Source organism: Pseudopipra pipra, chromosome 3 (assembly GCF_036250125.1).
Source record: "Pseudopipra pipra isolate bDixPip1 chromosome 3, bDixPip1.hap1, whole genome shotgun sequence".
NCBI lineage: Eukaryota > Metazoa > Chordata > Aves > Passeriformes > Pipridae > Pseudopipra > Pseudopipra pipra.
In genome coordinates, this window is record NC_087551.1 from 113,600,540 (window position 1) to 113,656,759 (window position 56,220).

The following is a 56,220-nucleotide window of genomic DNA, read 5'->3' on the forward strand; positions in this document are numbered from 1 at the left end:
CTCTCACCTGCAGCAACCTGGACCAGCAGGAGGAGCAAGGGGAAGAGCAGGTACAGGATCTTCATGGCTGATCCACCACTCCCACGTCTTCGCAGGGCTGCAGAGGGCACAACAAGGCAATGAGGACATGGAGGACCTCAGGGGATGCAAAGCCTGGGCACTGGGGTTCCCCAAACTACAGAGGGGCTGCCTCCAAACACAGCCCATGATCTTTCCTCTACCTTTCTCTTAAGAACAATTCTGAGGTCTGTGACACCCTGAACATCTTGGGAGTGTTTTGTGATGTCTCGATTTCTGGGAAATCCATTATCTAAGATGATCCTTTTCCAATAACTTTCTCTAAAATCTTGCACACACCTTCCCCAGAGAACAGACTGCACACCTGACCCCAGTTCTTGCCCATTCCATCCAAAGAAAGTCTCCATTTGCCCACAAAGAAGATCTCGGGTCCCTCCTGCAGCATGAAGATACATTTCCAGTCTATCCTCTCCTTAGGAAATCTTAGATTCACCTCCCACATGTTCTCAGCTCTTAGACTTATATGAAGGCTTTTATTCTCTTTCCCAGACATCTCCGATGGCCTAAGAGCACACCTGGATACTTCCAGCTCTTTGTCCGCTGGGTGAATCTGTGCAGATGGGCTTTGAGCTGAGCACCTGAATAGGGAGGTTTCCAGAAAGAGACCCAACAGTCACTTACCTGGTGAAGGTCTTGGTGTTCAAGCAGCAGCAAATCCAACAGCAATCGTTCGGCTCCAGATGCCCTTGGGAACAGGGAATGCTACTTTGCCTAAAACAGCCTGGTTTTATACCCCTCCTGGTGGGTGGAACATGCCCTTATTGCTGTTGACACAACTGCCCTTGGCCAACCAGGCAGTGCCCCATCAGTGTGGGGGTGCTGGGGCTGCCCCTCATCCCTCCCTGCTGCAGTGGCAGAGGCTGAGGGGCCTCCTGGGGATGTTACAATATCACCATTATCCTCCTGCAACACATCCTGTGACACACAAGCTGGGCAGGAGCTGCCTGGAATGGAGGAAGAGCTTTGCTCTGCAGAGGTGAAGGGTGCTCGTGGTGACCACTCAGGGTCAGTGACAGGAGAGGAGAGCACAGGGAGAGGAAAGGCCGTGGCAGAAAGGGCTGATCTGAATATCCCTCAGTAAACTCTCCATTTCTGGAAAGCAATGGCAGTGGAAGCTTTTTTCAGATTGGTCCCTTCTCCCAGGGAACAAGTGACAGGAGCAGAGGAAATGGCCTCAATTACACCTGGGAGGTTTAGTTCAGGCATTAGGAACAATTTCTTCACCAAAAGTCTGGTCAGGAACTGGCGCAGCTGTCCAGAGTATTGTGGAGTCCCCATCCCCAGAAGGATTCATAACCATGTAGATATGGAACTGGTGACATGGTTTAGTCATACTGTGCTTGTCAGGGACAAGGGACACCTGTGACTGGCAGGACCAGGACACAGGTCTCACTTCTCACAGGGAGCATCTGCAGAGCTGCTCCATCACTCCCACAACAAACATCCTGCACCAACAGGCACTGACAGGCTCTGTGTCCCCACTCACTGACAGGCAGGAGCATCCCCAGGGACACCCAGACACTGGGGACCCCCAACATCCCCAGCTGCTTCTCCTCACACCAAGCCACCTTTGCCACCCCCACAGCCAGCAGGCACAGCACAGCCTCCATGCCAAGGACACGCACACACGGCCCAGCCCTGCAATGCCAAACTGCTCATCTTTATTCAAGCTGGGAAAAGCAGCCTCTGCCCCACAGACCCCACAGCTGGGACGAGATGTCTCCAGCCCAGCAGCACCCAGCAGGAGCAGCTGCCACTGCTGCTGTGCCAGCAGCTGGGCATGGCAGAGGCAGGGAGGGGAAAGGACATCGGGAGATGGTTCCAGGAGCCAGAAGTGAGGGGAACATCCCGCTGGGACATTTCAGGGTCTCAACCCCAGGTGCTGTACAAAGAAAGCAGAGAAGCACGTCAGCTCCTGTAACTTTCCCTTCCACTCTCACCCACCTCCCCCGCAAGCACCATCCAGTCTGTGGTGCAGGAGACTCAGGCTCAGCACAAGTGAGGTCCAGTCCTTTGTGCAGACAGTTTGGACCTGGGTTATCTTAGTGCTGGCAGCCCTGACTTCAAGTCTGTGCAGATGCAGCAAAACCTGGATCATGTCCTCAGTGCCTCCCAAGGACAGTAAATACTTCACTCTTTGGTGTCTTGGGTGAGTCCTCTGCAAAGCCTGAATGAGCCTCCTGGCACTGGAGGAGAGTTGGGAGGCACTGGCTGACCTGGAGCTCCTGCAGCACCACTCCAGCCTGGCCTAAACCCACAAGGGCTTTTGTCTTCCTTCTTGGGCCTCTCCCACTAACCGCAAGTGCAGTAGATTATTTAGCAGGCATTAGCTAGAGATAACTTTGTAACAAGGCTTTCTGTGGAAAAAGGAGAACTACCTTTGTGAACCAGGGATCTCTTACTTACCTTTTGCAACATACTCTAAATGTTGAGCATCTTCCAACCGGTTTTGTACCGTAGGGGCATTTCCCAAATCTGCAGTCTCCCCCATGTATTTTGCATTTGAATGTGCTTCCTGTTTCCATGAGGCAAGACACACACAGAACAATTAAAGCAACAGTCTGGGAGAGCTGTACATGTTTGCAGAAAGGCTGACACTCCCTCTGCATCTCAGGCCAATAGTTGTGCTCAGCTCCAACCTCCCCACAGATACAGCTTCAAGAGCAACATGTCTCACCTAGAAGGTTTCTTTCCCCATAAATTGGTGCACACAAGAGCAGAGAGTGGGAAGGACCAGTATGAGGTCAAGGAAGAGTCTTGCTGGCTGCCCAGCTGCATTGCCAACACTGCCTGCCCCAGCACAGCTGGAAAGCAGGGGACTCCTCCCATCCCACATGCCTGTCCTGGCTGTGCCATGATTGGTGTGACCTCTGAGGGAAAGTCCTTGCCCAGCCCTTGCAGGGATCATGCCTTGGGCTAATGATGTTTTGGGACACTCAGTTGATGCAGCACTAGATGAGAAGGGCCCAAATGCTTTGTGTCCCATGGAGACCCACCAATCCAAACAGTCCTGGGGCTCTCCCCATCCCTCTACAGGGCAAGAGAGAATCCAGGGACACTGAAAAAGGAACATCTGTGTGTAGAGTTGGAGCTTGAAACCAAACCCATTCCTGACCTACAGAATAAGCCAAGCTTCTGTGCTCAAGAATACTCTCAATACCAAGTCTGTGTCCTGTTGGAAGACCACTGGAGAAACACTTTCTCATCAATGCCCCCTGACATTTGTATCACTCCCACTAACATTGTAACTTTCAGGGAAATGAAAACTCCAATGATGGAGGATCACATGTTACCCTGATTCCTCTTTTTCCCTCTCACCTGCAGCACCCTGGAGCAGCAGGAGGAGCAAGGGGAAGAGCAGGTACAGGATCTTCATGGCTGATCCACCACTCCCACGTCTTCACAGGGCTGCAAAGGGAACACCAAGGCAATGAGGACATGGAGAACCCCAGGGGGTGCAGAAGCCTGGGCACTGGGGTTCCCCAAACTGCAGTTTGATCTTTCCTCTACCTTTCTCTTAAGAACCATTCTGAGGTCTGTGACAGCCTGAACATCTTGGGAGTGTTTTGTGATGTCTCGATTTCTGGGAAATCCATTATCTAAGATGATCCTTTTCCAATAACTTTCTCTAAAATCTTCCACAAACATTCTCAGGAGAACAGACTGCACACCTGACTCCAGTTGTTACCAATTCCATCCAAAGAAAGTCTCCATTTGCCCACAAAGAGGATCTCGGGTCCCTCCTGCAGTATCCAGGCACATTACCAGTCTATCCTCTCCTTAGGAAAGCTTAGATTCACCTCCCACATGTTCTCATCTCTTAGACGCATATGAAGGGTTTTATTCTCTTTCCCAGACGTCTCCGATGGCCTAAGAGCACACCTGGATACTTCCAGCTCTTTGTCCTTTAGGTGAGTCTGTGCAGATGGGTTTTGAGCTGAGAACCTGAATGGGCAGCTTTCCAGAAAGAGACCCCACAGTCACCTACCTGATGAAGATCTTGGTGTTCAGGCAGCAGCAAATCCAACAGGAATCACTTGGCTCCAGATGCCCTTGGGGTCAGGGAATGCTGCTTTGCCCAAAACAGCCTGGTTCCCTCCCTGCTGCAGTGGCAGAGGCTGAGGTGCCTCCTGGGGCTGTTGCAATGTCACCGTTATCCTCCTGCAACACGTCTTGTGACACCCCCTGCACAGCAGCACATGGGCTGAGGGGCCTGGCATGACCTGCTTGGAATTTGCAGCAGCAACCAGCCTCAAATAGTCAATAAGACTTCTCTCCTTGACTCCTCCAACTTGACAAAATAACGAGGAAGCATAGGATGTGAAAGAGGGCTTTTATCTTTGCTTTTATTTAAAGTTTCCTCTGACGTTTTGGAAATAGTATATTGGTTACTGTGTGCATTTATCAGTTGATGTTCAGATCCATGCATAGGGCAAGGAGGGTCCATTTAGATTAGATATAAGGAAGAAATTTTTTTGCACCGAGGGTGGGGAAAGATTGACACAGATTGCCCAGAGAGGTGGTGGATGACCCATCCCTGGCAACATGCAAGGTCAGGTTGGATGGGACTCTGAGCAACCTGGTCTAGTTGAAAATGTCCCTTCTCATTGCTTGTACTAGACGACCTTTAAAGGTCTCTCCCAAGCTAAACTATGATTTTTTGATTCTGTGATCAGCATCTCCAGTTCACTCCTTCCATGGAAGTCATGTCATATCATGGGTAACAAAAATATCATTTATCCATTATCTGTCTCCTTTTCTTGCTGTTTCTCCTCCATCACTACTATATTAAGCTCATGGATGACTCGCCACAACCCCATCAGTCTTGTTGAAGAACAGCAGAACAGCTTTGAGCTGCTGAGATAAATGATATTCATGGTGACTCCTAAATGTTCAATTAAAGGATACACGAATGAAACTGAAGGGAATTATCCTAAAAAGTCAGTGGGAACCTGCTGTGCTGGACCTGGACAGCAGGGTGGGATCTTGATGGTGGGTGTGAGGAAAGAGCCCAACTGATGTGGACACAGAGTTTGATGTCACGGGAGACCGGACTACTCCAAATCCAGCAGGGACCCTCATCTTAAGGACTTGTGATGTTGAGATGTCCTAGGAGCAGATGAAAGCATCAGCCCCATGGCTCTGGGAAGGGCTGCCCAGCCAGCAGGGAGGCAGAAGGTGTGGAAGTGAGGGATGGAGTGCTGCGGGTGATCTGTCTCCTTGGGATGGAAGGGATTGAGTGAAATGGTTGGGATCCCCAGTTGCTGCCATACCCTTGTGTGCAGGGGCACACCCGTGGGTGTGACTGCACAGGGCAGGGGTCTGCACTCACAGGAAGGCCGAGGTCACTGGTTGTTGGGAGAGAATGGTGATGTAATCCCTGTTTGCCTGAGGCAGGCCGAGAGGACAACCCAGATTACGCTTCTGGACTTTTCCAGGCTGGGGTCCAAGGGATCCTTTGGAGAGGTCACCTAGTGGAAGACCTGCTTCCATGCAAGGCATGAAAAGGTTTTCTGTGGGCTGGCTGCAGGATCAGGCTCCTCCAGGGGGGCTGTGGAAGGGAGAGGAGCTGTGGAGCTGGTAGGGGGGTTGGTGCCTTGGGGCTGGAATCAGGAGGGAGCTGAGTGGGGACTGTGCTGCAGCACTGAGCCCCACTGCAGATGGAGGAGGAGGTCCCAGCCCACGATATGCTGGGAACTCTGAGACATCTGGGGTGGATTCAGTGGGCAGTCCTGGCTATACCCACCAAAGGAACACAACACCCAGCACAGCCCTGTGCATAAAGCCCTGGCTGTCAGGGACAAGAGACCCCCATAGCCAGCAGGACCAAGAGAGGGCTCCTGCTCCCCCAGATGGGGCAACCCCAGAGCAACTTTATCACAACACCACCAAACACCCTGCACCAACAGGCACTGACAGGCTCTGTGTCCCCACTCCACTGCCAGGCTGGAGCATCCCCAGGGACACACACACTGGTCAGCCCCAGCATCCCCAGCTGCTTCTCCTCACACCAAGCCACCTTTGCCACCCCCACAGCCAGCAGGCACAGCACAGCCTCCATGCCAAGGACACGCACACACGGCCCAGCCCTGCAATGCCAAACTGCTCATCTTTATTCAAGCCGGGAAAAGCAGCCTCTGCCCCACAGACCCCACAGCTGGGACGAGATGTCTCCAGCCCAGCAGCACCCAGCAGGAGCAGCTGCTGCTGCTGCTGTGCCAGCAGCTGGGCATGGCAGAGGCAGGGAGGGAAAGGACCTCAGGAGATGGTTCCAGGAGCCAGAAGCGAGGGGGACGTCCTGCTTGGACACTTCAGGGTCTCAACCCCAGATTCTGTACATAGAAAACAGAGAAGCATGTCAGCTGTGATAACTTTTCCTCCCACTCTCTCCCACCTTCCCCACAAGGACCATCCAGTCTGTGGTGCAGGAGACTCAGGCTCAGCACAGGTGAGGCCCAGTCCTTTGTGCAGACAGTTGGGACCTGGGTTATCTTAGTGGTGGCAGCCCTGACTCCCAATCTGTGCAGATGCAGCAAAACCTAAATCATGTCCTCAGTGCTGCCCAAGAACAGTAAATGCTTCACTCTTTGGTGGCTTGGATGAGTGCTCTGCAAACCTGAATGAGCTTCCTGGGACTGGAGGAGAGTGGGGAGGCACAGGCTGACCTGAGGCTCCTGCAACCCCAGTCAGGACAGGTCCCTTTCCTCCCCTGGGCTCTGCCTTGGAGCATGTAGAGCACTGAGCCATTAGCTAACCATGGGCACTCAAACAATTTGTGCCATGACAGTACCTTTTGTGATTATAAAACTTACTTTTTGCAGCAATAGAAAAACCTTGAACATTTTCCCTGGATGCCATAGGGGAAAGAGCACTTCAGAAACCCACAGTAGCCGTTTTCTCGTTTGCATTCTTCCTTATTTCCTGGGGCCAGGGAGGATCCTGCACAGTGAAAGAGGTTGAATAAAATGAGTATGGGATAACTGTAAAAAATATGTCTTGTTCCAGAGCAGCTGGCAATGGCTCTGCATCTCAGTCTCCTATGGGCATTTAGCACCAATCCAAACATCTTTACCTCTCCAGGCAGGCTTTATTTTTTCTGCAGCAACATGTGTGCATGTGGGGAAACACAGGGAAAGACCAGTATGAACTACAGGAAGAGCTGTGCTGGGTCCTCATTTGCCCAACTCTTCGTAAGAGACAATCCCTCCCAAATATTATGTATATCTGAGAAATCTGGTTGCTTCTCAGGAACTGGAAAACCCCACAGATGGGGGTTCACACCTCACCCATCTCCCCTCTGTCCCTCTCACCTGCAGCACTGTGGACCAACAGGAGAATGAAGGGGAGAAGCAGGTACAGCATCCGCATGGCTGGTGCCTGCCCTGGGTATCACGGGGCTGCAGAAAGGACACACCAAGAACCAAACCAGGGTCAAGAATTTAGGGCAATCCTTGTACCAGGAGATGCCAAGCTAAAGTCTCACCCAGTGCTGTCCAGTACCTCAGCCAGCCCAAAGCTGGCTGCCCCAAACTTTCTGCATGATCACCCCTGCTTTGCTGAGCTCAGGAAAGTACCTCCCAGCTCAGCTTGGGAGTGTCCATCCCCAACTCCAGACCATTCCCAGAATTCCCAGCAATGACAGTCTCCTACCCAGTGCAGCAGTGAGCCAGGGAAGAGCATGAGGGCAGGGAAGGGTTTTGGTCTCCTGGAAGTCCCCTACCTGATGAAGGAGGTGGTTGAGAGCACACCAAGGCAGCAAAGGGCTGTAACAATTTGACCTGGAGTCACCTGTACACAGAAGAGTCACAACTGAGGAGTATCACTTTGCCCAAAACAACCTGGTTTTACACCATTGCCAGAGGGTGGGACATGCACTTCTTCCTGCTGACACAACTGCCCTTGGCCAACCAGGCAGTGCCCCATCAGTGTGGGGGTGCTGGGGCTGCCCCTCGTCCCTCCCTGCTGCAGTGGCAGAGGCTGAGGGGCCTCCTGGGGCTGTTGCAATGTCATCCTTATCCTTCTGCAACACGTCTTGTGACACCCCCTGCACAGTAGCACATGGGCTGGAAAATCTTTAGGATGGAGACAGTAATTAGTTGGTGCAGACACAGCACCAGTCCAGTCTGAGATGAACTGTCCTTCTTTCATAGAATCATTCTGGAATGGTTTGGTTTGGAAGGGACCTTAAAGATTATCTTGTTCAACCCCCCTTGCCATGCCCCTTCCACTAGACCAGGTTGCTCCAAGCCCTGTCCAACCTGGCCTGGGGATTGGGGCAGCCACAGTTTCGCTGGGCAACCTGTGCCAGGGCCTCACTGCCCTCACAGGGAGCAGAAACATTTCCTTAATGATGTGGTGTGCTGTGGTAAGTAGTCAGCTTAGGGGTGTCTTCCTAGAAACTGAGAGCTGGATTAAGTTACCCAGTGACACAGGATGGAAGCAAATGCCAAGAAACAGAAGCCTGGCATCTCTGCCAAGTGCTGCATACCCAGTTGGAATTTTGGAAGTGGACAGGGTGGCCTCCTTGGACAGAGAAATCTCTACCAGTACAAGCAGAACTACACCTTGTGAACGCACATGTTCTTGGACACCCACACATATTTATCCACAGGGGGATCACAATCACGGAGGCATTTTGCAGAGAGGGTGAGGTCAGCCTTGGCAGGGAGCAGCCACTCTAACCTCAGGTTGTGTCCAGGGGGTTGGAGAGGAGAAGACCCCCTGCTCACACCCTGCAGGGCAGCCCTTCTGATCCATGGGACCTCTTTGTGATATTCCCTTGATGGGGAGCTGGACAGCCACCCTGGGAAACCTGTTTCTCTGTGAGGTCCACAAAGATCTCATTGAGGTTGCCCATGGGATCATCTCAAGTTCTCTTGAGGACAAGGGAGTCCCTCCCTGCCATGTGGTGGGATGGGACATGGAGCAGCACAGCCCCCAGGAAGGAGTGTTACAGTGTGCTGGAGCACAAGGAGGAGGAGCCCCAGGGCCTCCAGAGTGGGGAGTGAGGGGTTTCAACTATTTATGTTTCCCAAGAAAAGGTTTCTGCACAGTAAGAAAAAAAGGATTTTGGCATCAGAACCCACAAAGGGTTCAGATGTTCTTCCCAAAAAGGGAAGCTGTGTTCTTCCAGCCAGCCTAACTCTTGGCACTGTGGGTTAAGGGCTTCAGTCCATGTCTGTCTAGCCCCGGATACCTACATGACTCAGAAAAGGTCCAATTAAGGAGCTGTAGGCACTGTAAATTGTTGCCCTCTGGGGTTTCTGTGTCAAACCCAGGTGGGATCATGACCTCAGCCCATGCAGCAGACACCCTTGTTTCAGTGATATCAATGCAAAGCAACAACAATTTATTTAGAAGGAAGGGGAGCAATGCAGAATACATTTGGATTTACTCTATATCATAAAGCTTTTTTTCATTGGAAGTGAAAGGTATGTGAGGCTTTGCAGCAGGATCCAGTGGTTTTAGCAGTAAGAAGATTCCAAGTAAACTCCTGGATTTAGAAGAAATTTTCAATGCTCTTCAATGTTTGGTTCACTGAAGCGTTGTACCTCCCACGGCCTGCACAAAGAAAAAAAAATATTCTGATTTTCTTTCTGTTTATAGTTCCTCCCTATTTACTCTCAACCCATGTGCATTTTCCTCTTGAGTATAAGTGTTTTCCAAAATATATAATATCATGTGTAGTCATGCTGGGACAGCCCTGTGCACTCACACCTGTGAGTAAGAAATATTTCCCTATTGTCTCAGGAAAAGAAGGGAATTGATATTGGGGTGAATGCCTTCGTTCCTGAGTGAAAATAGAAGGCTATTTTTCACATGATAATTTCTTTTTACAACAGTGTTGTGCTCTTTTTGCACACCCTTAAAGGCACTCAGGCACCTGTGGTCACAGCACAGCAACCCAGTTCTGGAAATACCAAACCCTGATATTTCGCTCTGGCACAGGAGATGGAAAGGGATCAAACAGAGCTGAGACAACACAAGGTTGACCTCTCTGATGGTATTTTTTCCTTCTTGCTGGAGCAGAGCATGGTGCATATCTCAGGAGAAAGAGCACTGTGGAGCTCGACCTACTTGAGTCATAGAACATCTTGAGTTGGAAGAGACCCACAAGGATCCTCCAGTCCAACTCCAGGCCCTCCACAGGACACCCCAATAATCCCAACATGTGCCTGAGAGCTTTGTCCAAAAGCTTCTTGGACAACATGCAACACTTGAGTCAATGTGTAACACTTGACTGTCCTCATGGCATAAGAGCTTTTTTTTCTCCTTTATATTTAATTTAAATTCTCAGTAATTTGGGATTTGGGACACAGAAATAGTATTTGCCAGCTCATACTTCAGATGAGCCTTGGTGAACATGAAACTCACCATTTACAGCAGGAGAGGATCCCAAAGCAACTTCCATGTTCAACCATATGGATGGGGCATTCTCCCCGGTGACAGGTCCCTTTTCTACAGAGAAACATTTCCCTCCGGGGTGAAGACAAACCTGCAACCATAACAAAACATTTCCTGTCCTCTGGCTCTGCAGGGCAGGGCAATGCAGTTGAAGGATTTTCCATCCCTTGAGCTGCCTTTGCCACCAAGTTGCCTTAAGAAGCCCAGATTTGGTCATTTTGAAAGGCCATGTGAGAGGTGAGGTTACAAAGCAGGTCTACACCTTCCAGAGGTGGGATCCTCAGCTCACACTGCATCTAAGTGGATGGCCCTAAAGTCCAGGTGGAGAATGAGACAGACTTCCTGACTCACTGTCAGGACCTTATGGGAAAGGATGACTCAGAGGTTTTATTAATGGCTCCTTCCAGAAACAGTTGGCCAGGCCTCATTTTCATCTGCTTTCTAAAGATCATGGCCACCACAGGCACTATCTCAGGTGTCCTAACACCAGAGCAGTTCACACAATCATTTTAGGAAGACACTTAGAAGTGAAAAATCACTTTTCTTCAGAAGTTATAATTTCTCCGCCTTTGAAAAAGTTTTCAGCACTGAGTTGTTTGATTAATTCCTATTTGGATTCTAGTAATTTTAAACAGGAATTGTTAAAATGTGCTTGGGAATTTTACTTCAGGTGCACAAATACTCCTTTCTTGCATCTCTTTCCCATCTTACCTGGAGAAACCTGGAGTGTCAAGAAGAGGAGAGAAAAGAGCAGATAAAGGATCTTCATGACTGTGGATTCTCCCTGTGTAGGGAAAAGGACCAAGAAAGATGTTTGACAGACAGTCCCTGGGATCTGCAATCTCCTGAACTGTACAAATAATGTGTCAATAAAAATAGCAACTATGTGATCTTTTTCTTCAAGCATTCAAAAATAACCAGTAAGACCCATATGATATCATGATTACTGTGTGGGGCAACACAATTGCTCACAATTCTTTCCCATTTTGAAAACAGACCTTAGCCAGAAAAGAATCATAAAACCCCAGAATGGTTTGGGTTGGAAGGGACCTTAAAGATCACCTCATTCCAACACCCTGCCATGGGCAGGGACACCTTCCACTAGACCAGGTTTCTCCAAACCCAACCAACCTGACCTTGAACACTTCCAGGGTTGTAATCATAAATTTACTTTTAGTTAAATGTTTTATCTAGTAGATAAGCAACAGTAGGCAAAATGAGGTGATTATACAGGCAAAGTTGTAAAGTTCAGAGAAAAAATAGTTCATATTGTAATGTCAAAATTTGTCAAGAAATAACAGCTGAAATAAATAATTTTTGTCACAATCTTCAGTCTTGGTCTACAGGCAGCAGTTCTGGAATGGAAATGTACAACCAAATCAGTTCCCATTTGATAAATAAAATTTGAAATCATGTGATGCCTTCATTGAAAGGGTTAATAGTTTAAAGCATTATCAGGAAACTAGGATAAGATGGCCAAGAAGGGACTCATGGATAAAGAAGTGGCTGTTAATGTTGTATATCTTGGCATTAGGGAATGTTCTCATCTGTCACAAATAATGTTCTCTTCAGGATGGAAGGGAATTGAGACTGTGCTGAAATGTCATATTTCTGCAAACAGAATTCATAGAAGGTGGGCCCAAACTGTTTCAAAATTCATTAGAAAGTTTACACAAATTAGAAGTTTACACAAATGTCTGTATATTTGAAAATATCAGGAAAAACAAGGAGATAAAGTTAATAATTCCAAAAATAAAATAAAGTTCCCAACACAGGCCTAGATTAAACATATAATATATATTATATATTATAGAACATAAATATCTATAATATGAAACTTATTATATATTATGTTAGTGTTAAATAATTATTTTAATATATTTAATATTAAAATATTATGTATATTTAATGGAGAAATATATAGAGATAGATAGATTTCTATTGAAGAGGCCACCAATTTCTCTGGACCACAGACCTCGCTAAAGGAACCTGACCCAGCCAGATGTTTTCCCTATGAATTAGTAAGCAGAATATTTTTATCAAAGTAATCTAGGTATTAGTACATATTTGAACTACTTATTCAACCTGTCCAATTTTCAGAAAACTTATATTTACCTTTTTCATTAACATAGAAATTAAAGTTAGGAATGCAGAGGTTGGGGGTTTTATTTTGGGGTTGGATTGTTGCAGGAAAGACAAAAGTTTACATTGACAAAAAAAGCTAAAAAGAACTGAGATGTTACCAGGTATCAGGTGAGCTCAGAAGACAAAAAAGACCTGCTCTTGGTCCCTTCCCTCCAGAGGATTTGAGCTGTGGGGCTGTGATCCTCTTTTAAAGGATGTTTCTAAAAGGCACTGAAAACTGCTTTCTCTTCTCAGCTATACATTGAACCAATCAAAAACTTACAGGTTTTTTTGGTGGCATCTAATCCAACCAGAAACAAGCTGCTTTTCACTTCCCAACGATAAAACAGGGTTTCTCTCTCAACCTGTTGAAATTTGTTTCTGGAAAATCCCAGGTTATTCATGCAACACTTCTTGTGACACTCTGGTTTGTGTAAGACACGTTAACCCACCACGGTATGTGTCAAACATCTTGGGACACACGTTGAACTGTCCCTGCTTAGGAGCAACATAATCCATTGCAATGCGAAGCATTTGCGTGTTCCTCTTCCCTCCCAGTTAATTTATTCTCTGTTCCATTAGTACAGAATCAGAGAATCACAGAATGGGTTGGCTTGGAAGACCATCTTGTTCCAACCCCCTGACATGGCCAGGGACATCTTCCACTATCCCAGGTTGCTCCAAGCCACGTCCAACCTGGCCTTGAACACTTCCAGGGATGGGGCTGCAACAGCTTCTCTGGGCAGCCTGTGCCAGGGCCTCACCACCCTCACAGTGAAGAATGTTTTCCTAATATCTAATCTAAACCAACTCTCTTTCTGATTGAATCCATTCCCCCTTGTCCTGTCACTCCAGGCCCTTGTAGTCTCTCCCCATCTTTCTTGCAGGCTCCCTTCAGATACTGAAAGGCTGAAATTAGGTCATGTTGTTGTTGGGACGGACTACAACATGTAATATTCAGCAAGAAGGTTTATTGGAAAGAATAAGGAAGCAGCAGCAGCCACGAGCTGCAATTTACAGCCTCTTAAATACAGCTCTTTTGGTACATGTATATCACACAGATAGGTCAGCTCAAATACACAAACTACAATTCTCACAGCTAATAGGTAGATTTTAGCTGGACTTTCTCAGTCCTACTTTCTCACAACATTTCTCTGCACCTGTCCCTGTATTCCTTTGATGTTTATATTTTTCTCAGTCTCTCTGTTCAAAACAAGTCCTCGTTCTCATGAGACAGTGTTCCCCATTCCCATGGGACAGCTCTTCTCCTGCTGCTCCTCTGCTCTCTCAGGATGCATCAGTACGTTGTCAGGACCAGGGCCTTCATTCTCAGCCACCCTCTCACTCCACCTCAGGGGCTCGGTCCAGCCGAAATTCCCCACAAGGTCACACCGAAACCTCCTCTTCTCCTGCTGGACAATCCCAATTCCCTCAGCCTTTCCTCACAGCAGATCTGCTCCATCCCTCTGATTACCTTGGTGGCCTCCTCTGGACTCGCTCCAACAGCTCCATGTCCTTCTTGTTCTGGGGACCCCAGAGCTGGAGGCAGCTCTGCAGGTGGGGTTTCACCAAGTTAGATATTAGGAACAAATTTTTCTCTATGAGGGTGGTGAGGCCCTGGCACAGGTTTCCCAGAGAAGCTGTGGCTGCCCCAACCCTGGAAGTGTCCAAGGGCAGGTTGGACGGGGCTTGGAGCAACCCGGGATAGTGGCAGGTGACCCTGCCCATGGCAGGGGGTTGGAACAACATGAGCTTTAAGGTCCCAGGTCATTCCATGAGTCTAAGATATGAAATAGTTTTTTAGATCATATTTTACTTTACACCTCACTTCAGTCAACAAATATTGTTCACTCAGTATTTTAATATGACATATAATGAATGTACTTAATAATTGGTAACGATATATTTGCCGATTTGAACTACTGGTGTTTGTAATTGACCAAGACCTCTGGAAATTACACCATATCTTGCAGAACATTTAGTATCAAAATTAAACTGAAATATTTTAATTGCTGACTGATTCATCAGTTTAGTTACTAGTGATGTAATTTTTTCAGTTCTTTGATATTAAATTCTAAAGTAGAATCATAGAACAGTTGGAATTGGAAGGGACCTTTCAAAGGTCATCTAGCCCAACCTTTCTGCAATTAGCAGGGACATCTTCAACTAGAACAGGCTGCTCAGAGCCCTGTCCAAGTATACAGGTATCCAGGAGAGTGCAGAAGTGTGCACACAGAGATATATACATGCATGTGAAAACACGCCTACAAATTATTTCCCTTAAAAGCATACCATGACATAGTTGTTTATTCTTTACTTATTTTTAAAAGTGAGCTGCTTCTGCAGTAGGAAAAAAAATGATAATTGAATTTCTGGTGTGTCTGTGAACTTCTGGACACGGAGATGAAAATAGAGGGAATAAAATTGCAAAAGCTGCAGTTTCTTCACCTCTTGCCAAGTGTTTGTGGTTAACTTGCCTGCCAACTGTTACTGTTACTCAACCCAATTCCTCAAGGAAACAAAGGTGCAGCATTAATTTTTACTGTCTCCAAGGTCCTATGTTCAAGTAATGTCAAACAAAGGCTTGGCTCTAATACTGAGCATCCTTAACACCATTTAATATAAATTCTACCTGGTCACGAGGCCCATTGGTGCCATTAAAAATACCTCTGGCTGGACATGGGGAAGGAAGAAGCAGAGGAGGGTTGGAGCATCTTTGGTTGCCCAAATCTCACAGGGGTGAGGGAGGCCTTAACAAGATTTTGGTTTGTAGTTCTTAGAGTGGACAATCTTTCCCTTTCCACCTGAAGCTCCTGTTCATAGGAGCAGAAAAGAGACAGCTTCATACCTCAGGAGGGGCATATCAATATTTTATCCTTCACAATCTCAGTGTTTTTCTCCAGTGCCTTTTTCTGGTAGAAGTGTTTTACACCAGGATCACAGTAGTACCAAGTGCTAAGTTGGTAAGTAATTCTCTCGATCATCTACTTTCTTGGTTTTTTTTTTTTTTGTGCAGAGGGAAACTTTTTTCATGGAGAGTTTCTTTTTCCCTAAATAACATGATTCTTTTTTCTTGTGTCATCAAAGTTCATAAGACGATCCAGCTACATTTCTTTCTATCTGCAGGGCAAGTTTTCACTCCAAGCTAGAGTTCACCAGTGATGTAACATTCCCTCAATCCTTTTCAGGTCCAGGTCACCCAGTCCTCTTTGGAGAAGGAGAAAAATTCTGATGGGGTCAGCATTTTATGTACTAATACAGTGCTGAAGAGCTGCTCTGCCTGATGCAGGAGGGATCCACTATTAAGGGAAGTGTCCTCACAAAGAGGTTGCAGAGTGTCAGGTGGAGAAATGTCTTTCACTGTTTTTAAATCAAGATGTTTGGGCAATTTTGCCAAGATCACTTATGAGAGAGGAAGGAGGATTTTATCTCAATCTTAGGACTTTGTATCTAGCACAGAAGGTGAGGCAATTAGGAGCAAAAAGGAGAATCTCAAACTCTGCTCCTAGTAGTTTTCTCTTGGAAAAAAAAAAGGCAAATATTAGGGATGTGTTTCAGTAGTGTAACCCCTACTTAAAATGCTACTACACCTGTCTGCTGTTCCATCCCTTGCCTCCAGAGGAAACTTAATTCGTGGCAATGATCCTCCAGGCACCTGGAAGTCATTGTATGCAGGCATGGATGGAAGATCAGTAATAAAAAGAGGCTGAGCCCTAGCAACCTGCCAAAGGACAGATGGTTTAACGTGCTCCAAAGAAGAGCTGGGTTGGGTAACACTGGTGGTTGGGAGCTGAGTTAACCTCAAACTGCTCCTCAGTGACACAGTAACATCATCCCTCTTAGCCTCTTTCATGTGCACCAATCCAAATTCCAGCCAGAAGATAGTCGATGCAGAGGAGAACAAGATATGCTTTGATGACGCTGTAGAGTGTTTATTATAGAAATTCAGACTCCTCTAGAGTAGCTACAAAAGCTGCTAGCAGCAGTTTCACTGCCAAAGTAGGTCCACCAAAAGGAGGAAACCAGTATTTAGATGTTCTATAGTGGTGAATTTGCAAGGCATGTGCTGCATTACAGTTAATAGGTAAAGTTTTGACCCAAGTCATAGAATAACCTGAGTTGGAAGGGACCCACAAGGATTATCAGTCCAACTCCTGGTCTTGCAGAGGACAACCCAACAATCCCACTCTGTTCCTGAGAATGTTGTCCAAACACTCCTCGAGCTCTGGAAGCCTTGGTGCTGTGACCACTGCCCTGGGGAGCCTGTTTGGTGCTCAGCCACCCTCTGGGGGAAGAACCTTTTCCTTATATCCAGCCTAAACTTCCCTGACACAACTTCAGGCCATTCCCTTGGGTTCTGTCACTGGTCATCATAAGAAGAGACCATTTGAATCAATAATAAATGCATGCAAAGTCATGCACTTCAAATTGTACACAAAATGTACTTAATCAAGCTCAAGACTTTAATTGTGTTGTTATCTTGAGTAAACAGGGAGAATTTATGAGACTAACATCTGTATGAACAAATCTGCCCTCCTTATTGTTTTTGACTTGACACCTAATTAAAGCTACAGGGGCATCAGTGCAGAGTCCAGTCTCTTGGTGTAAGTACCACACTATGACTGGCAGGTGTGCATGTGAGCAAAGCTCCTTGGTACAGGCCATGTAACCCAAAGTTCCTAAAATCCAAAGAATCCCTGTAAACTGAATTATGTTTTCTAGAGACAAATGGCAGAAGTGATCTCACCAAACTTCAGATGTCCTAAAGGTAAATTCAGATGTCCTAATGGTAAATATCTTCCTTTATAGACAATGGATCGGAATTGTTCGATAGATTTTTAGCTGGAGTGCAGATATTTATAATAAGATTGCTAGTAAAAAATAATAATAAAAAAACCCCAACAAAGTAACAGTAAGGACAGAAGTAACACAGAAATGTTGCATGAGGAGATGATGTGCAACAGCACCTCCTGCAGGCACTAATTCTGCAGAACAGCAATAACGGGAGCTGTGTCGGTAGCAGAGGCAGCATTTCCCCTTCAGAGTCTTTTTACATATGTTGGCACCTCTCCAAACCCACCCAACAAGTCAATAGGAGTCAAAACCACTTCAGTTTGGTAGTGTACTCCACTGGGCACTGATCTGTGCACATTCAGCAGCTGCTCCTGAAGAGACAGCAGCCAAATCACTATGTTGCACATCCATAACTTTTGGAAATGTGTTTCTTAGTCTCTTTCTCTTTCCTTCTTTGTACCTTTCTTTTTGGTTTGTGTGGTTCTCAGGGATTTGATGTAATACAAAATGGTCCCGTTTTTCCCTTGCATAAGGTCCCCTAGAAGTGATATTTCTCAGATGCCTCCAGGACCTCTGAAAGAAGCATCTGGAGACACCTTGGCTTTATCTACACTGCTGGGCCATGAGGGTGAGGAGAAAGACACAGAGAGCACACATTCTGTCTCTGACACCTCACTTGAAAATGTCATAATACCTTCAAGAAGCAGCCTGGAAACTCTTGGAATGTGTAACACAAGCACCCATTAAATCATCACAGAGAGAAGCAAGGCTTCATCCCTGACAGATACAATGGTCACTACAGGATTGTTCCAGGAATGTGGCCATTGGTAAGCAGGGAATGGGATGACCTACCTTTTCCCTGATGGTGCAGCAGGATGAATTGTCTGGCTGTAAAAGCCACCAGCCCACCTGTGTGTTACTGCCCATGACGGGAGCAGTTCTATGAACTATCCCCTCCTTCCCTACAAAAAACACCTGAGGTTCAACCACACAAAGGCCACTAGAACTGATTTTATTAAAGGAGGGGAAAGAAGCAGTTTCCACAGTGTTGCCTGGTTCACATTTGTGCTGATGTTTGCTTCACTTCAAGGGAAGATCGTGACAGACTTTCATCGCAGCGGGAACTGCTGTCACCAGGAGCGATGGGTCAGGGTGTTTCGGAAGCCATTGGATAGAAGCAGAAAGGATTTCCAAGGGGAATCTAGGGAGTATTCACCTTCACCACCCCCTGCATGGTGAAGAAGAGTCTCAGGTTACCTACTCATAGGTTTTCTATTGTTCACCCCCATCCCATGGCACCACAGCAGAGGCTGCCATGGGATGTGAATTCCCCCTGAGGATGCTCTGTGCAGCAGGTTTGGCATTGGAGAAGTGAGGCAGGATGGTGGCAGGAGCTGTGCCTCTAAAGCGCTGCTCTGGAGAAAAGACAAGGAGGATATCAGTCATTCCCACAGTGATCCCTGCGCTTCCACATACCTTCTGCAGCAAGAAAATCCATTCCGACATGTTCCGATCCAGTAGTATGGACGACGACATATCCCTGGGGTGCAGTGTCCATTTTGGGCCTCACAAGGATCACCTGGAATGAAGGGCTGACCTGCCCAGCAGAAAGAGAAGAGTCATTTACTATGAATATGAGCAAAAGGGGATGCACTCTACCTACCTACCTCACTCCTTACCTGAAGCCCCTTGGAGCACCAGGAAGACGACAACCAGGAGCTGGTAAAGGATCCTCATGGCCACAGCTGGGATGTGAATTCCTTACCTGTAATGAGCAGAGAGCACAAGATCAAAAGATACTGAATGGAGGGTCCCCTCCTGACTGGGAGATGAGGAAATGATTAAAACATACCCTGAGAGACTAAAGCCAAAATCTCCTAAATTACACTGAGTTTGGAAAAAGAACAGAGTGAAATCTGCATCCTTGGAGATATTCAGTTTCAGTGAATGCATCTCTAAACAACCTGCCCTAATTAGCACCATTTTTAACATGGATTCAGACTAGAAACTTCTGGACTACCTTTGAAACTAAAGTATTCTACAATTTTATGATGTTTTGGTGTTGTTCTTTGGTTTTGTTGTTTATAAAATATTGGTTTTCTTGCACTGAAATACCCCAGATCTGTTCAACACCAGGCAGGTTACTTTGGTACCCACATAGACCCACAAATTATTCCCCTTCAACCTACTCTAGTTCACAATGTTCAGAGACCCAGCCAATCATAATCCTTAGGAAACTCTAAAAAAGACATCTGCATCTCTTCAACATCAACTAAGGTGGCAACTCACTCAAAACGTTACTGGCATTCTGGCAAGATTTGTGGCTCAAAAGGCATCACTTAAGTGCTGTGCTGGCTGGGTGACTGCTTCTGTAGGAAACTACATATTTCTGTCTCTGATGCCTCAAGGGAAGGTTTCCATATCTCCTTTTCTCTTGGAAATCAGCAACCCAGTGTCCTCCTGCCAGCCCTGCAAGTGACCAACCAACCCATGGTCCTGTAGAACACATAGAGATCAGATGCATTCACTGGAGCAATAAGAAGGAAGGGATTAATCAAAGCAGAGACTTAGACTTGAGATTAACAAAAAGAAAAGAAGTGTATAAAGATGAAGAGGTAAGGGTGCCTCTCCAGAACCAGGCAGAGTTACCAGTGCAGGAGCTGGAGGATCAATGTTGCTCCCTGTCTGTTCTCCACGGGGTGCACCAGCCCCAAACTTGCATATAAAGGGTTGGGGATGTGACAGCACAGTCATGGGCCAATGAAAAAAAGCCCTTTCTGGCCAAAATTTGTCCTGAATGTCGGTTTCTTCCAGCGAGAAATGAAGGTCCACTTTGAGACTGCTTTCACCACAACCCCCCCGATGTTTGTGCAACCCATCTTGGACCATCCAAGTTTGTGTAAGATACGTTAGACCACAGGGTTGCATAAAATACCTGGGAACATGCAATGACTGCTCCTTCTGGTCCTGCAGGCTCTTTTTCCATAGAATCATACAATTCTGAGGAAGGGACCTTAAAGTTCGATTCATTCCAACCCTCTGCCATGGGCAGGGACACCTTCCACTAGACCAAGTTGCTCCAAGCCCCATCCAGCCTGGCCTTGGACACTTCCAGAGATCCAGGGGTAGCCACAGCTTCTCTGGGGAAACCTGTGCCAGGGTCTCACCACCCTCACAGGGAAGACTTTCCTCTCCTTCCTTACGAAAGAATCACTCAAGGTTCAACTGCATGAATGCCAGCAGAACTGATTTTATTAAAGGAGGGGAAAGAAATAATTTCCACAGTGTTGCCTGGTTCATATTTTGCTCGTGTTTGCTTCACTGCAAAGGAAGACTGTGAGAGCTTTTCATTGCAGCAGGAACTGGTGCCACTGTGAGTGATGGGATCAGGGTGATTTAGAAGCCATTTGATAGAAGCAGAAAGGAGAATCCAGGGAGTCTTCAGATGCTTCACCTGCTGTGTGGTGAAAAGGAAAGAGTCTCAGCTTCCCCACCCATATGTTTTCTGCTGTTCTACCAGTCTCATGGCGCCACAGCAGAGGCTGCCATGGGACGTGAATTCTCCCTGAAGACCCTCTACACAGAGAAGCGGCAGGCAGGGAGGTTTCTGGGGTGTATTGAGGATAATTCATGTTGCAGTTGATAAATGAACCTACCAGGGGTGGGCCATGATGGGCTTGCTGTTTACAAACAGAAAAGGGCTGGTGGGACATGTGGTGGTCAGAGGCCGTCTGGGCCACAGTGACCATGGAATGGAGTTTTCAATACTCGGTGAAACAAAGAGGGGCACCAACAAAACCTATACCCTGGACTTCTGGAAGGCAGACTTGGGCCTATTGAGGAGGCTGGTTTGGAGAGTACCTTGGGAAACAGCCCTTCAAAACAAAGGGGTCCAGGAAGGGTGGACAGATTTCTCAAGAAAGAAATCTTGAAGGCACAGGAGCAGCCTGTCCCACTGTGCTGAAAGGTGAGCTGGCAGGGAAAATCAGCCTGGCTGGGCAGGGAGCTTTTGCAGGAACTCAGGGAAAAAAAAGAGGGTGTGTAACCTTTGGAAAAAGGGCCAGGCAACTCAGGTAGTGTTTAAGAATGTCCTTAGGTCATGCAGACAGGAAAGCAGACAGCCAAAAGCTCAGTTAGAACTAATCTGGTCACTTCTGTAAAGGATAAGAAAAGCTGTTCTTATAAATACATCAGCAGCAAAAGGAGGAGCAAGGGAAACCTCCATTCTTTATTGGACGCAGTGGGGAATGTAGTTACCAAAGCTCAACTCCCAGGACAGGATTTCCTCAGTGTTCCCACAGCCCTGGCTCTCATCAGCACTGGGATTGACTGTCCTGGACACAGCGAATCCAAAGGGACACACAGGTGTCCCAAGACTGGCTCCTGTGCCAGCAGCACCAGGAGTGCAGCACCCAGACTTTGGGTGCCCTGGCAGGGGTAGCCCAGTCCCCGACGGTCTCGGGAAGGGTGCTGGGTCCCCCCGTTTTGGGAAGGGATGAGCGGAGGGATATGTGAGGAGCTTCCAGGGAGGACTGAGCCCATCCCCGAGACATCAGGGCGCCGAGCACTGAAGAGGGGACGGATGAGGCCGTGGCTGGGTAGATCAGGGTGGGCAGGCAGCCGTGGTGCCAAAAGCAGGAACAGCTCGTTCCCTCTCCCCCCAGATTAAGCGATGGAATAGGAAATCCTCGTGTCGCCCGCCAGAGGGGGCCGAGTCCTTGTTTGATTGTTTTCTTTCCTAATCAGCGCCTTAAATAAAGCTTAACTACCAGAGCACTTTGCCCTGTAACTGCGAGGTACAAACGGAGGCTGGGAGCAGTCCCGGGACGGTGGAAGCATCCCCGGGAGAGTGGGAGCAGCCCGGGAGGGTAAAAGCAGGCCGGGAGGAAAGGGAAGGCAACTCAATAGGGTGTGAGGAGTCTCAGGAGGGTGGGAATAGCTCCGGGAGGGTGGGAGCAGTCGCGGGAGGGCGGGAGCAGCCCCGGTACGGTGGAAGCAGCCCTGGAGGGTGGGAGAGCAGCCTCGGGAAGGTGGGAGCATTCCTGGGAGGGCAGGAGCAGCCTGGGAAGGCGGGAGCAGCCCTGTAGGGGGGAGCAGGCTGGGAGGGGACAGGGGGCAACCCGGGAGGGTGGGAGCAGCCCCAGGAAGGTGGGAGTAGTCCCGGACAGGTGAGAGCAGACCGCGCGGTGCCGGCACCCGGTGCGCTCCGAAACCTGTTGTCACTGACAATGCCTTAATTCCTTTATACCTACGGCAGCAATCCGCTTCGGGGAAGCTGTGGAGCAGCTGAGAAAGGACGAGGCGCGGCTTCAATACACCTTGGCTTTATCGCAGGGGGAAAGCGCGCGGCCCTGGGCACGGGAAGAGGCCGCCGGGCTCTTGGGTTCTGCTCAAGGCTTTGCCAGCAGGCTGCGCCGCTCCCGGGACAGCTTCACCCTGTCCCTGTCCCTGCTGCCACCTCGGGTCACATGTCCTGCTCTGAAGTTCCCCGGCCCAGCTGTGGCTGCTCCCTGCCCTGCAAAGACGCTCCGAGGGTGATATGATTTGAAGCTGGCTCCCTGCCAAGTCTCCAAACCTTACCACCAGAAGTCCCCGTCTCCCCCCCCCCCCCCCCCCCCCCCCCCCCCCCCAAACCTCAGGGAGAAAAGGGAGAAAAAAACTAAGAAAACCCGGAACGAGAGAGAGACAACCAAAGTGAGATATATAAATATATTTACACTTATATATATAATTAAAATATACAATTTCAAAAGGGAAAGGGAAGGGGGAAGGAAAAAAAAGAAGAAAACTAAAATAATATATATATATATATATGTATCCCAATTAGTGACACAATATCTAACAACTAAAAGAGTTAGCAAAGAAAATAGCTCACTACTCTCCTGGGACAACCGAGAGTCGCTCTGGAACGATCGCCGGCAACCTCCGTCTCCCAGGGTCGGCAAGGCCTAACCAGGCCTCGCTCCCCAACACGGCAGACTCAACAGCAGGGAACCTGCACCTCCAGGCCGCCAGAAGGAAAGAGAACGAAGGCTTCTCCTCCTTTCTTCTTATAATCTGTCTTACGTAAAAATCGTAGGGAATACTGGGTAAATCTGGACCCTTCCTTGGTTACAAACTGGTCACCAAGGAAGGCCTAGCCCAAACTACCACAGAGGGCTGGAGCCCCTCTGCTCTGGATCTTGGCTGAGAGAGCTGGGAGGGTTCACCTGGAGAAGAGAAGGCTCCAGGGAGACCTTAGAACCCCTTCCAGTGCCTAAAGGGGCTCCAGGAGAGCTGGAGATGGACTTGGGACAAGGGCTTGGAGGGACAGGACAAGGGGGAATGGCTTCCCACTGCCAGAGGGCAGGATTAGATGGGGTACTGGGAGGGAATTCTTGGCTGGGAGGGTGGTGAGGCCCTGGCACAGGGCCAGAGAAGCTGTGGCTGCTCCTGGATCCCTGGATGTGTCCAAGGCTGGATGGGGCTTGGAGCAACCTGGGATAGTGGAAGGTGTCCCTACCCATGGCAGGGGGTGGGACTAGAGGATCTTGAAGGTCCCTTCCAAGCCAAACCATTCTATAATTCCATGATTTTGGATGTCTGATGTCCTGGAGATTCTCACCTTGACTCACTGTAAGCTTTTCTTCCCATGGCTTGACCAAAACACAGCCCAAATCTTGGCAAACAGCCCCCAGTGCCACCTGAGCTCTCAACAGCCTGGACTTGCTCGCCTACCAATATAGGTGATTCCAAGAAACCAGGATTTTTCTCATTTAACTGTATTTTGATGATGGGCCCAGGTTAGAAGAACCAGATGAACTCTCCAGAGAAACCTAAACCAAATCTGGCAGGGGCAAAGGGAGAGAAAAACACAGAGAGGAAGCTCCTGAGAGTTATCACATTCTTTCCTTGGGACTCCTCCATGAGGGAAGGGACAACTGAACCTTTGGAATCACAGGCAACTGTTGATGGGAACTGTTCGAAAGTCTAAAGCTGTGAACAGTGAAGCTGAGAGGGAGGATTTGGCGTTGTTAGTCTGCTGTGGTGGTGGTGGAGTGTTTTGTTAAGAGGGCAGTGAGCTGGGATGGGAAGAACAAGGCTCTACCTACTGATTCCAGGGAAGCAGCATTTCCCACATTACCCTGTGATTTTAAAACAAGGGCACTGGGTTGTTGTCTGCTCTGTAGGAAGAGCCAGTTCCTAATCTGATGCCAGGGGCACATTCCCCTGGCAGCCAGAGGAAAGGTGGTATATCCAGACAGGTCCTTGTCAGGAGGCCCAGCGAGTTCAACCCCCTCCTCTGTCCCAGTCACTTGGGAAGGCCCAGACCCAGAGGCCTCACCAACACGCACTGGAATTCCCAGCAGAGCAGGTGACAGATCCCCATCCAGGAACACGCAGCCTCACCAGAGGCACAGAATCCGGGTCAAAGTACGCCATGAGGAAGCAATTGAAGACAAGCAGCGGGAAGCCAGAGAACGTTACCAAGTTTGGGGCCAGCCAGGTAGGGAAGATCTGTGGGGAAGCAGCAAAAGAGCAGAGGAACTCATTAAAACATGGACAAAGGAGCACGTGCTGCTCCAGCCATGGGTACAACTGGCTGGGTGTCGGACGACACCGTCAGGAGGATCCGGAGCATCCCAAGCAGCCGGAAGCCTTGGGCTGGGATGCAGGGATCTTTTGGCTGGGATACAGGGACTCAGGGCAGGCTGCAGGCAGCCCCTGAGGGTTAGGAACACCACAAAGGAAGCAGCTGAGGGTGTCACAGAGGTGGCTGACAGGGCTCACCTTGGGGATGGCATTCCAGAAGGGATGCATCACCATCACGTACAGGGACAGGGAGTTGCTGCCCACGGTGCTGTACTGGGAACCACAAAGAGAAACAAAACCAACAGTCAGGGCTCAGAAACACTTGGGAAAAGCCAGAGATCCAGAATCATAGAATGTTAAGGGGTGGAAGGGACATTATGGATCATCTGGTCCCAACTCCTCCACCATGGGCAGGGACAACTCCCACTATCCCACTTATCCAGCCTGGCCTTGAACAGTTGCAGAGCTGGGGCTCCCACAACCTGTTCCAGGGTTTCACCACCCTCACTGTAAAGAATTTCTTCCCAATATCCAACCTAAATTTCCCCTCTTTCAATTTGTGTCCATTACTCCTTGTCCTGTCACAACAGTTCCATGAGGACAACAACCACCTGACTCTCGGTATTGCAACAATCCCAAAAAGGATCCCCAGCTCCAGTAGCCAAAGACCCGCAGAGGCAGCTCCCGGGCACATCTCACACCTGCATCCCCTGCACACGGAGCAGCCCCAGGAGAAGAGCAGGTACAGTGGCCACCACAACGGTTTTTGGAAGATGGGAAGAAACCCATGGACATGCAGCCCCCTTTGCAACCAAAGCTGCACCCCAGGGCCACACCACAGGCCTGGTGGCACTTGTCCAAGTGACAGTCCCATGTCCCCAAGCACCCACAGCAGTGGACTGTCCCACCAAGGACAGCTTGGGTTGCTCCTGCTGAGCGACCCTGGAGAGTCCAGGGACCTCCTCAGCTAAGCACAAAATTTACAAAGACTAGAACAAAAGCTAAACACACTTGTTAACACAAAGCAAAAAGAAAGAATAGAGCTGCTTCCCACTAACACACATTTTAACTCACTAAGATAAGGAAATGCACACCTGAAAGCAAACCACAAACAGTGAGTCAGCAATAAAGTACAATATGGGACAACAAAAAAAAAAGAATATAAAGTAAGATATGTACTCAGTAAGTTACAAGGTGTAGGGCAAAGTAAAATTAATATCTATAAAACAAAGTAGGAAAGTACAATTATTAACTAAGGTATCTATGGGGTAAAGGTGAAAGACAGTAATCTATAAGGTATAAGACAAGGTTGTGGTAAAGAAAGCAGAGTAAATGGTTGCTCACCCCTCCAGTGTCCGAAGGAGTGGAAGGAGACAGGGCAGCTCGTTAGTTACCCCTGCAGAGATGATGGAACTTCCTCTCCATTTTGCTCATGTCCGATCTCTTTTTATACTTTTTTTTCTTAGGCAGCTTGAGTGACTATAGTCAATAATAATTTTTGGGGTGATAGACAGATGACATAGGCCTAAGGGTCAGCTCCCTGTGTTCCCATAGGATGTTGCAAAGAAAGGCCACACTATTTCCATAACACTCCATCCTTCCTTAATCCTATCAGTCTGTTGTCGGGAAGTCTCCCCATTTTATTGAAGGCTTTCAGGAAGCCATTGGGGTCTCTTTGTCCCTTTTTGTGTAACCTGTTATCATCTGACAATGGGTTTCTGGGAATGCCCCCTCCAGGTGCTGAGGTGTTTCCCATAACCGATCAGGATGGTCATCATGGCCTTAAATTGGTCTATCACCCTATACCCTGCATGGAGCACCCAGGGGACTCCTGATGTTCACCCACCAACCTCCACCCTTTGGAAATGGCAACTTCAGCTCTCCAAACTGGACATAGGCTAGGAGAAGATGCTGATCCTTCACCAGGCAAATGCTTCCAACTGCTCTGCCCTACCTGGGTAAGAAAAAAAGAGAAGGGAGAGGTTTTACCCCTCATCCCACAGCTTCTACAACATTTCAGGTGCTCAGGGCATGTTTGTATTGGGGAAAATAAAAATACAAATGAACATCATTTCCTGTCAGAAAGTTAAACTTTGACCTGCTTTGGCTCTGGAGAGCAGCATAAGCTGTTATCTGCTCTCCAAGCACAGATTACTCAGGTTGAAGTCCTCTTCCACAGATAACACTTTGATAAGAATCCCAAGCAAATTCCATAGGCTATGGAACTCAGCTCACACCTTCAGTGCTGGGCAGGGCAGAACCTGCTGCCCACCCACCCTCTGTCCCCATGGTTGGAACACCCACCCCAGCTCCCCAGCACGGGTACCTGCTTGAGTCTAATCCCGACCACAAAATCCCAGACTGGTTTGACCTGGAAGGGACCATAAAGCTCATCTCATTCCACCCCCTGCCATGGGCAGGGACACCTTCCGCTATCCCAGGTGCCTCCAAGCCTGGAGGCACCAACCTGGCCTTGGACACTTCCAGGGATGGGGCAGCCACAGCTTCTCTGGGCAACCTGTGCCAGGGCCTCCCCACCCTCCCAGGGAAGAATCCACTGAAGTCTCGCTCTCCAGCACAGCAGCTCCAGGCAGGACACACAGAGGAATGAAGCTCTGACAGTCCCACCACCTTCCTGAAGAGTCCTGACCTTATCCCAAGTTGTGTTGGTGCAGTGGAAATCACTTCTCTATGGATACACAACATGGAGAAACACTTGATACTGATGACAGGCTTTGGAGAGCAGCCTGCCAATTCCAGCTGCATCCAGGAGCTCTCTCTGCTTGGACGCATTAAATCTCCATGAATATGGGTCACCACCACTTCCACTATGGTTGGAGGTGATCAGCTGCAGAAGGATGCACAGATGGTGGGCACAGGGGTGGGAATGATGACAATGCCCAGCTCCTGCTGCTTTTCATGGAATCATAGAATCATGACAGTTGGAAAAGACCTCCCAGACCATCAAATCAACCTCTCATTGATCAACTTTTCACCCCGAACCAAGCAGCAGCTCCCCAGTTTCACTTTCACATTTTGCTGCACTTAAACGCCCGATTATCAGGAATACAGCAGCCAACGCTCCACGGCCCTTATGAAAGGGAGAGCCGGGGCTGGATAACGAGTAGAGCTGCGCTGGGCTTCTCCCAGCCCGGGAGCTCCGGACATGGAGGGAGACGGTAGGACCTTGGGCCTGAGCTGCGGGGCTGGGAGCCGGGATCAGCGCGGAGCGGGAACTTGTTGGTCTTCTGCTTCCCATTCTGTAATTTTCCCCATGGCTGGGGAGATGCCAGGGAAACCGAAGAGGGGTCAGAGGGCAGTGGACGGGTGGTCTGTGCTCCGAGCGGGGCTGGAGGAAGCCGCCCGTGCTCACAGCCGGTTTGCGGCAGTTCGGGGGATCCGTGTGCGCTGCGGGGGCTGAGCTGGGAGGGTGGGAAAGAGGAGGGGTGAACGGGGAGGGAGCGAGAGCGGGGAGAAGGAGTAGGATCTGGGGGGATTCAGGGGCAGAGTGGTGTGTGCAGAGGTGCAAAGCCCGGCGCAGAGCCGGCAGCGGGGCTGGCTGGGGACAGATCCCTTGCGGAGTCCCTTCCCTTTGCATCCCGTGCCCAGCTGGAAACTCTCCCTGCAGTCGGGGCAGATCCTGCCCGCCCCGGGCACCACCAGCTCCAGGCGGGGTCCGGGGGGCTGCGCTGCCCTGAAGGCAGGAGCGGGGGGTGCTGGGGCCATCCTGGGGCTGGGGGTGCTGCTTGTGCCCTGCGCTGCTCCTTAGGGAGCAGGGCAGCTCTGGGGGGACGAGGGGGCCTCCTGGCACCTCCTGCTCTGGCCCCAGGCCTGGGGGGACACTTTGTCCTTTTCCTCCTTGTGGAGGGAGGGTGAGATTCACCTCTCTTACAGTCGAAACTTCACAGCCCAGAGCGCTCTGCTCCCTGCTGCAGCCCTTCAAAGGCACAAACACTTCCAGAGCCCATTTCCGTGGGGCAGAGCTGGGGAAAACACTCTCGGGGGGCTGTTCCCGGGAAACGGGGTGCAGGCAATCCCATGGCAGGTCCTCCTGCCAGCCTTGCTGCTTCCCTTTCTCGCTTTCAAAGAGGAAAGGGATCCCGAGCTGTCCCATAAACGTGCTCAGTGCTTCTCTGCACTAGCACAGTTGCATGTGGCTTTCTCCCTGTTCCTGAAGCAATAGGAAGTAGTGCTGGGACTGCAAAGGGTGCCTGGGGGCTGGTTCAGGATCTGGCTGGGCTGGAGTTCATGTTCTCCAGCGCAGCCACCGGCACCTGAGACTGAGCCAGTGCTGGCAGCGCTGCAAGGGGAGAGAAGCTGGGAGGGGACAGAGCTGGGACAAGTGGCCTGAGGGGACAATATCCAGCAGTGGCCATGACCCAGCAGGTGCCTTCGAGAGCAGCCGCCCTGCCCCCGAGGCTCTGCTGCCCAGGCAGCAGCTGCACATCTGCCCCTGAGGGGAATTGATGACTGAAGTCCCTCCTTTGCTTTGCCAGCACACCCAGTTTACCTCTGCTGCCTGAACTCCCCTGACCTGGCCCCAGCCGTTTTTCTTCCCTCTGCTTTTCCCCTTCTCTGTCCCATCCCACTGGCAGGAGTGCAGTAGCTGCTGGGGGGGCGGGGGCTCAGGGCCTGGTGGGATCCAACCCCAGTGCCATTTCTCCCTCTCCATCTCTCCTGGAGCCCCTTTAGGCACTGGAAGGGGCTCTAAGGTCTCCCTGGAGTCTTCTTTTCTCCAGGTGAACACGCCCAGCTGTCCCAGCCTGGCTCCAGAGCAGAGGGGCTCCAGCCCTGGGGGCATCTCCGTGGCCTCCTCTGGACTCGCTCCAGCAGCTCCACGTCCTTGTGCTGTTGTTTCCCAGAGCTGGAGGCAGCTCTGCAGGTGGAGTCTCAACTGGATGGCACAGAGGGGCAGAATCCCCCCTCCTGTGCTACCCATGCTGTGGGGCACACAGAGGGTTTCTGGCCTGGGTCCAGCCTCTCACCCACCAGCACTCCAAAGGGCTTCTCCCCAGGGCTGCTCTCCAACCATTCTCTGCCCAGTCTGTCTTTGTGCCTCGGATTCCCAAGACCAGGTGCAGCCTTTTGCACTTGGACTCCTTGACATTCATGGGGTTTTGCACTGGCCCAACTCTCCATCCTATTGAGGTCCTTCTTGTGGGATGTCCTGGTTCCAGCCAGAATGGGGTTAAGTTTTTGGGGTTCACAGAATCACAGAATATTCTGAGTTAGAAGGGACCCACAACAATCATCGAGTCCAACACCTGGCCCTGCACAGGACCATCCCCAAGAGTCACATCATTTGCACAAGTGTATCATCCAAATGCTTCTTGAGCTCTGTCAGCCTTGGTGCTGTGACCACTGCCCTGGGGAGCCTATTCCAGTACGCAGCCACTCTCTGGGTAAAGAACCTTTTCCTCATATCCAACCTAAACCTGCCCTGACACAACTTCAGACATTCCCTGGGGTCCTGTCACTGGTCCCCACAGAGCAGAGCTCAGTGCCTGCTCCTCCTTTTCCCCTCCCAAGAAAATTGTAACTGCAGTGAGGTCTCCCCTCAGTCTCCTCTTCTCCAGCTGAACATACCAAGTGCCCTCAGTGTCCTCACTTGGCTTCCCCTCTAGGCCCTTCTGCCTCATCTGCTTGACTTCCCACATTTGGGAATTTCCTGCTCCTGCCCTTAGGAGGTGGTGCATAAAAAGTGACCAGCACTGATGGAGCCCAGCCCCTTCCAAAGCCTCTTCCCAGGGGCCATCCCAAACTCTCTCCCTGAGCAGCCTGGCGTCTGTTCTCCTCAGAGAGCCTCTTAGAGGAGCCTGGGGCCTCTCACAACAAACCTTAGGGAAAGTCTCTTTTCTTCCCCCACAGCCACGGCTTCACATGAGGACACCCAAAAGGGGGATGGAAAAGCACAGCTCCTGGCAGAGGCATTTCAGAAGGAAGGACTGGAGGCTGGATACTGGCTCCCCAAACTGTCCCAGATCCTGGGAGTCCAGTGCACAGAAGCCCTGCAACATCTGCAATATGAAGACTACCTTAAGCTGGAGTGCCAAGTGCGGCACTCCTGGGAGAAAAAGGCGCTCCAGAAACTCCTGAAAATACCAGACAACAAAGCAACTTCTGAGGAGCTGCAGAAGCAGCACTTGGAGAGGACAAAGCAGAGACAAGAAGTGGCCAAGAAAGTCCTGAAGGAGCTGACAGAAACGCCCAAGAGCCGCAGCCAGACCCAGGATGCTGTAAGGCAGAAAGCAGAGGCTCAATGGCAAGCCATGGAGATTCCCAAGGAGTTCCGGTCAGCGCCAAAGAAGCCTTTGGCAGATGTGCTGGAGAGCAAATTGAAGCAGCTGGAGCAGCAGGAGTCATCAGTGGGCAGGAGGGAGAACATCCCCGACACAGAGGTGCTGAGGCAGGCGTCAGGGGGACTGGCCCTGCAGGGCATCTACAGAACCAGCAGAGCTGAAGATGTGCTGGCAAAGCGAGAGCAGCTCATCAGGGTTCCTGAGGGATTCCAGCTCATCGGTCCAGAGCAAGGATTGGTGCTTGAGAGGAAGGAGTTCTCCTCCAATGCAGCAGAATCCTCTTTCACCAAGTCCATGGAGCAGCTGGGCTTCACCATCAGTGCTTCTGCCAAAGCCGAGTTCTGGAGGGTTAATTTGGGCCTTGATGTAGATCACAGCAGCTCCTCACAGTCAGAGGACACCCACCAGTCCAAGTCTGAGCAGAACTACTTTTGCATCACCAAGTACCAGTACATCCCTCTGGCCTCCTGCTTCTTCCAAAGGCATCAGCTTCTCCTCTCGGATACAGCCCTGCAAGAGCTGCAAGATGTGGAGCAGCTTTTGAGCTTCACTCGCGAAGAAGACAAGCCCAAACTGCTGGAGAGCTTCTTCCACAGGTTTGGGTCCCACGTTGACCAGGGTCCCTTCCACTTTGGAGGAATATTCTGGTGGAAGGCGTCTACAGAAGGATGCAGAGGCGAGCACCAGGAAGAGATGAAGCAACAAACATCTGAAGCCCTGAACAGCTTTGTCAGGGCCAGTCTCGGTGGCTTTGGGGCCAGTGGAGGAGGGGCCTCAACTGTTTCCCAGTCCAGCTCAAAGGCCACTCTTGAGGGCAGAGCTGGAGAGAGCTCCCACACAGCAATTCAGCTCTATGTGGTCAACACAGGGGGCCCATCAGAGACAGATTCTCTTCCTCAGTGGAAGACGGGACTTGTGTCCAATAAGTCAACGTGGTGCGTTATCGACCGCGGCTTCCAGCTGATCCCAGTGTGGGATGTCATCCTGTGCAATCACAGCAGGGATTTTCAGTCCATCTATCGAATGAGCAGCGCCCTCAGGGCTGCATACAAAGCACTGACGAATCAGAGCGTTGACACCACTTTTAGAGAGGAACTGGCCAGTGCAGTGGAAGATGCCAGAGATTTCATGGAGTTTGTGAAGACCTGGGAGGGGACAGTAGATGAAAGGAAACTGCTCATGCTGATGGATCTAAAAGAGGATTTGAATGCAAAAACCAAGAACCCCAGTGTCTGGATTGAGGTGTGCCTGTCGGACAAAGCCCTGCAGGAGGTCCTGGTGAACACTGTGAGGAGTTGCCAGGAGTCACCTCCAGAAAACTCCACCTCTATCAAGGCACTGTTGTGGAGCCTCCTGGATCCTCATATCAATTCTGTCAAGAACTTCCCCAAGTCTTCCTTCATTATGCAATGGATCTTCCAGACTGAGCACAGGCTTCCCAAAACTCCCAAAGCCTTTGTGCTTGAACAGCTCGTGGAGACACTGCAGGAAATGATAGAGCACATCCATGCTGTCACCTACGCACCAGGAACCTCTGCTACTGCCATTCAGAAAGCAAAGATAGAAGCCACCTGGAGTACAATCCGTGCGATTCATTCCTCACTCCAGTCTCTCCAGGAAAGGGCTCAGAAGAACATGCAAGTGTTGGTGCTCTTAATTGCGACCAGCATGGGGTATCAGGTGGACAGCAACACTTTTCAGCGCCTCCTTGAACATCAAGAAATTCAGTACATGGCAAAGGCAATGCAAGCGGCACATGAGCAGTATGTGAATCTGAAGGAGCAAGATGCTGACAGAGCTGAGGCCTCCCTTCTGCTGACAGGTCTGACTGTGACACCTGAAAGTCAAGAGCTGTCCCCAGAGCAGAAGAGGGAGCGTTTAGTTTTCATGGAAAGGCACATGAAAGGCTTATGGTCCACAGGGATAAAGAATCTCCTCCAGAAGCACAGGGAATGCGAAGACTGGGAGATGCTGGAATGTGACTTGTACAAAACCATGTTAAGCGGCAGCAAATCCAAAGCAAATCAAGGCATTGCAAACCAAGAGTTCCTCCACTTGCTCAAGCGCCTTGGACTAGAAAGTCGCTATCCAAGAAAAATGGGGATGGGAGATTTCCACATCATCTGCAAGACATCTCTGCATGACAGACAGCCCAGCAAGGACCAGGAACTGCCATTTCACTTCTTGCAGAAGCTCTCAACCGTGGATTATCGGGTGAGGTACCTGACTTGCAGGGAGGGGAGCAACCCAGAAACCACAGAGCAAGAGCACAAAGCCTCAGACTCCTTTGAAAACTTTGTAAATGATTTGGAGGAAGCAGCCCCTGAAGCTGCAAGCAGGGAGGGCCACGTGCACCCCATGGACCTCCAGATGGCAATTTTCCACTGTGCTGATGACTCCTTGAGACAGTCCATTGCAACCAAGCTGGCCTTCTGCCAACTGGCACTGCCTCTGCTGGTGCCCAAGCCGGGCACTGCCCAGATTGAGTTCCCACTCTGGGCCCTCAGCCAAATCAAAAGGAGCTGGAAGGAGGCGGAGAAGTCAGGACAGCAGCCCAGAATGAACAGTTACAATAACAAACTCATTCATCAGGCAGAGACACCCATCGTGTCCTTCATCCGCATTGGCACCTCTGCCTCGTCTTCCAAGTCTCAGCTCCTCAATGCTCTGCTGAGCAAACAAAGACACGACACCTTTTTCCACCGCCATTGCCGAGGCAGCACCAGAGAGTGTTTGCTGATGGAAGGTGTTGTGGAGATTGCCTGGTACTGTCCCCGGGGGAGCCCTGATGACACCTTTGAGTGCTGTGTGGCTTTCTGTAACCTGCATGGGGATGCCAGGGGTCACGAAGAACAGCTGCAGTTCTTACAGGAGATCTCTGCTGTGAACGTGGCTCTTGTATCCGAGTCTGAGCACACGCACAACAGAGGAAAAAAACTTCTGCGTGACCTGTCGCAGTCGCAAAGGCCTCTGGTTTGTCTTCTCACTGACAAAGAGAACGTTGCAGCTGGACAATCCAGGAAAAACATAACAATAGGGATCAAGAACAGAAATGAAGCAGCAGTGTTGGACGAGCTGAGCAAAACAATCAGGAATCTCCTGGAAGGGTCCAACCCACGTTTCAGCCTGGATGCCTGCCTGGACAAAGCTCGCCAGCACGGATTCTTAGTGGATGAAGATCGACCCGAGTGTGTGACAGCCAAAGCAAAGGCAAAGGAGCTGGTGACCCTTATGAAGAAAGAGAAGCTGTCTGAGATCAACTCTAAGCTCCTGCCTCTTCAAGAAAAACTGCGGCACCAGCGGAGCCAAACTGATTCTGAGAAGGCAGCAATAAGAAGAAAGCAATTAGAGCAAGCTTTCCCCCTCAATCAGCTAATGAAGCCATTCCTTGGCTTTCTCCTGTCACAGCCTGTAGATACCAAGAAATACTTCCTGCAGTGGATGAAGGTCTTTATGGACAACTTGTCCTCTGGTTGCCTTGAAGAACTGAGGAGAGACCAACACAAGTTACGGTCTGAAATTCGCACAAGAAAGAAAGACCAGGAAAAAACCAGTGAGTTAAATGCCCTCTCTGAAGAAATCAAAGATTCATCCGTTGGCCTTGAGCACCTTTTAAGAGAGGTAGGGCAGATTTATGAAGTTCGGGAAGTAATGAGTTCAAAGCATGAAAATGTTGTCAAACTGCCCCAAGTTGCAGCAGATCTGATGGTTTCGGGGTATCCCATGGAGCTGATGAATGGAGATGCTTCTTACCTCCCCCTGCGCTGGGTGGGAGCAATCTTTGACAGCCTAATTGAGAGGCTGGGGGACAAACGAGTGTTTGTTCTCTCCGTGCTCGGCCTGCAGAGCACAGGGAAGTCAACCCTGCTGAATGCCATGTTTGGGCTGCAGTTCAACGTCAGTGCGGGGAGATGCACCCGGGGAGCGTTTATGCAGCTCCTTCCACTGGACGAGGAGCTGCAACAGGACATGGGCTTTGATTACATGCTGGTTGTTGACACAAAGGGGCTTTGTGCCCCAGTCGTGGGCAGTAAACAGTCCCCAAATCGTGACAACAAGCTGGCCACCTTTGTCATTGGCATCAGCAACATGACCCTGATCAACATCTTTGGGGAAAATCCCTCAGACATGCAGGATGTTCTTCAGATCACTGTGCAGGCTTTTCTGAGGATGAAGGAAGTACATCTTTCCCCAAGCTGCCTGTTTGTCCACCAAAATGTTGGAGAACTTACTGCCAAGGAACAGAACCTGGGAGGACAAAGACTTTTTCAGGAGATGGTGGATGAAATGACAGTGGCAGCTGCCCAGCAGGAATTCTGTGACATCATCCACTTTGATGTGAACACCCACATTCACTATTTAGCTCACCTGTGGGAAGGAAACCCCCCAATGGCACCACCCAACCCCACCTACAGCCACAACGTCCAGCAATTAAAGAGAAAAATTCTCCAGGTTGCCAAGAAAGAGTCACAAGGCAGCATTTTGAGGCTCTCGAGCCTGAAAGTTCATATTGGTGACCTCTGGAATGCTTTGATGAATGAGAACTTTGTTTTCAGCTTCAAGAATTCACTGGAGATTGCTGTGTACAGGAAACTGGACACTGCCTTTAGTCAGTGGACCTGGAGGCTGAGGAGTCACATCTCAGAGGTACAAATGAGACTGGGCAACAGGATTCAAAATGGAGACTTGCAGCAAGTCAGCAGAGAACACCTGGAAGGGCTCGTGCAAGAGACAAGTGATGCCATCATGACAGACATGGTAAAGTTTTTCAGGGAAGTCAAAGACTGTGAGATGCAGGTCCAGTGGAAAAGCAGCACAGAGCTGAAGATGAAAGATCTAAAAGAGTCTCTTCTTCTTGAAACTCAAAAGAAATGTGAGAATCTCATTGAACTACAGAAGAACCAGAGAAGACTCAATGTAAAGAAGTCAGAATATGAAGATGAGCTGCTGAGAAGGAGCAGGGAGTTGGCTCTGACTCTGAAAGGCAAGAGCCTCAGTGAGAGAGAACTGAGAGACAACTTTACTGCTGTCTGGGACAAGTGGATTGCTGAAGTCTCCCATGCTACTCCCCCTCCGGAACAGGTGGATATTGATGCAGAAATAGAAGATGTCCTTCTGGAGCACTTTGAGGAGCCTGGTATTTCTGCACAGATCAGGTCATTTCCCAAACACAGAGAATTTTCTTTGGATTTGGAGAAACATGTCTTGAAGAAAACACATTCTCGTTCCGTGTAGAAGAACATTCACAATGCTGATGTGAAGAACTTGCAGGGCATCACAGACAACATCATAAAATGTGTGAGGGCAAACATTGATAAGAAGGAACAGAAGAAAATGGATTACAGTCGAAATTTTATTCATGAAATAATCAATGAAGTACAGAAAGGTGTGAACTCCGTCCCCAGCAATGCATCATGTACATTTACCAGAGACTACAGCCTAGAATTATCTCTCTGCCTGTGCAGAATGGCAGGGGAAAAGTTTAAAGCCATGCACGAAGCGTTCTGGAAGGCAAATAACCCAGTCACCTACCTGAACAGCAAGAGAGGAGATTTCTTCATACATTTCCAGATTTCCTACCAAGGAGCCATTTCTGTCACAACTTTTGCTGACTTCCTTCGTGAAAAGATTGCCCCATCTCTCCTCCACGCTGTCTATGAGAGGACAGCTGAAGCCATCGCTGGAGACATGCAGGGGAAATTTCCAGACTTCCAGGGGAACAGAGCCAATCTGGAGGTTTGTATCCTGAGATTCCTGGCACAAGAAGAAAATTTTGGGTATTTCAAGCAGTACCTTAAACACCCAGAAGTGTTTTTTCAGACGTACATTGAGAGACGTGTTGCGAGTTACTGTTTAGATGAGAACAGGAGGCTGGAGAAGTTTTTAGCTTCCTCCCTTGATCTTCTCTATGGAAACATCTTGTCAGCTGTTGCTTCATCAACTGAAAAGGTCAAAGATAGAAATGACAGAGACAACAAAATGTCTCTCTGGCTGGATGAATTTTGTAGGGAACTGACAGAGGTGATGAACTTGCCCAGGAGTGACCTGAAGTGCATCGAGCATCAGGAGATCACAGACATTGAGTTATTGAAGAAAGCTATGACAGAAGAACTGGCTGCCCTGAAGGACGTGCTCAGGGGAAAATTTGCTACTGCTGATCTGGACTGGTTTGAAAGGCAGCCTCACACCCTCCTGGCAGAGCAGTTTTCAGGATGCTGGGCACAGTGTCCCTTTTGTGGGGCTGTCTGCACAAAGAGCATGCAGGGACACGATGGGGACCATCAGCTTGTCTTCCATAGACCAGAATTTTTGACAGGACGGAAGTGGCAAGGAACAGACCACCTGATCATTCAGATTTGTTCCAGCAACGTTACAAGTGACCATAACTTGGATGGTCAGAAAATGTATCCCTACAAGACATACCGGGCTGGAGGACCTTCTTATTCCAATCAGAAGATTCTTCCTGATTCATCCATGCAAGCTTACTGGAAATGGTTTGTGTGTCGTTTCAGAAGAGATCTAGAAACCTTGTACAATGGGAAATTTCAGGGCAAAGGAAAAATCCCTATGACCTGGCAGAGAATTACCAAGCAGGAAGCACTTGCTGAGCTGGACAAGTGTTATGCCATGCCGATGGGAAGGAAGAACCTCCATGGCTTTGCAGTTTAGAAGAACAGAGTACAAGGCTGTCCACAAAATGCTGTTTCAATGCTTATGCTCTCAAGCCACAGGAAGACAATGGTATCCAACTGTTTACAAATTTGGGTGAAATAAGGTGCGTTACTCCAGCCCTCACTCAGAAACTCCCTCACTTCCTGATCAACCAGAATCCTCTTCCCTTCCTGCCATAAACATTTCCCTCTGCTTTGTCCTTGAGTAAAACAAAAACCCTCCCTGTGGTGATCAGTCCCATGGCCAAGGTGGAGCCCAAGTGCCAGAGGAAGATCAAAGGCAGCACTAGGAAGCACCAACTCGATGAGCTGCTTCAGTGCAACCCCTTGGAGGTTTTGATAATAAAGGAGTTTGTTTGGACCAGCCTGGTCCCTGTGTCCTTACTGTCCAGGGAGCCCCAGCTGGGTGTGACTGAGCGTCTGTGCTGTGCACAGGGGCAGGTGACAGGGGGGTGGCCCTGGGCCAGGGTCTGGGGGAGGGGATGTGGCAGGAGAGGGTCTGCTCAGTTCAGGGGGTCTGGTCAAGGACCACCCTCACTGTCTGAAGGGACAGTAAACAGGGCAGGAAATAGGAAATAGGAAGCCACAAAGCAGGAGCTCCAGGAAAACCAATGTGAGTGGTAGGTGACAAGTGAGGCAGCAGTGGGACCCAAGCCTGGTGTGTGCCATGGACAGAGGGCTGAGAAGGTTTATACCAGCCAGGGTCTCTGACTGGGTGCTGCTCAGCTGGGAAACTGCAGGACAAAAGGGAACAAGCCCAAACTCTCTGCAGCCCCAGAGCTGAGAAAGCAGCCACGGAGCCAGGGACAGGAACCAAAGCTGGGCAGGAGGAGCACGTGCTGCAGGGGCTGAGGGCTGAGGATACTGGGAGGACCTGGGGGTGGGAGTGGATTTGGGCACTACTGGAGTCAGACTGGGAGTGCAGGTGCCCCTGGCCATGGTGTCAGCTGTGGGCTGAGGGGGGTCCCAGTGCAGGTACTGGGCTGAGAGGGGTCCCAGTGCAGCTACTGGAGTGAGTGGGGGTGGCCTCTGGCCTGGGCTGGGCTATCAGGCACTGCAGGGTCCCTCACCTGGTACCCTCACCTCTGCCAGCAGCTCCCAGCTCCTTGTCCATCACAATGAGATGGTTCTCTGCACCTTTCCATGTCTCTGCCAGGCCACCCTGGCCAGCATCTCCCTCGGGGGGATCATCTGGCACGTCCTTCCTTGCAGACATTGCTGTGGGAAGGAACAGAAACAGCTTTAAGGTCCTTTCCTACCTGACCAATTCTAGGACTAGGGGCCTTCCAGCGACACTGGGATGCAGCAGCTCTGCCATTCTGCAAGGGTTGGACCTGAGGTTGTGTAAAGGACTGATAAAAGGTAGGATCTGCTTTGCCTTTGCCTTGAGCATGGAGCTAAGAAGCCTTGCTGCAAAGGCCAGGCTGCTGCAGGAGCAGAGCTGCCTGCAAAATCTACAGGAGGCACTAAGGATGCTACAGGAGGTATCCAGTAAGCTGTCAGAGGCAAGCAGTGGAGCTATTTTTATCAAGAAAGATGGTCTTTTGATAAAAAGTTGTGACAATCAAGTACATGGCAAGGATCAATGCTGCTCTTTCCATCTGTTCTCCTCTGGGTGCACCAGCCCCAAACTTGGGGATGTGACAGCACAGTCATGGGCCAGTGAAAAAAAAGCCTTTTCTGGCCAAATTTCTCCCGAATGTCGGTTTCTTCCAAGGAGAAATGAAGGTCCACTTTGATACTGCTTTTACCACAAACCCCCTGATCTTTGTGCAACCCATCTTGGACCATCCAAGTTTGTGTAAGATACGTGAGACCACAGGGTTGCATAAAATACCTGGGAACATGTAGTGATTGCTCCTTCTGGTCCTGCAGGCTCCTTATTTGTAGAATCATGGAATGGTTTGGGATGGAAGGGACCTTAAATCTCATCCAGTTACAATGCCCTGCCATGGGCAGGGACATCTACCACTATCCCAGGTTGCTCCAAGCCCCATCCAACCTGGCCTGGAATGCTTCCAGGGATGGGGAAGCCACAATTTCTCTGGACAACCTGTGCCAGGGCCTCACCACCCTCACAGAAAGCAATCATTGTTCTTCCTTTGGTGTGCAGCTTTGTTGTCTAAGTTGCAGCATCTGCATGGTCATTGTTTCGCTTCCTAACATTTTGTCCTTTTTATAATAGATGTGTGGCTTGAAAAAGCAACATGGACTTGCAGGGAAATTACATCAGGAAGAAGGGTAACTTTCTGAATGGGGTGGTACTGGAGAAGAGAGCTGAGCGACACCAGTTTTTATGGACAATAACTGCACTGGTGATGTTGGGTTGGAGCTGAAGTGTCCACATTATGGATTCTTTATGTGAAAGAAAAAAACTAGGCTTGCTTTAAGATGATCTTTAAAGTCCCTTCTAACCTAAACTATTCTATGATCCTGTGATTCTTAAAAGATGCTGGAACTATTCCTGATTCAGGCAACCCAATACTGCAGTAGCCCAGAACTTGCATGAGCTGCTGCTGCTGCTCTTAAATTGAGTCATATGTCTAAAAATGCTTAAAACCACCTTGGACTAAAGGAAGAGGAGGAACCTCAAACTGCTGTGAAGTCCTGGAGTCCTGAATTTGCCCTTTGCAGCAACTATGTCCTTGAGACAATGTCCTACTCCAATAAAAATAAATATGTAAGAGAATAGGTGTTGCTGGCAGTGTCACCATCTTCTACTTTATAGACCTTCTTGGCCATGAAACCAGGAGGACCAGAAACCCTGCTGCCCAGGAGGGATGGCAAAATTGGGTAAGGAAGGGTACAGGAACGGGCTGTTTCTCTCTGTAGGATTCTTTGTGAATGGTTTTAAGAAATCTCAGGGCTGGGAGTATCTTCCTTGAGACCAAATATCAGCTTTATAGCTGCTTGAGTGCCCTGAAAGAAAAGGCAGCTCAGATGTCCACCTTCAGGTTATCTAAATCTAGGGTTTGCTCCCACCTGGGTAAACTCCATGTGGGATAAATCATGGGTTTGCAGTCAGTGAAACACAGATAAATGTTAATGCTGCTCTGGAGATGTACAGCTGAATTTCTGCTCCCTGGTTCTCCAGGCAGCGCTTTTATCCTTGTATTTCAGGGGCTTTGGAAGCAGCTGGCTTGTTTGTTGGTGTCCTTGCTGAGCTGGAAGTCTCTGAGGTGGGAGAGGTGCAGCCCAGCCCCAATTCCTGGAGGGAGCAGGGGCAGCTCCCTCCACTTTGCTGCTCAAAACACCTGGCAGCAGGTTGGATTTCCAGGCAGGTTTTGGCCAACTCAGGTCCAGGCAGGTTTCCACAGGGCTGTCCAAGGCCACTGAATGGATAGCAGGGCTATTCCTGGATGGATTTTATTGCAAATTGTGGAGGTGCTGTGAGGACAAACATTGGGCAATCGTACCAAAGGTTTGTTGTCCTTCCTGCCATTTGCACAGAGGACACTGGAGGAAGAGGATGGCAGAGAAAAAGTGAAGGATCCTTATGGTCTTGGGTTGCCTGGGGACATCCCATCATCAGAGGTAAGATGGGGTATGATGGAGGTGATATATGGACACACAGAGTTTAATCCAGTAGCTTTCACACTGTAATCTAGAGTGATTTGGACTGGCTGAGATATCCCCCTGGGGCTGGTGGACAAGGGTCAGGAGAGAGGACACCAAACCAGGGAGGATGGACAGGACACAGGGACATTTCAGGCAGCACTTGTCTAAGTGTGAAAAAAGGAATTGAGACCTGGATGTTCCCAGAGGACAAAGTCTGTGACCTGCTGAGTGATAAAAAGCCAACTGAGATTTAGAAGAGTCCTTCCACACATTCATATTAAAACATTTTATGCATAAATATATCTCTGTTAGTGTGAGTTTGCTAGGAGGGCTGTAGAGAAATGGAAGAGTAAGAAATATCATCATAGAATATGTCTAAGTTTAAATAAACAATTATTAAATTAATATCCTGACTATTCCCTGACTAAAGCACAGATTAGACTCTTTGGATTGATTTTATCTATTTGCATATTCTTCAGTGAGGATAAAATATAAAGCAGTTTAGAAAATTCAGCCCTTATTTCTCTTAGAACATTTGTAAATTATAAATATATATATGCATACATGCAGACATACAAATATATATATATAGATAGATACACACATATGTATACATACATGTGCTTGCAAATGTTGTCTGTACAAAAGAAAGATGTGATTTTTGGGACTCCACATAGTATCTTTTGCAGCACAGCAAAGAAAGGAAACTGAATATTTCAGCTGTCAAAATGCTTTCAGGTTAGAGTATTACAATATTAATTGATTTGCATTATTCTTTAATTGCATGTGTTTAACTGGCAAGAAACAGGTCAGGAAAATGCATCACTTCTGTATTCTTGAGTAGCTAAAATAATATTTAGAGTTAATAGGGTAATTAAAATAACAGTTTAATTATAATATTAAGATATTTAAAGTAAGTTTTCCATCAAATATAACAACAAATAAAATTAATTAGTTGATGATCTTATCCCAGTCCTGATTCATATTTGAGGTTGTACCACTTGGGGCAGATGGTACAGCCACAAAGTGGGAAAACAGGAGGAAAGAGTCATTTTATCCTATTTCAAGTTGCTTTTCAGGACGTGACCCCAAAAACTCAGTTCAGAGCTCTGTGCCTCGAAGAACTCATTTATGCATTTAAATAATCACACTGTCTATTTCTGCCTCTTTGCAGTTCCACACTTGACGACCTAGATTTTTGTTGGTTTTCTTTTGAAGAACAAAACCAAAATCCAAATCATAGAAACAAATATTCCTACCTATTAAGAGCACATATACACATTCCATCAATTAAATTTTACAGGAATGGGATTTAAGATAGGTGTGTTCTTTTTGGGTGGTTAAAGCACCTATTCTGATTTCTCCTATCATACATTTTGGGCTTAAGAGGATTTGGGGCATCTGTGACACAGACACTGATGGTTTCTAAGGGAATTAAATGTGTCCCACATCCCCAGGCTCTTATCATTGTCTGTCTCCTGCTTCCAAGGCAAAAGGAATCCCAGACTTGTTCTCCCTGGATCTTCCTCTGTTACCTGTTAGGTTCAACATGATTTTGAGAGTAACAGCTGGTTTTTTTTGTCCATCACAGGAGTCCACAACAGATTGGAAAATACAGGGGGCTTTGAGGTTGGCCTGTCAGAAAGCATCATTCTCTCACGTATCAATGCTGGGAATCAGAACACATCAGTATAATTAAGGAGAAAATCCATAAAACCCCACTGCCAGAATAATTTACGTCCTCTGGACTGAAGAAAACTACTGGAGAGGGATTTCAGCACTAGCTCTTCATTGCCATCTTGTGGGAGGCAGGTGACCTGGGTAGGATGCTCTTTGGAGTACAGGAATGTTGGGGTTTTTTCCTGCTCTTAGTGGTGTGATAATGAAAACACAACTCTGGGCTCACAGGGTACCTTCAGAGTTCAGGTTATACCAGTGCTGCCATCAATCTCTCTGATCCAAATCCTCTGGGAACACATATTTTATCAAAACATGTTTCGTGGAGCTTATTTCCTTTGGCCACCTACAAAGTGGGTGCGTGGGAGTGGGTGCTTCCATGAAAGTTTAGTGATTCAAACAATAGTTATTTCCTCTGGCATAAGCAGAATACAGATGTGGTAAATGTATGAGAATGAAAGTGTGACAAGAAGGTCAAGGGAGGGGATTCTCCCTCTCCACTCCACTCATTTGAGACCCCACTTGAAGTCCCCAGAATAAAGACATGGAGCTGCTGGAGTGAGTCCAGAGGAGACCATGGAGATGCTCCAAGGGCTGGAGCCCCTCTGCTCTGGAGACAGCTGGGGGTGTTCACCTGGAGAAGAGAAGGCTCCAGGGAGACTTGAGAGCCCCTTCCAGTGCCTAAAGTGGCTCCAAGAGAACTGGAGAGGGACGTGGGACAAGGGCCTGGAAGGACAGGACAAGGGGGAATGGCTTCAAATAGAAATAGGGTAGATTTAGATTAGATATTAGGAAGAAATTCTTCCCTGTGAGGGTGGCAAGTCCCTGGCACAGGTTGCCCAGAGAAGCTGTGGATGCCCCTGGATCCCTGGAAGTGTCCAAGGCCAGGTTGGGCAGGGTTTGGAGCAACCTGGGATAGTGGAAGGTGTCCCTGCCTATGGCAGAGGGTTGGAACGAGATGATCTTTAAGGTCCTTTCTAACCCAAACCACTCTCTGATGAACACAGAGGGTTGTCACCTGGCTTTCACACAGGAGAGTCATTCCAAAAACTGAGCTTCCTTAATGTAGCTGTTCAGAGGCTGTGGAGGCATTTCCAGGCCTCAGGGACAATCTCTTTGCAGTCAGCACCAGCACATGGCTGTGGGACAGCCCTGTGGAATTAGGTCCCTGCTGGATCCAAACCAGCAGCCTCCAGTGTGTGTCTGTCCCAGGGCACTTCCTTCACTGCCCACGATGGATCGATGTGTTGTACACAAACCAGGGTGGTGTCAGGGGCTTTTTGGAAGAGCCAACTCATGTGCCAGAGAAAGGGAAGGGAGTTCATGAGCGGTCACCACTCCTCCTGGGCTGCTGGGAATTGCTGTGAGAAGTCCATGTCCTTGGCCAGCTGGTCTGTGGCAGCTCTGTCATCAAAAGGAGTATATAAAGACTGTTCTTTTGGGGCAAGACATCACTTTGGGAAGACACCTTTTAGGAGAAAGCAGGTAGGACAGACTGGCCCCTCTCCTGAAGTCCTCTTGGATGAGGTGAAGGTGTAGTTTCCACACCAGTTTCAACCAATGAGGAGAAAACCACATGATTTTTTGACAAAATTCATTGCTTCTCTAAAAAGAAATTAATCATCCAATATGTATGATTATATTAAGTTTAATTTAATTATAACTTAAATTCTCATAAACCTCTAAAATGTACAATGCTTGGTGTTTCAGTAATGCATTTGGCTGATTATTACAGTCAATAATGATGATTCCTAATTGTTGTATTAGTTTGCATTATTTTCAAAAGGTAATTGGAATCTGCATCAGGAAATGGTGGTGGAGAGACACTTCAGGGCTTTCAGCTGGCTCACGTTATAAAGGTGTCATAGGGAGAAGGGAGGAAGTTAATTTTGGAGGAAGATAATTAATTTTTTTAAAATTGTTTGAAGTTTTAACATCCAGAGTTATTTCTATGGGATTCAAATAAAGGGTCTTCACTAAAGCTGGTGTAGGCTATCACTGAAGTTGATGGAAAGAAATCAACAGTATTAATCTAATTCTTTTAAATTTTATAGCCATAAATAATTTTTTTTCTTATGCAACATGCTTTCAAATATATCTTCCCTTAAAAACTGGTATTTCAATATATTTATTCTAGAACATTTATAAACATTGCATAAGTGGCATTTTTTATTAACAAACTGCAGCTTATATGTCATAAATAGTGTTTGTACTGGATGATGACAAATGCAGATTAAATGCTCTACTTCTTTCTGATTTTTCCTTGGTAGCTGTTGTATTTGGTGGCACTGAATTTGGACATGAAGATCTTTTCCCTTTTCTTTGCTGTTCTCCTCTTAATGCTCCAAGGCACTTCAGGTAAGAGTTACATGAAATGTAACACAGAGGAAACACAGAGGGAAAATCGTGAGTATGGAGAGACTTAAGTAGAAATAGAAATAAAATAAAATTAAATAGGAATAGAAGTGAAATAGAAATAAAATAGAAATGAAAGAAATAGAAATAGAAATAGAAATAGAAATAGAAATAGAAATAGAAATAGAAATAGAAATAGAAATAGAAATAGAAATAGAAATAGAAATAGAAATAGAAATAGAAATAGAAATAGAAATAGAAATAGAAATAGAAATTATTTTAGTCCCTTTTGCCCAAGGCCAACTAATGCTTCCAGCACGTTTGACACACTTTACCTGTGAACAGACACCAACTGGAACCATTGGATGCACTGAAGGCTCCCAGTTTGGAAAATAAGGGAATTTAATGGTGTGGATGTGGCCAGCCTGCTGGCAGACTAGAACGTTGCTGTCATGCCACATCCTAAATTGTTTTTAGCTTCTTTTGGGAAGAAAAATCAAGGCTTTAGGTTGTTTCTTTTTTGTTTTGTGCAGGTTTCATGCGTGCCCCCAACAACGAGGTGCAGTGCAAACAGGCTGGGGGTGTTTGTTCCACTGACCATTGTCCCCCACCCAACACAAGGTCCTTTGGGCGCTGCCAGCGAGGGGTCCCTTGCTGTAGGACCGTGGTGAGTTATGGATGTGATGATCCATGGAATCACTGAATGGTTTGGGTTGGAAGGGACCTTAAAGCTCATCTCACTCCACCCTCCTGCCACAGGCACTAGACCAGGTTGCTCCGAGCCCTGTCCAACCTGACCTTTTTTCCCCAGGGATTTCTTGGGGTAATGGGTTTATTACTCATTTTCACACACTCAGTCTGCCCTTTAGAGGCAAAACTCCTCCAGCAAGGGAGCAGAGACTCTGTACACTCAGATACAGGATTTCCTGAGGATTTCCTCAGTACTTCCCTCTGTACCATTAATGGTGCAGCTCAAATGCCTCGTGGGAAAGATCACAGTGAAATCTCTTTGGCAGAGAGAATGAATTAGCTAGAGATGAACTCTTTCTTTCTGCTGTTCCCGTTAGCTGATTCAAGCTGCTCATGATGAGTTAATTCTGTCTTTCAAGTGCAGACTGTCTGAAGACCTGGGACTTTTGGGTGAGGTTTGTAGGAAACCTGGATGTTCCACGTTGCAAAGCCTGCCAGGTCTCACAGTCATAAGAGCAGCCTGAAAGTCACATTGTTCTGCAAGATATTTTCTCCAGTTTCATCATTTTCCTGTTTTAGACTAAACCAAAATATTTGCTCATTGTTTTGAGCAACCTGGTCTGCTGAAAGGTGTCCCTGCTCATGACAGGGGGTTGGAATGAGATGAGCTTTGGAGTCCTTTCCAGCCCAAACCATTCCACGATTCTATGTTTTGTTTTGGAGATTTTTTTTCCCCTTGAATTTCTTACTAGAATCCTAAATTTCAGCCTACATCTTTACTCTGATATGAAAGTGCAGAAACAAATATCCATGAAAACTTAAACTCTGCCTCCACTGATTCTAATATTTTATTTTCTGTTTCTTTATTTTTTTTTTTTGTGCTGTAAGATGCTACAGGCACTCTTATTTTTGGAGTCTCTTATTTAAATTTTGTTCAATATTAGTAGCAGAGATGTTATAAACAAAGCATGAGCAGAAGAAATTCCTTACCAGACCAGAGATTCCAAGATGAGTAGGAAGCTTCAGGGACAGACACTGGTCAATTCATTATTAAGTAAAATAGAAAAGCAATTTATTATTAAAATTCATCAGCAGCAAGACTGTGAGTATCCTACCAAGCACTGAAGAGTTGGATCCAGGAATATGATCTCTTGGTGCTCATTCAGTCCCTTCTGTGCTTTGTATTGAAATCCTTTCCTGGATTGCAAAATGTGAAAATTTCTTTCCTTTATTTTGCAGTATGATTAGTGACCACTGACATCTCAGATGGGCTAAGCAGAGCTTCTGGAAATTTAAGAGATGCATCATCCCATCAGAAAATCTGGAGTTTTGAGCAGAAAATAGACATTTAACACACACGTGAACACAGCAAAACATGAACTACAAAAACAGAAGAAACTCCTCCACAAACAGCCTTAATGACCTGAAGGATCTTGAAAGGAATTCTTGAACCACCCAGAAAACAACAATATTTCTCATTTTTAAAAAGGTTTTGCTGTTGAAATTATATTGTGTCAATCAGCTTCTATCCCAGAGAGATCAGACACATTCAGAAGTCTGTCCCCATGAGAGGATGCAGAACAAGTTCTTCCTCTGGCCCTCAGAACAGCTATTCTTTGTCTTATTTTCTTTTAGGGTTAGCAATAATTTGAATAGTGCTAGAAGACAAAGGCTCCAGGACACACTGAATTCTCATTTGGGGGTGTTTGTACTTCATAGTCTTCATATCTCAATAAATTTTAGTAAACTTGCTCCAGAGGAGTTGTATTCAATCCTTATACCTGTGAGGAAATGTCTTGGTGTGTGTCCTCCTCTTGTGCTGGAGGATCTGGCTCCCATCTCACCTGGGGTCATTGTGAGATGTGCCTTGTGGTTTCTTGTCCAAGAAAAGAAGAAGGAACCAAACCCACACATGGACAGGAACCCTGTTCATTATTCGGTTGACCATTAACTCAAGAATAACTTCAAGGCCAAGTTGGACAGGGCTTGGAGCAACCTGGGATAGTGGAGGGTGTCCTTGCCCATGGCAGGAGGTGGAACAAGATGATCTTTAAGGTCCTTTCCAACCCAAACCATTCTATGTGATTCTGTGATTCTCCAAACCCACTGTGTTTAGGCTTGTAGGAAACTGGCACAAACTGGTCATATTCAGTCCTGACACCATCCATAGCAACTCCTGGCATGGACAGTGTGGATTCTTTGAGTCATCCCTTGTCTCAAATCCTTTTGGCCTTTGCATTAGCACTGTGGGATAATAGGGATGGGGAGAGGAAGGAGGGGATGAGTCTGGAGGGGATGAGCATTGGTGCACAGACTCCAGGCTGATGGACACACAGTCCATGACCTCCAGACAGCAGAGCACAGGGAAAAGCATTTTGACTAGTTTAGGATCCAGGGAAATAGAATTTCATTGACGTGGTGCTGGTCTATGTGAAATAGAGACAGCAGGAGCAGAATGATGTGAATGTGGTGAGGCAGTTTCAAGTCCTAAGGAAGTTGGCCTTCTGCCACCCAGGGTTTTCCCTGCATTGCCATTCCCAGCATTTCAGGTTGGGCTGGCAGATGTAACTGTGTAAGGGGAGCAGAGAACTGAGCCTGTCTCCTGAAACCCAGCCCGGTGCTCTGGGCTGGAGTGGCAGCAGGAATGGGCTCTCGTGCTTTTGGAATTATTAATATATATGTTGCCACCCAAATTGCTGCAACACAGGACGATTTAACAGGACTTAATTTAGTTAAATAAAATTAATTCACAGGCTGATTTTTATAGACAATAAGAACAACAAAAGCCACCCTGATATACATGAGCAGATATCAGCAATGGGTTTTCACAGGAGCTTGCTTTTATTGGAGTTGAAGCTGCAAATATCTTTATTGGGATACAAGAACTCGTCCTCAGATCTTCTTGTGCTCCTGAGGGCCTTCACCCCCATGGGAAAGGCTCTCCAGGGTTGCACTGAGGACAGGATCCATCGATGTCAAAAGATGGGAGATGTCTCAGATGTCCAGAGCTCTTGTCTGAGTGGTCAGTGAGGTGTCAAATTTAGGAACTGGGTGCCCTACAAAGAAAAGTTAGGTGCTTAGATCATCCACCAAACTAGTTCTACCTGGACACCTCAGACTGCTGAAGGCATAAGGTAACACATGGGATTAAAGACAACTGGAGATACTTGTGATCTGAAACTGTTTCTGGTCATAAGACAAGCCAGATAAAACAGAGGATGTGGCTGCCACCTCTCAGCACAAGCCACAGCTCTTCAGCTGCGGCTGCTGATGACCCAGACTACCTGCCAGGATACAGTTTAAGACTAAAACTAGTTTAGGAATAAAGACCAACACTGGAGAAAGTGTCTGATCCCCTCACTTCCCTCCATGCCCTTCATAGAATCACAGGATGGTTTGGCTTGGAAAGGACCTTAAAGACCATCTAGTTCCGACCACTGCCATGGGCAGGGACACCTTCCACTATCCCAGGTTGCTACAAGTCCTGTCCAACCTGGCCTTGGGCGCTTCCAGAGGTGGGGCAGCCACAACTTCTCTGGGCAACCTGTGCCAGGGCCTCACCACCCTCGCAGTAAAGAATGTTTTCCTAATATCTAATCTAAACAAACTCTCTCTCAGATTGAATCCATTCCTTCTTGTCCTGTCACTCCAGGCCCTTGTAAATAGTCTCTCTTTTTCAGAGAGAGCAGCCTGGAGTTTTTTAACACCACAAGGCTCTGCCTTTTTTCTGCTGGACACACACCCTGGCAACTAAAGGTGTTTTTTGGAGGGCGTAGGGCACTGGAAAAGGGGGTCTATGATGCCAAAAGGGGGAAAAGCCCATTAATTCTATTTGCTCTTGGTGCAGCAGCATTTCTTTGCAGGGATTCTTCTTACCATCTGCAGCATCTGAGCTTCCCACCACGGCAGGTCCCGATGTCAACCGAAGGAGCAGCACATGGAACAAAGGAGCAGGAGCCCCGGCTTTGCCGGCAGGTGACGGTGTCAGAGGTTTCCTGGCTGGAAGCTGAAAGTAAACAAGAGAATATTCATGTTCATTTGTCACAGCAGAGGATTGGAGAGTCGGAGCATCGGATTTATATGACATGGTATGTGGTTCCTGTCATCAGATTGGACTTCATCTCCAATTTGAGGGGTTTGACAGCTTTATTCTAAGTTAGATGTACTACCTGTTAGCAGGTTCTACCTACCATCTATTTCAATCACTTTGTCCTGGTGGTTCTCAAGTCCTCTCTCTTAATCACATATTATTCAAGGATTATGTGTTTTTGATGTCAGTCAGGTGATTTTAAAGACATCTTTAGACCTCAGTTTCCCTTGTCTCTTAAATTAAAAAGTGCTGTATTGTCATGGGTCTTTTCTGTGTGTAAGTCTTCATGGAGAGATATTAAATAACTTGTGGCCATTTCCCAGAGACTCTGCTGGGATTGTACCTGAAGCCATCTCAGGGATCACAGTTTTTTTGACATGAAGAATACATTTTGTGATGCATAAAATGGGAAATGTCCAAGAAAGCAATCCCAAATTATATAGCACAGGCTTTGTCTAAAGCTCCTACAAGTGCCTGGATTTGGCTCAAGTGGCTCTGTATTTCTTTTTTTGAGTTGACAGACATTTGATGGTCTAGGAAAGTAGGTAAAAATTTGAGACTACTGCAAACTAAAGCAGTCATTGAGATAGTTTAAACTGCTCCAAAGACCCCCAAATAGCCTGGAATGATGCATGGGCTGCATACCCATTTAATTCATGTGGATAATACAGAGTTCAGGTAAAGACCCACAGCCACAACCACTTTTTTCCCAAAAATACAGGAAGTCATCTAATCTAGAATACACGGTCTGGAGCTGTGGGTGGGAATGCAAGAAGAGAAAGCTCTCACATTGCAGAGTTGATCCTTAAGTATCAGCCTAAGAATTGCCTCAATATAATCATCATAGAATTGTTTAGGTTGGAAAAGCCCTCTAAGACCTTCGAGTCCAGCTGTTTCCACAGCAGTGACAGGGCCACCACTAACCCATGTCCCCAGGTGCCACATCCACATGACTTTTAAGTCCCTCCAGGGATGGGGACTCCACCGCTGTCCTGGGCAGCTGTGCCAGGGCTGGACAACACTTTTGGGGAAGGAATTTTCTAATATCCAATCTAAACCTCCCTTGGTGTAACTTGAGGCTGCTTCCACTCATCCTGTCCCTTGTTTCCTGGGAACAGAGCCCAACGCCACCCGGCTCCCTCTTCCTGTCAGGGAGTTGCAGAGCCAGAAGGTCCCCCCTGAGCCTTCTTTTCTCCAGGCTGAGCCCCCCCAGCTCCCTCAGCTGCTCCCGGTGCTCCAGCCCCTTCCCCAGCTCCGTTCCCTTCCCTGGACATGCTCCAGCCCCTCAATGTCTCTCTTGTCTGAGGGGCCCAGAGCTGCTCCCAGCACTGGAGGTGCCCCAGCAGTGCCAGCACAGGGACAGTCACTGCCCTGGACCTGCTGCCACACTATTGCTGGTACAGTCCAGGTGCCATTGGCCTTCTCGCCCACCTGGGCACACCTGGCTTATGTTCAGTCTTTGTCAACCAGCACCCTCTTCCAACTTTCCAGCCACTCTGCCCCCATCCTGGAGCACTGCAGGGGGTTGTTGTGACCCAAGTGCAGGACCTGGCACTTTACCCTGTTGATCCTCACACCACTGGCCCATGGATCCATCCTGTCCAGATCCCTCTGCAGACCCTTCCTACCCTCCAGCAGATCAACACTCCCACACAATTTGGTGTCATCTGCAAATTTGCTGAGGGTACATTGATAAAGATATTAAATAAGACCAGCCCCAGTACTGAGCTCTGGGGAACAACACTGGTGACCAGCCCCAACTGGGTGTAGCTCCATTCATCACCACTCTCTGGCCCCAGCCATCCTGACAATTTTTAACCCAGAGAAGAATGACACTGTCCAAGACATGAGCAGATAGTTTCTCCAGTACAATGCTGTGGGAAACAGTGTCAAGGCTTTACTAAAGTCTAGGCAGATACCTAATTCACTAAATGGCCATAGAGGAGATTAGATTGGTGAAGCAGGACCTGCTTTTCCTAAACCTGTGCTGGCTGAGCCTGATCCCCTGCATGTTCTGTACATGCCTAATGAAGGCACTCAAAATGAGATGGGAACATTCCCTGGCACCAAGGTCAATACAGAAGAGCATCTTTTTTTTTCCCCATCATGCCATCATATGGCTGGAATGCAAGATGCTAGAAAAAGACTGTGAGGAAGACTATCAAGGCCCTCGAACTCAGTATTTTGAAGATTAGGACTATGACCAAGGAGGGGGAATTCTGATATGAAAGTCGTGGATTCCAAGAGCACAGAGGTAATCTGAACCTCGGCACTGGGATCTAACGAACTTCTCTGCAGATGCACCCTTTTAGCCTCCTTCTCGTCTGTTTCCAGCCTTACCTGGAGCAGCCTGGAAGAGGAAGAAGAGAACAGCGACGAGGAAGAAAAGGATTCTCATGGCTGGCAGCCGGTAGGAAGATAGACTTTGCAGGAATGGAGACAACACCAGTGTGAACAGAAGCTGTCCGAGACCGAGCACGGTTGGTGTCTCTGCTTATAAAGCTCTGGGAGAGACCCGAGGGGGTGGAGGAGTGGCTGCCTGAAGAACAATTAGTTCATTGCCCTGTTACTATGGAGACTGGTGATGTATGAAGGTGTTGCAACCTACCACGTTAGGAGATGCCTGACTTGAGCAATGACCATGGCTCCCAGCTGAGCAGAGCAGCCAAACCACCCCGTGCCGGCTGGTGGGCTGCGCCCGGGGAGGAAAAGGGATTGGAGGAGAAGGGAGGTGGGTTCCTGTGGTCCACAGGACTGTAAACCATGCGGAACTGATGGTGCCCTGTGGCTCCTGGCCACGGTCTTGTGACAGCCTGTCCTTCCCCCAAGCCACCAGGCATGGTGAGCAAAGGAGTGTAAACCAAGTGTAAAGCAAGGAGAGAACAGACCCTCCTCCTTGGAGACAAGAGCATGTGGTGACAGGACAAGTGGGAATGGCTTCAAAGAGAGCAGGTTTAGATTAGACATCAGGAAAAAATTCTTCACTGTTAGGGCAGTGAGACAATGGAACAGGTTGCCCAGAAAAGTTGTGGCTGCCCCATCCCTGGAAGTGTTCAGGGTGAGGCTGAATGGGGCTCTGAGCAACCTGGGCTAGTGGAAGGTGTCACTGCCCATGGTAGGGTGTTGGAACGAGATGAGCTTTAAGGTCCTTTCCAACCCAAACCATCCTGTAATAATGGTGATGAATGTAGGAAAGGATCAAAGCTTTAGTCCTTGCTTGGTTTGGACTTGTAGGGCTGCACCTGAAGAAGGCTGGGTAGGGCTGAAAGGGTTGTGGATATTCCCTCTCCTGGCTATGGAATTGTCAGACATGGTAGTAGCTCCAATCTCCCAGGTGTTTTCCAGTGTGGTTCAGAACTCAGTTTCTCTCTGTATTTTATATTCATGACTTTAGCAGTGGATTTCACCAAACCCCAAAGAAAAAGTCATTAGACAGAAAGGACTGGAAGGGACACCACTGTGTGCTGTGCCACGCTCTCCTAGGAGACTGTAGCCTGATTCCCCTTCAGCAATCCCTGATCTCTGTCCTGAAAATTATAAGGTCATGTTACTCACTGCTGCTACAGGCACTGAATCCTTACACCCTGCTCTGATGGTTTGAACTTTCTTCCAAAATTGAGCCTGCGTGGAGAGTCTAAAACTATTTATTTTTGCCCCAAATGAACTTGGTTTCATGACTTTTTCTCTTGCTGTCACTCAGCTTCCTGATGTGGTTATGAAAAGACTCACATCTCTCTGATATCATAGATTCAACATACCAAGTCCACTCGTGTCATGTCTGCACATCTCTCATCACCTTGTAACCTATTTCTGTATCTGAAAATAAAATCTGATTTATTTTTTTTTCATGCATGTGAAGGAGCAGTTGTAGAAAAGGTGGACCAGAGGAAGTGTCACCAGAGCTTTGTGCAGACCTCTTAATACTTGTGCTTGTCTCCAAGCAATGCCACTCCTGGGACATATGAGAAATTCAAGTGCACTTTTTTTTTTTTTGGGACAAACCGTACAAGCCAAGAATCATTAATGAAACCAGGTCATGAAGGTGCTTAATTATTTACTGCTTCAGTGAGAACAGCAAACTGAAGAGAGGAAGAGTAACAGTGGGAGGTGAACTCTGTCTGCACACAGAGGGCAGAGAGGTCTGTGACTGGTGAACTGGCTGCAAGTCAAGTGTAGGGCATGGAAGAGCTTCCGTTTTTTATAGAAACATGTTAACTCCATATATCAGGACTAGGATTTTAAAATAAGCAAAAAATCCTCTTTACTGTTGTGGACAGATGAGGAGTTTGAGGAGGGGCAAGAGGATACAGGTGGCAAAGCAAACAAATTCCTGCCCAATGCTCCATGAAGGTTTGTCCCTGCTCAGCAGGTTGGACAAATGTAATGCTGGCAGGAGTGACAGGACTGGTAGTACTGCCATGACCCCCTGAGGTCCAAGGGAAGGAGGGGAACCCTCCAAGATGCTTGGGGGTATGAAGCCCACATTTCTCTCTCTCTTTGTACCTCCCAGACTGCCAGTGGTGGGTTGCTGGGATGAAATTTTTGGAGAATGGGATGAGGAAGTGGATCTTCAGACCTCTGCCAGGGAGCTGTGAGAGCTGAGATGGGCACAGGCTCTTAAATGAACTGTTGTTCTGTCACCTCTCCTCTGTTTTCCCCCTGAACACGAGAAAAGAAGTTTTGAGGAGTCAGTCTTTTATATTAAAACACTCTCTGTGTATGCACTCAAAACTAATTTTAAGCCAAGCTTTAGGGAACACTGAGCAGCTCTTTGGTTCCTGATCTGTGAGACAGGACATAGACACAACCCCACAACCCAAACCACTCTGAGCATCTACTCAAGGTTTCAGACAGGCACCCCATCCACAGGGACCCTCAGCTCCACTTCCAGAAACATCATGGACAAAAAGAGGGGAAAAAAGGTGCAGTCCGTGATCATAAAACACGGGCAGCTGTAAGGAAACAGTCAAGAGTGGAGTTTGCTTGTAAAAATCCAGTGTTTAATGAAGAAGGAAAACATGCTTTTCTACTCTTTGCATAATTCCCCTCCTGCCTGTCCCATGAGGGGCAGGGGTGTTTGTTTTGGGGGGTGAGGCTGCTGAGCAAACCCTGCTGGGGTCGGCCCACACCACCACACATCGTTCAGTGCTCTTTGGAACCAAACAGCATCAGGGAGAGGGAAGGAAAGAGGGAACAGCTCTGTCCTCCTCACCTCCCTCCCACAGCTCCAGCTGGAGAATGGAAGCAATGCTTGTCCTGGGTCCAGGCTCCCTCCATGGAAAGGTAAATGTGCCTGGGTTGATAACAGCCCCCTGCTTGGCACTGGGGAATGGGAGCCTGGACAAGGTGCTCCACTTCTTCCTTCTCCTTGAGCACCAGGAGAAGATGCTGGCAAACAGTCTCCAGGGTGCAGAGAAGCAGCAAAGCTGTGACTGATGGGAAGTTGTTGATCTTGAGGTGTCTGTAACAGTTAATATTTGACCTGGTAGTAAAGGAGTGGGGGTGGGGGATTTTGTATGGGACCTGTCCTTGTGAAGAAATTGCATTTCATCACCCAGAAAGAATAAATTCATCTCTTTGGCTCATGGATCTTTCAGGAACCTTGGAAAATTGCCTTTTCACCTTGGGAAGTTGGCACTTGTGGTCTATTTTCTGAGCTGTGGGGAAAGGAATGCAAATGTTTTTGGATTTGAAGGAGATTCCCTGCCTTTGATTACAACTGGTGGGGAAATAACCTGCCGGAGAAGAAGGGGAGAATTGAATTAGTGGCAATCTCCTCTGGTGTAGGAGTAAATAAACAGGTGGTAGCAAGAAGTGGTGTTGAGTTCCCCTGTCCCAAAGTTAAGTTCATGGAAAAAATGATGGTGAGAGGCACAGGCATTTGAAGACACAGTGAAGGTGACAGTGG

The 56,220-nt window shown here is 48.2% G+C and overlaps 4 protein-coding genes, 1 long non-coding RNA gene and 1 pseudogene across 7 annotated transcripts in view; 1 reads left to right on the forward strand and 5 right to left on the reverse strand.

Annotated features, from left to right (window-relative positions):
- LOC135412237 (uncharacterized) overlaps window positions 1-789 on the reverse strand; it is a 6,229-nt gene extending 5,440 nt beyond the window's left edge. For both annotated transcript variants that reach the window (XR_010429542.1, XR_010429541.1), the window contains exons 1-2: window positions 700-789; window positions 8-97 (exon numbers count right to left, since the gene is read on the reverse strand). This is a non-coding gene — a long non-coding RNA (uncharacterized LOC135412237). The remainder of the gene's footprint in view (window positions 1-7; window positions 98-699) is intronic.
- Window positions 790-6,886: 6,097 nt separating this feature from the next.
- Window positions 6,887-7,915, reverse strand: LOC135412235 (ostricacin-2-like). The gene is made up of 3 exons (XM_064650801.1): window positions 7,799-7,915; window positions 7,389-7,475; window positions 6,887-7,017 (listed from the first exon to the last, which is right to left on the reverse strand). Exons 2-3 carry the CDS (start codon window positions 7,444-7,446, stop codon window positions 6,887-6,889), a joined length of 189 nt encoding a protein of 62 aa, XP_064506871.1. The 5' UTR covers window positions 7,447-7,475; window positions 7,799-7,915.
- Window positions 7,916-9,406: 1,491 nt separating this feature from the next.
- Window positions 9,407-12,910, reverse strand: LOC135410661 (antimicrobial peptide THP2-like). Its single transcript, XM_064647374.1, has 4 exons — window positions 12,726-12,910; window positions 11,194-11,266; window positions 10,453-10,573; window positions 9,407-9,639 (listed from the first exon to the last, which is right to left on the reverse strand). Exons 2-4 carry the CDS (start codon window positions 11,249-11,251, stop codon window positions 9,591-9,593), a joined length of 228 nt encoding a protein of 75 aa, XP_064503444.1. The 5' UTR covers window positions 11,252-11,266; window positions 12,726-12,910; the 3' UTR covers window positions 9,407-9,590.
- Window positions 12,911-18,506: 5,596 nt separating this feature from the next.
- Window positions 18,507-20,314, reverse strand: LOC135410662 (gallinacin-7-like). Its single transcript, XM_064647375.1, has 4 exons — window positions 20,050-20,314; window positions 19,080-19,165; window positions 18,877-18,997; window positions 18,507-18,628 (listed from the first exon to the last, which is right to left on the reverse strand). Exons 2-4 carry the CDS (start codon window positions 19,135-19,137, stop codon window positions 18,619-18,621), a joined length of 189 nt encoding a protein of 62 aa, XP_064503445.1. The 5' UTR covers window positions 19,138-19,165; window positions 20,050-20,314; the 3' UTR covers window positions 18,507-18,618.
- Window positions 20,315-27,661: 7,347 nt separating this feature from the next.
- LOC135412233 (interferon-induced very large GTPase 1-like) lies at window positions 27,662-38,303 on the forward strand (annotated as a pseudogene).
- Window positions 38,304-49,040: 10,737 nt separating this feature from the next.
- Window positions 49,041-52,811, reverse strand: LOC135412234 (gallinacin-9). 2 transcript variants are annotated; one of them, XM_064650798.1, is made up of 3 exons: window positions 52,653-52,811; window positions 50,099-50,228; window positions 49,041-49,278 (listed from the first exon to the last, which is right to left on the reverse strand). In XM_064650798.1, exons 1-3 carry the CDS (start codon window positions 52,708-52,710, stop codon window positions 49,263-49,265), a joined length of 204 nt encoding a protein of 67 aa, XP_064506868.1. In that variant the 5' UTR covers window positions 52,711-52,811; the 3' UTR covers window positions 49,041-49,262. The 2 variants fall into 2 exon arrangements, with proteins under 2 accessions (XP_064506868.1, XP_064506870.1); XM_064650800.1 differs by lacking the exon at window positions 49,041-49,278 and having other exon boundaries at window positions 50,095-50,228.
- Window positions 52,812-56,220: the final 3,409 nt, after the last annotated feature.

Excerpts from the sequence above, each read along its gene's own strand:
- LOC135412234 (XM_064650798.1), bottom strand. The coding sequence starts at position 52,710 with ATGAGAATCCTTTTCTTCCTCGTCGCTGTTCTCTTCTTCCTCTTCCAG. Across the intron at positions 50,229-52,652 it reads CCTCTTCCAGGCTGCTCCAG|CTTCCAGCCAGGAAACCTCT; the intron begins GTAAGGCTGGAA and ends GTTTACTTTCAG.
- LOC135412235 (XM_064650801.1), bottom strand. The coding sequence starts at position 7,446 with ATGCGGATGCTGTACCTGCTTCTCCCCTTCATTCTCCTGTTGGTCCAC. Across the intron at positions 7,018-7,388 it reads GTTGGTCCACAGTGCTGCAG|GATCCTCCCTGGCCCCAGGA; the intron begins GTGAGAGGGACA and ends TTCACTGTGCAG.
- LOC135410661 (XM_064647374.1), bottom strand. The coding sequence starts at position 11,251 with ATGAAGATCCTTTATCTGCTCTTTTCTCTCCTCTTCTTGACACTCCAG. Across the intron at positions 10,574-11,193 it reads GACACTCCAGGTTTCTCCAG|GTTTGTCTTCACCCCGGAGG; the intron begins GTAAGATGGGAA and ends TTATGGTTGCAG. Across the intron at positions 9,640-10,452 it reads ATCCTCTCCTGCTGTAAATG|GCCGTGGGAGGTACAACGCT; the intron begins GTGAGTTTCATG and ends TTCTTTGTGCAG.
- LOC135410662 (XM_064647375.1), bottom strand. The coding sequence starts at position 19,137 with ATGAGGATCCTTTACCAGCTCCTGGTTGTCGTCTTCCTGGTGCTCCAA. Across the intron at positions 18,998-19,079 it reads GGTGCTCCAAGGGGCTTCAG|GTCAGCCCTTCATTCCAGGT; the intron begins GTAAGGAGTGAG and ends TCTGCTGGGCAG.